This window comes from Macaca mulatta, chromosome X (assembly GCF_049350105.2).
Source record: "Macaca mulatta isolate MMU2019108-1 chromosome X, T2T-MMU8v2.0, whole genome shotgun sequence".
In the NCBI taxonomy this organism is placed as follows: domain Eukaryota; kingdom Metazoa; phylum Chordata; class Mammalia; order Primates; family Cercopithecidae; genus Macaca; species Macaca mulatta.
Genome location: NC_133426.1, coordinates 41,196,315 through 41,267,755, shown reverse-complemented (window position 1 = coordinate 41,267,755; position 71,441 = coordinate 41,196,315). Strand labels below are relative to the sequence as shown.

Sequence of the window (71,441 nt, the reverse complement as noted above, 5' to 3'; positions counted from 1 at the left end):
TTTTGTTTGTTTTGTTTTGAGACAGAGTTTCTCTCTTGTTGCCCAGGCTGGAGTGCAATGGTGCGATCTCGGCTTACTGCAACCTTTGCCTCCCGGGTTCAAGTGATTCTCCTGCCTCAGCCTTCCAAGTAGCTGGGATTACAGGCATGTGCCACCACGCCTGGCTAATTTTGTATTTTTAGTAGAGACGGGGTTTCTCCATGTTGGTCAGGCTGGTCTCAAACTCCTGACCTCAAGTGATCTGCCCGCCTTGGCCTCAAAGTGTTGGGATTACAGGCTTGAGCCACCACACCCGGCCAGGGTTATATTTTTTGTGACAGTCAACTATTGTATGTCCATAGGAACCATGAAATCATCAACTCTTCTATTTTTTGTGAGATGGAGTCTCTCTCTGTCACCCGGGCTAGAGTGCAGTGGTGCAATCTCGGCTCACTGCAACCTCCACCTCCTGGGTTCAAGTGATTCTCCTGCCTTGGCCTCCCATGTAGCTGGGACTACAGGCGCCTGCCACCATGCCTGGCTAATTTTTGTATTTTTAGTAGAGACAAGGTTTCACCATGCTGGCCAGGCTGGTCTCAAACTCCTGACCTCAAGTGATCCACCCGCCTCGGCCTCCCAAAGTGCTAGGATTACAGGTGTGAGCCACTGCACTCGGTCATCAAGTGACTCTTTGAATAGATCACTTCTTTTTTTTTTTTAAGACGGAGTGCAGTGGCGTGATCTCGGCTCACTGAGAACTCCACCTCCAGGGTTCACGCCATTATCCTGCCTCAGCCTCCTGAGTAGCCAGGACTACAGGTCACCCGCCACCGTGCCCGGCTAAATTTTTTTGTATTTTCAGTAGAGACGGCGTTTCACCATGTTAGCCAGGATGGTCTCGATCTCCTGACCTCGTGATCCACCCACCTCGGCTTCCCAAAGTGCTGGGATCACAGGTGTGAGCCACCACACCCGGCCTGAATAGATCACTTCTTAATTGTATACGGCAAGTATGGTTCTTCTTACTTCATAGCAAAGAAAGCAATGCCCAGACATAAAGGCATTAACTGAAGGTCCCAGTCAGTGAGGTGGTAATCTCTTGCACATGAATAGAGAGCATTTTACTTTTAGAAAGTAAAAGTGCTTTCATGTTAGATCCTTTCAAGGCAGGAAGACAGCAGAGGAGGCTGTCTGATGAGCTCATAATATGGGAGCCAGGAATAACATGTCTACCTGGAGTGCGCTACATGTAGTGACCACGAGCCAGTGGAAGCACAGGCTGTCCTTGACCTGTCCCTCATCAGCTGGGAGTGAGGTGGCCAAAGAAGAATCATGAGCCTCAGCAGCTCCTGCCCCATCTCCCATAGGGAAGAGACTAGCCCAGAGCCCTGTCAGGGGACAGATGTCTTTTCTGTAGCGCTTCCTTGGAACTCTATAATTAGAGTAGTTAGCTAGAGATGTCAGGGAGAGTCTCTCTGGAGAAGTGACACTTGAGTTGAGTCCTGAATGAGGAGGAGACAGCCATGTGAAGAAAGGAGGTTCCAGCAGAAAGGATGAACTTGGCGTGGTTAAGGATTGAAAGGTGGCTGGTATGATAGGAGCACAGTGGATGAGGGAAGGTTGGCAGGAGTCTTGTATAGTAAGTCATGATGGAGGCAGGGAGACCAGGTAAGCAGGCTGTTCCAGTAGCTCAGATGAGGAAAGAAGTTAACTTGGCTCGGCCGGGCGTGTTGGCTCACACCTGTAATCCCAGCACTTTGGGGGACCAAGGCGGGCCGATCACCTGAGGTCAGGAGTTTGAGACCAGTATGGCCAACATGGCAAAACCCCATCTCTACTAACAATGCAAAAATTAGCTGGGCGTGGTGGCACGCGCCTGTAATCCCAGCTACTCAGGAGGCTGAGGCAGGAGAATTGCTTAAATCCAGGAGGCGGAGGTTGCAGTGAGCCGAGATTGCGCCATTGCACTCCAGTCTGGGCAACAAGAGCAAAACTCTGTCTCAAAAAAAAAAAAAAAAAGAAGAAGTTAACTTGGCTCAGGATTTTAGCAGTGGTGATGATGCAGTGGGCAGGTGTGGAGATAGAACCTAGGAGATTCAATGACAAGTGGTATGATAAAGAAAAAAGGAATGACTTATATCAGCTTTGACCTGAGTGACTAGGTGAAAGAAGATGACATTTAATGAGATGTGGGGGGACCCTGGAGAAGGCAGGGAAAGGGAGGGAGGAAGTACAAGTATCTCTTGCTATCCACCATCCATTCCATGCTTTTGTTCAGATGCTGAGGAATATTGCATTATTTGAACATTAGATAATCTATGAAAATACTTAAGTAGGCCGGGCATGGTGGCTCATGCCTGTAATCCCAGCATGTTGGGAGGCCGAGGTGGGCAGATCACCTGAGGTCAGGAGTTCAACACCAGCCTGGCCAACATGGTGAAACCCCATCTCTACTAAAAATAAAAAATTAGCTGGGTGTGGTGGCACACACCTGTAGTCCCAGCTACTCGGGAGACTTAGGCAGGAGAATCACTTGAACCCGGAAGGTGGAGGTTGCAGTGAGCCGAGATCGCGCCACTGCACTCCAGCCTGGGCGACAGAGTAAGATTCTGTCTGAAAAAAAAGAAAAAAGAAAAAGAAAATACTTAAGTATATTAATAAATCTAGAAAGGAAAAAAATAAAACTATCTCCATAAAGACTGAAAGACATGTGACAAATTAAATTCCTATTATTTGTTTGCTTGCTTTTGCTTTGTTTTGTCTTGTTTTGAGACAGAGTCTCACTCAGTCACCCAGGCTGGAGTGCAGTGTCTGGATCTTGGCTCATAGCAGCCTCCACCTCCCGGGTTCAAGAGATCCTCCCACCTCAGCCTCCCAAGTAGCTGGGATTACAAGTGTGCACCACCACACCTGGCTAATTTTTATATTTTTAGTAGAGATAGGGTTTCACCATGTTAGCCAGGATTGCCTCAAACTCCTGACCTCAAGTGTTCTGTCCACCTTGGCCTTGAAAAGTGTTGGAATTACAGGCATGAGCTACTGGCCTAAATTCCTTTTTTTTTTTTTTTTTTTTTGCGATGGAGTTTTGCTCTTGTTGCCCAGGCTAGAGTGCAATGGTGTGATCTTGGCTCACTTTTATCTCCGCCTCCCGGGTTCAAGCGATTCTCCTGGCTCAGACTCCCAAATAGCTGGGATTACAGGCATGCGCCACCATGCCTAGCTAATTTTGTATTTTTAGTAGAGACCAGGTTTCTCCATGTTGATCAGGCTGGTCTCGACCTCCCGACCTCAGGTGATCTGCCTCCCTCAGCTTCCCAAAGTGCTGGGATTACAGTCATGAGCCACCAAGCCCAGCCCAATTCCTATTCTTAATAAAAACTAAAAACATGAAGAGATACTCATAACATTTTTTTTTTTGAGATGGAGTCTCTCTCTGTTGTCCTGGCTGGAGTGCAGTGACACGATTTTAGCTCACTGCAGCCTCCACCTCCTGGGTTCAAGAGATCTTCCCACCTCAGCCTCCCGAGTAACTGGGATTACAGGCGCAAGCCGCCATACCTGGCTAATTTTTGTAATTTTAGTAGAGACAGGGTTTCACCATGTTGGCTAGGCCTTGAACTCCTGACCTCAAGTGATCTGCCCACCTTGGCCTCCCAAAGTGCTGGGATTACAGGCATGAGCTACCTTGCCTGGCCTCCTCTTAACATTTTTAACATTATTCCAGCATCATGCCTAAATGGGGAAACACCAGAAGAATTCACCATTATTATTTAACATTGTACTGGTGATACTAACCAAAACAATCAGATGAGAGAAAATAAAGTAGCAGTCTAAGAATTGAAGAGGAGTAAGTAAAACTATCATTATTTGCAGATGATATAATTGTGAACCTGGAAAAGCCAAGAGAAGTAACTGAGAAACTACTATAAACAATATGAAAATTATTTATCTATTTATTTATTTATTTTTGAGACGGTGTCTCGCTCTGTTGCCCAGGCTGGAGTGTAGTGGCACGATCTTGGCTCACTGCAACCTCTGCCTCTGGGTTCAAGCAATTCTTCTGCCTCAGCCTCCTGAGTAGCTGGGACTACAGGTGTGCACCACCACGCCTGGCTAATTTTTGTATTTATTTTATTTTATTTTTTAGTAGAGATGGGGTTTCTTTTTTTTTTTTTTTTTTTTTTTTTGAGGCGGAGTTTCACTCTTGTTGCCCAGGCTGGAGTGCAATGGCACGATCTCGGCTCACCACAACCTCCGCCTCCCAGGCTCAAGCAATTCTCCTGCCTCAGCCTCCCCATTAGCTGGGATTATAGGCATGCGCCACCACGCCCAGCTAATTTTGTATTTTTAGTAGAGACGAGGTTTCTCCATGTTGGTCAGGCTGGTCTCGAACTCCTGACCTCAGGTGATCCACCCGCCTCGGCCTCCCAAAGTGCTGGGATTACAGGTGTGAGCCACTGCGCCCGGCCAGAGATGGGGTTTCGCCATATTGGCCAGGCTGGTCTCGATCTCCTGACCTCGTGATCCACCTGCCTCAGCCTCCCAAAGTGCTGGGATTACAGGCATGAGCTACTACACCCGGCCTAATATGAAAATTCTTACAGTAAGGTAGCAAAAAATAAAATACACTTATTAATTTCATATATACAAATACACTCAATTATTTTCATATATACAATTACCAGTTAGAAAATACAATGGAATATACTTCATTTATAATCACAATGAATAAGATAAAATACCTAGGAAAGGCCAGGCGCAGTAGCTCACGCCTGTAATCCCAGCACTTTGGGAGGCCGATGCGAGTGGATCACCTGAGGTCAGGAGTTCAAGACCAGCCTGACCAACATGGTGAAACCCCATCTCTACTAAAAATATAAAAGACCTAGCTGGGCATGGTGATGTGTGCCTGTAGTCCCAGCTACTCGGGAGGCTGAGACAGGAGAATCGCTTGAACCTGGGAGGTTGAGGTTGCAGTGAGCCAAGATCATGCCACTGTACTCCAGCCTGACAACAGAGCGAGACTCTGTCTCAAAAATAAAAATAAAAAATAAAATACCTAGGAATAAACTCCACATGAAATATGCATCTGGCCGGGTGTGATGGCTCATGCCTATATCCCAACACTTTGGGAGCCTGAGGTGGGTGGATCACGAGGTCAGGAGTTCAAGACCAGCCTGGCTAACATGGTGAAATCCCATCTCTACTAAAAATACAAAATCAGCCGGGCATGGTGGCTCATGCCTGTAATCCCCACTACTCAGGAGGCTGAGGCAGGAGAATCTCTTGAACCTGGAAGGCGGAGGTTGCAGTGAGCCGAGATCTCACCACTGCACTCCAGCCTGGGCAACAGGGCAAGGCTCTGTTTCCAAAAAAAAAAATTAAAAAAAATAAGAAAAGAAAAAAAAAACATTAAATCATTAAAAGAGATGATATCCAAAGCCACAAAGATGGGTGAAGGCACTTAGGGAGAGACTAGAGTCAGAGAGGCTGGTCAGTAACTGAACCCCGAGGGTCTCTAATATTTGTTTGTGATATATTGTCTAATATTTGGGTTGTGAGGAGGAAGAGGGCCAGGCATGAGAGGCCAAAGAGGAGGAGAACCAAGAAGTGTGCACGCATGGAAACCTAGGGACTAAAGCGTGTCCATGAGGATGTGCTAAGTGTACAGTGCTGCTGAAAGACCTAGTATAACGACAAAGAATAGGTGACTATGACTTTTTTTTATTTTATTTTTTTGAGACAGAATCTCACTCTGTTGCCAGGCTGGAGTGCAGTGGCACGATCTCAGCTCACCGCAACTCCACCTCCCGGGTTCAAGTGATTCTCCTGCCTCAGCCTCCCGAGTAGCTGGGATTATAGGTGCCAGCCACCAAGCCCAGTTAATTTTTTGTATTTTTAATAGAGACAGGGTTTCACCATGTTGGCCAGGATATTCTTGATCTCCTGACCTCGTGACCCACCCACGTTGGCCTCCCAAAGTGCTGGGATTACAGGCATGAGCCACCATGCCCAGCCGACTGTGACTTTAATAGGAGCCACTTCATTGAGATGACAAAAGCTGATTACAGTAGAATAAAAATAAGGCAAGGAAGTAGACACAGTGGATTTGAGGTCTTGCAGGAAGCAGGGGGCAGTACAAAAAAAAAAACAGAGCAGCAAGCTGCAGAGGGACATGAGATCAAGAGGGCTTGATGGATGATATTGGGCCAAGCACCGTGGCTCATGCCTGTAATTCCAACAGTTTGGGAGGCTGAGGTGGGAGGATTGTTTGAGCCCAGGAGGTCAAGGCTACAGTGAGCCGTGATGGTGCTACCGCACTCCAGCCTGGGTGACAGAGTGAGACTCTGTGCCTCAACTGTGCCCCCAACCAAAAAAAAGATGGGTGATATTAAGGGAGTGAGCCAGGAGAGTGGGAAATAGAGATGATGCGTGAATAGATGACAGACAAGCACAAGCGCTAGTTTCCTGAGAAACAAATAGAAGATTTGGCCTTAAACAGAGGCACTAGGCTGGGTGTGGTGGCTCATGCCTGTAATCCTAGCACTTTGGGAGGCCAAGGCAGGTAGATCGCTTGAGGCCAGGAGTGCAAGACCAGTCTGGCCAACATGGTGAAACCCCCGTCTCTACTAAAAATACAAAATTTAGCTGAGTGTGGTGGCGCATGCTTGTAATCCCAGCTACTTGGGAGGCTGCAGCAGGAGAATCACTTGAACTTGGGAGACAAAGGTTGCAGTGAGCTGAGATCATGCCACTGCAGGAACACTCCATACCTCCTCCACTAGGAAGAAACAGAAAGCTTTTTTTTTTTTTTTTTTTTTTTTTTTTTTTGAGACAGTTTTACTCTGCCGCCCAGGCTGGAATACAATGGCATGGTCTCAGCTCACCGCAACCTCTGCCTTCCGGGTTCAAGCGATTCTCCTGCCTCAGCCTCCCAAGTAGCTGGGATTACAGGCATGCACCACAATGCCCAGCTAATTTTTGTATTTTCAGTAGAGACGGGGGTTTCACCATATTGGCCAGGCTGGTCTTGAACTCCGGACCTCAGGTGATCTGCCCACCTCGGCCTCCCAAAGTGTTGGGATTACAAGTGTGAGCCACCATGCCCAGCTGAAAATTGAAAGCTTCTAAGGGAAGAAAAGGCACACATATGGCTGGAGTGACACTACTTCCTCTCTTGGGGTTTTAAACAGAGCTATTTCCAAAATACATACTTGTCTTCTAGTACTTAACACATCTTGCAACACCTTTATTTTGACTGCTTAATCATTAAGACATAGTAAGTCTATAGCTGTGTCCACTCTATTGACACTACTATTCATTAGTTATTTTATCTACCTTAGTAGAGAATACAGTCATAGGAACCATCCAGTCTTGATGCGCTTCTGTAAGGAAGATAAAACAATTGTTTCTAAAACAATTCCAAAAGATAAAACCCCACCTCCCTGTAGAATGAGATAAAACCTAAGAGTTGTATCCCAACTCCTCCGAAGCAGGAAATGAATAGGATGACCTGGGTTACTCTGCTGCCAAACTTTAGGTAAGACTCACCCTCCTCCCATTCTTCTTTTTATTATCGCCATTAAATCTAAATTCTCCTGTCTCAAAATATTCCTTCTTGCTTGGTAAAAAACCAAAACAGTACACTTTTTCTTTCTTTCTTTTTTTTTTTTTTTTTGAGATGGAGTCTCAATTAGCCAGGCATGGTGGTGTGTGTCTGTAATCCCAGCTACTCAGGAGGCTGAGGCGGGAGAATCACTTGAACCCAGGAGGCAGAGGGTGCAGTGAGCCCAAATTGCGCCACTGCACTCCAGCCTGGGCAACAGAGTGAGACTCCGCCTCAAAAGAAAAAACAAAAAAGAGAGAGATGGAGACTCGCTGTGTCGCCCAGGTGCTCTGTCTTGATGGCATGATCTTGGCTCACTTTTTTTTTTTTTTTTTCTGAGACGGAGTCTTACTCTGTCGCCCAGGCTGAAGTGCAGTGGCACCATCTTGGCTCACTGCAACCTCTGCCTCCTGGGTTCAAGCAATTCTCCTGCCTCAGCTTCCCAAATAGCTGGAATTACAGGTGTGCACCACCAGGCCCGACTAATTTTTGTATTTTTGGTAGAGGTTTCTATCATGTTGGCCAGGCTGGTCTCAAGCTCCTGACCTCAGGTAATGTGCCCACCTCCCAAAGTGCTGGGATTGCAGGCATGAGCCACCATGCTCGGCCTGGAGGTAACTTTCAGATGTCCATGCAAGAAAATGAAAAGGTTGGATAAAAGAAAATAAGTAAAAAAGATTCAACCATGGGTGTTGCTAATAAATGCAGTAAGACTTCATTCCTGTGGCGGGCAAAAGTGAAATCACATAGTTTTCCTAGTGTTGCTTCTAAGAAAACATGTTTCTTAGACGCAAAGCATATTTGTGACACTGATACCTGGGATAAATTTATACCACGGGTTCTGTTAACACTGTAGATTTCTTCAAAATTCCTGTATAGGCTGGGCACAGTTGCTCACGCCTGTAATCCTAGCACTTTGGAAGGCTGAGGTGGGTGTATTACTTGAGGTCAGTTCGAGACCATCCTGGCCAACATGGTGAAACCCCGTCTCTACAAAAATTAGCCAGGAGTGGTGTCGGGCACCTGTAATCCCAGCTACTTAGGAGGCTGAGGAAGGAGAATTGCTTGAACCTGGGAGGCGGAGGTTGCAGTGAGCCAAGATGGCGCCACTGTACTCCAGCCTAGGCGACAAGAGGGAAACTCCATCTCAAAAAAAAAAAAAAAAAAAAAAAATCCCTGTGCAATAAAGAGAACTGCAAATTGAGCATGGCAGCTGCTTCTGTGCTCCATATGAAAGGGAAGGCTCTGCCCAAGTGTGTTCCAATTAAAGAACTTCTACAGGAAGTCAAAGCAGCAGCATTCAAGGACAAGGTTCCCTGATGAAAATTGACATGGAAATTTTAAGCGTTATTAAAATCCTGGGACATTAAGGTAATTAAGTTGAATGCATGCTGAGAATTAATATTCAAGTAACTCCAAAGTACTCTCAAAATGATGAGTTTTAAGAAGATGAAACTGAAAAGGTAGAAAATTCCTTCCAAGTTTGGGATTAGCTGAATACTGCATTTTCTGCCCAGGCAGTTATTAACTTACTTAATTGACTACTAGAAAGCGTCTCTCTCTGTCCCAGATAGGAAACCTTCCAAAAGGTGCTTACAGACTAAGAATGCTTACAGACTCATGCCTGCATGAGTTATGGTTGTCGTCAGCAGGAGGGTCGGTCGTTCTCAAATACCTAAGGCTGCCATGACTACACACTGGACTCCTGAATATTCCTGCATGCACTTTCGTCACAAAATGTGGCTTTTCATAGAGGCACTTGCTCCACAGAGGAGCACGATCCTAGGATGAACAAATAGGAGAATCTCATGTTAGGAAGCACTAGGTAATCTTTACTGTTGGTTGGCTATTCTAAGTTCACAACATAAAAATAAGTTTAGGCTGGACGCAGTGGCTCATGCCCGTAATCCCAGCACTTTGGGCGGCTGAGGTTGTAGGATAGCCTGAGCTCAGGCATTGGAGACCAGCCTGGGCAACATAGCGAGACCTTGTCTCTGCTAAAAATAAAAATACAAAAATTAGCCAGGCGTGGTGTGTGCCTGTAGTCCCAGCTATGCAGGAGGCTAATGTAGGAGGATTGCTTGAGCCCAGTGACAGAGCAAGACTGGACCTTGTCTCAAAAATATAAAAATAAATAAAAAACAAAAAGTTTTGAACCCAACATAGTAAAGATGTCGATTCTCCTCAAAACTGATCTATAGGTTTAGCAGCATTACCATCAGAATCCCAGCAAGTTTTTTTGTAGAAAAAAAGCTTATTCTAAAATTTATGTGGAAAGGCAAAGGAACTAGAAGAGCTAAATTACTTTTGCAAAACTATAATAAAGTGAGAGGAATCACTCCTACCCAATTTTAAGACTTACTATATAGATAAAAATAATTGCGGCCAGACGCAGTGACTCACGCTTATAATCCCAGCACTTTGGGAGGCCGAGGTGGATGGATCACCTGAGGTCAGGGGTTCAAGACCAGCCTGGCCCACATGGCGAAACACTGTCTCTACTAAAAATACAAAAATTATCTGGGTGTGGTGGTGCACACCTGTAATCCAAGCTACTTGGGAGGCTGAGGCAGGGGAATCGCTTGAACCCAGGAGGTACAGGTTGCAGTGAGCCAAGATTGTGCCACTACAGAAATACTGGCCAGGCGAGGTGGCTCATTACATGCCTGTAATCCCAGCACTTTGGGAGGCCAAGGCAGGTGGATTACCTGAGGTCAGGAGTTTGAGACCAACCTGGTCAACATGGTGAAACCCCATCTCTACTAAAAATACAAAAATTAGGCCGGGCGCGGTGGCTCAAGCCTGTAATCCCAGCACTTTGGGAGGCCGAGACGGGCGGATCACGAGGTCAGCAGATCGAGACCATCCTGGCTAACATGGTGAAACCCTGTCTCTACTAAAAAATACAAAAAAACTAGCCGGGTGAGGTGGCGGGAGCCTGTAGTCCCAGCTACTCAGGAGGCTGAGGCAGGAGAATGGCTTGAACCCGGGAGGCGGAGCTTGCAGTGAGCTGAGATCCGGCCACAGCACTCCAGCCTGGGTGACAGAGCGAGACTCCGTCTCAAAAAAAAAAAAAAAACAAAAAACAAAAATTAGCCATTAGCTGGGCGTGCTGGTGGGCACCTATAATCCCAGATACTTGGGAGGCTGAGGCACGAGAATGGCTTGAACCTGGGAGGCAGAGGTTGCAGTGAGCCAAGATCACACCACTGCACTTCAGCCTGGGTGACAGAATGAGACATTGTCTCAAAACAAACAAACAAACAAACAAAAAACTGACAAACTGGACTACATCGAACTTTTAAATGTTTGAGAGCAATTAAAAGTATTTGCTCTGCAAAAGACCTTGTTAAGATGAAAAGACAAGTTAGATTGAGAGAAAATATTTGCAAATTGACAAAGACTTGTACTTAGAATAAAGAACTCTCAAAACTCAACAGTAAAAAACTATCAATTTAAAAATGAGCAAAAGACATAGATATATATTTTACCAAAGAGAATACAAGGATGGCAAATAAGCATATGAAAAGATGTTCAACATCACCAGCCATTAGAGAAATGCAAATTAAGACAATGAGATATTACTTTATACCAATTAGAACGGCCAAAATTTAAAAATAATGACAGGCCTGGTATGGTGGCTCATACCTGTAATCCCAGCACTTTGAGAGTGCTGGGTGAGATGGGAGGATCACTTGAGCCCAGAAATTCAAGACTGGCCTGGGCAACATAGTGAGACCACATCTCTTAAAAAAAAAAAAAAAAAAATTAGCGGGGCATGTTGGTACACACCTGTGGTCCCAATTACTCAGGAGGCTGGGGTGGGAGGATGGCTTGAGCTTGGGAGATCAAGGCTGCAGTGAGCCATGATAGGGCCACTGCACTCCAGCCTGGGCAACAGAGTGGGACCCTGTCTCAAAAAATAATAATAATAATAATAATACAATACTAAATGCTGGTGAGCATGCAGAGAAATTGGATCTGCCCTGCATTGCTGGTAGGAATGTAAAATGGTACAGCCACTCTGAAAAATGGTTCAGCAGCATTTTAAACTAACACGTACTTAACAAAGGACCCAGCAATTGTACTCTTGGGCATTTATGCCAGATAAATGAAAACTTATGTCTACACGAAAACCTGTATATAGGTTCATATGTAGCTGAATGTTCATAGCAGCTTTATTTGTAAGTCACAAACTGGAAACAAGTCAAATATCCTTCAATGGCTGAAGGGATAAACTACGGAATATCTATACTATTCAGCAATAAAAAAGAACAAACTGGCCGGGCACGGTGGCTCACACCTATAATCCCAGCGCTTTGGGAGGCCGAGGCGGACGGATCACCCGAGGTCAGGAGTTCGAGATCAGCCTGGCCAACATGGTGAAACCCTGCCTCTACTAAAAATACAAAAATTAGCTGGGTGTGGTGTCGTGCACCTGTAATCCCAGCTACTTGGGGAGAATTGCTTGAACCCTGGAGGTAGAGGTTGCAGCGAGCCGATATCGCGCCACTGCACTCCAGCCTGGGCAACAGAGTGAGACTCCATCTCAAAAAAAAAATTTTTTTTGATCAGAGTCAAAATAACCTAGTCTCAAAAGGTCACGTACTGCATTTATGTAACAATTTTTAAGTTACATTTTAGAGATGTTAAACAGACAAAGTTGTCAGGGGTTAGGGACAGGTTAGGGAAGCAGGAAGGGGGCTGATAGGATTTAAAAAGAGGTAGCAGGCTGGGCACTGTGGACGCATGTAATCCCAGCATTTTGGGAGGCCGAGACAGGAGGATCACTTGAGGAGTTCAGTTCAAGACCAGCCTGGGCAACATAGTGGGATCCCATCTCTACAAATAATTTAAAAATTAGGCAGGGGTGGTGGCACATGCCTGTAGTCCCAGCTACTCAGGAAGCTGAGGTGGGAGGATTACTTGAGCCAGGAGGTCGAGGCTGCTGTGAGCCATGGTCACACCAGCCTGGGCAACCCTGTCTCAAAAAAAAAAAAAAAGAAGTAGCACAAGGGAGATCATTGTCATGATGGAACCTTTCTGTGGAGGTTACACAAATCTACACATATGATAAAACTGCACAGAACTACATACACGAGTGCATACAAATGAGTAAAACTGGTGAAATTGGAACAGTGTCTGTGAATTGTACCAATGGCAATTTCCTGGTTTCATACTACAGTATGCCAGATGTTACCATTGGGGGAAACTGGGTGAAGGGTACAGTGGAACCTCTCTGTGCTGTTTTTGCAACTTCCTGTGAATCTATACCGTTTTATTAGAAAATAATTTTAATTGGCCGGGCGCGGTGGCTCAAGCCTGTAATCCCAGCACTTTGGGAGGCCGAGACGGGCAGATCACGAGGTCAGGAGATCAAGACCATCCTGGCTAACATGGTGAAACCCCGTCTCTACTAAAAAATACAAAAATCTACCCGGGCGAGGTGGCGGGCGCCTGTAGTCCCAGCTACTTGGGAGGCTGAGGCAGGAGAATGGCGTAAACCTGGGAGGCGGAGCTTGCAGTGAGCTGAGATCTGGCCACTGCACTCCAGCCTGCGCAACAGAGCAAGACTCCGTCTCAAAAAAAAAAAAAAAAGAAAATAATTTTAATTGTATAAAATTTTCTCAGGAAAAGATAAAGCAGCAGAAAATCTTTATAATTTCAACCAGAAGCAAAAATTATTAATATTTTAGCAGGTTTCCTTCTGGTCTTCTATGTATTTTCAAAATACTTAAGATCATTCTACACACTGAGATGTAACCTACTTTTTTCTCTACCCACCAGAGCAAGTATGTTCTCCGTCACTAGTAATTGTAAATGGCAGCTTTATATATACATATGTGTGTGTGTGTGTGTGTCTGTGTGTGTGTGTGTATAGAGACTTTTCTTTTTTTGAGATGGAACCTCACTCTGTTGCCCACACTGGAGTACAGTGGCACAAACTTGGCTCACTGCAACCTCCACATCCCAAGTTCAAGTGATTCTCCTGCCTCAGCCTCCCAAATAGCTGAGACTATAGGCGCTTGCCACCATGCCCAGCTAATTTTTTTTTGTATTTTTAGTAGAGACGGAGTTTCACCATGTTGGCCAGGCTGGTCTTGAACTCCTGACCTCAGGCAATCCACCCACCTCCCAAAGTGCTGGGGTCACAGGTGTGAGCCACCATGCCCAGCCAGCAGCTTAATATTCTGAATACAATATATAATATTTTAAAACATTAATTTAGCTCCAATTCTAGTTAAAAGGAACATGGTGAGCAAAAACTAAGGCAGAGGCAGAAGCACAGGATTTGTATAGACAGTAGCATGACATTCAGCTACAGGATAAGATCTGGGAAGCAAGTTAAAGCTGCAATGGTAGATTAGAACCACACCATAGGGGCCACGTAATAGAATGCCATTAATTTGTTTGCAGTGTTTTAATTTGGAATATAGAGATGCTTCCACCATGAAGAACCAGAAACATGATCACGGCAATGCTAAGTTTGAAACAGATGACAAAAAGAAGGGGAGAGAACAGTGGACTCCACACCTAAGCCTGCTGTATCAGAATTGCCTGGGGAGCTTTAGGAATAAAAACACAGGCAAAAACCAAAACTAAAACCACAGATTCCTGAGAAAACCCCAGAGGTGGAGGATCCTGTTAGGAGAGTTGCCCTAGAATCATTTCCCAGGTACTTTATGTTGCAACACCAAGTTGGAGAAACACAAAAGGAAAATGGCTAGGTTCCAAGAGAGGAAAGACTAATCTATATTAATCACTACATCTCCCAGTGCCAATACTCAGACACCAAATCAGGTTTTGATTGCACCCTAAGTCAACCCTCGCCTTGCACTAAAAGATCCCATCAGGTGATTGAGGTCTGGAGGAGAGGTTCAGGGACCATTCTGCACACCACTAATGTTGACTGTTAGGTAAATGAGATGGGCTGTTGTGAATAGAATGAGTGGAAAAAGAAGTGAATGGAGGATTTCCAGCGAAAGATAGGAGGCGCTTTACTTCTCTCGAAAAATGAAACATCTTCGATGTAACAAGGAAGACAGTAAATACCCAATAAACCATGATTTATCTGCTTCACACAGTAAAGGACAAAAACCAGAAATACAGCCACAGAATGCCTTAGAATATAGATGTGTCACGTACTGATAGCCTGCCTAATGATCCTTTGAAGAGGGGGAAGGCAATTGGAGATGTGGCTGGTCCCCTAGAGAGGAGATATTACCAGTGCCTCATTTTATGTATATATTTAGTTTGTCCATTTGCCAGTTGACGGACATTTTTGTTTCCACTTTTTGGTTACCATGAATAATGCTACAAAACATTCACATACTTAGCATTTTCATTTTTCCTGGGTAGAATCCTCCTACGAGTGGAATTGCTGACTTTATCTCGTTTTGAGACACCTATTTCCTGCTCTTAAATCGTATTGGTCCGTTTTGTTTTCTCCCCTAATAAACATCTTTCCAAGTCACAAAATACCCTTTCATAATATAACTAAACAGTGCTTTGTCAAGAAAGTCCTGTCTCAGAATTATCCTAAAGAAAACCCAGTCAGGTGTATGCAGAGAAAATTCAGAGGAAAAAGAAATCAATGAAGAATGAGAAAATTAGGCTGGACGCGGTGGCTCACGCCTGTAATCCCAGCACTTTGGGAGGCCAAGGTGGGCAGATCACGAGGTCAGATCGAGACCATCCTGGCTAAATCGATGAAACCCTGTCTCTACTAAAAATACAAAAAATTAGCCAGGTGTGGTGGCGGGCCCCTGTAGTCCCAGCTACTCGGGAGGCTGAGGCAGGAGAATGGCGTGAACCCGGGAGGCGGAGCTTGCAGTGAGCCAAGATCATGCCACTGCACTCCAGCCTGGGCAACAGAGCGAGACTCCATCTCAAAAAAAAAAAAAAAATTAGAGTAGTCATTATAGAAGGGACAGCCACATTAGAAACAATGACACTAAACATGCTGAAAAATAGATCATAAGCTGAAATGACACGAAGCAACAAAGCAGGTTTAAATATACCCGTAATTGTATTAAAAATAGAATGGAACAGAAGAAAGCGAAACCCAAAGATAGTCTTATAACTTTCAATGCCCTGTACCTACAGTAAGTAGATACCTCTGTATTCTGGGAGTAGTGAAGCCCTATCAACAATGTATTAAGTCACTGAACTCCAAAGAGCAAGCCTGTGGCCATTCAAGCAGGTCACTTAGAGCATAGGAGCAAGGGAAACATTTTAAGCATGAAGGTTAGACATAGCTCCTATAAAGCCATTTTTAAAATCTTGAAATTCAGCCAAGAATCCAGGAAACACAAACAGTGCACAGGAGTGACAACTGCATTTAAGTGTGATTAAACCAGATTAATGTAGTATATAAACGTACTGAATTTGTCACCATAATCCTAACCATGCTAGACTAGAAATAATCTCAAATTCTGGCAGTTCCCCCAAGCTGATTGTCATGTTCACTCCTCATCATTCACATGAAGGGGAACTTGAACTCTTCTTTAGCATCCAACTTCACTCCACGAGTCATTTTCAGCCATTGACTATTCAATCTAGCCATCCTAAACCTTTCCATGTTTGACTAAATTGAGACCGAAGTATGATCATCTTTTCTATCTTCAAAATACACATGGCCGTTTCAAAATTCTGCTCCAAAAACTTAGGCTTGAGTTCATGACTGGACAAAGGTTAACTATCCAGAACCGTATTTCCTTACAGTGCAAAAAATTCTTAAATCATACTGCAAACCTTCAACTACAGTGAAACAAAAGCTGAATACACATATTCCTTAGAGGTTGAAACATACCAAACTGCTAGTACGACAATCTAATCAAACACCTATGCACTTGAGGTAGCAGCCTGTTGCAGCAGTGTGTATGGTAAGCATAGATATCTATTACCTGTTTTTTTTCTTTTCTTTTTAGAGGTAAGGTCTTGCTATATGTTGCCCAGGCTGGACTTTAACTCCTGGGCTCAAGCAATCCTCCTGCCCCTCAGGTTCCGAGTAAGCTAGCACTCACCATAGGACCATGCAATCATCACACCTGGCCCAAATACATTCTTGATTCCTTCCCTAAGTACATACTTACCATTACTTGGACTACTGACACACTTGACTTTTATCCTGCTCATTCTTCCACTGTTCAACCATCCTTCATATCGGATACTTCAAAGAACGGTGAGACTCTCACCCATGTAAAATTGTTGGGAAGTATAAGCCAATTTCTAGTACATGCTGTACATCAGTAAGGGCCTTTTAGATTTCCATCTATTACAAAAATTCTGTTTCACTGTATTTCAAGCTAACATCTTCATCTTTCATTGCAAATACTTATGAGAGTCATTCTGTATCCAAGAGGCATCTCAAAAAACAGCACTGGATGACAACCAAAAAAATAACATTTTACAATTTTTCAGGCAAGAGCACTTTATTTTCACCTCTGAAAATAAACCACAATTGACAACAACAAAGGAGACTGTGCAGTTCAACTTTTTATTTTAATAAAATCAGAATATGCACAGCACATGCAGTGCTAGCATCTAAACTAATACAATAAGCAATTACTAAAGCTACAGTGACTTGAGGTTCAATCTTTACATTCAGCAAGTTTAAATCCTTACATGATTTTTGAAACCTTATTAACTGAAAATATTGCTTGCTGATAAAACTTGCTCAAATGCTATTGCTGAATGTACAAGTCACTGATTATGCCAATACAACAAAGATAACCACATGTTTGAGGATTGCAATGTGCCAGACATTCACTGAAAAAAAAACAAACAAAAAAAAAACACACAACTAAACAAAATTCACACAACAAACATCTGAGATTCTGGACACTTCACATCAGTGTTTTGAAGTGTTTCATTAATATCTTAAGACAAGTGTATCAAAACCTTGGCATGATTTAATTTCAAGTCGCCAATTTTGTTTTTACTAACATCAGAAAGTTATGGCTACACTGCCAACGCCGGGTCTGCTTAATTTGACTTAAGAGTTTAATATGACTTAACATTAAAAGCTCACACTACCCCGAAATATATAATTTCACGCATACGGTGACATTCAACATTCAAGTGCCAGTGTTTTTGTACTGTCTTTTGGTCAAGTTTCTTTAAACTTTCAAAGAATCACTTTTAGGCTTACAAAAATAAATATTTGTCAAAATGTTCAATAAATATTACATAAAACTAGCAGCAAAAAGTATCTAGAAATCTGTCGTGTGCAAATAGTTTTCTTCTCAACTATCATTCCCATGGTCCCAAATAAATTTTAGAATCTAGTCCCATCCCCTTCCTAGACAAGCTGCGTTCAACAATCTCCAAGAGACAAAGTAAGATTGGAAGTTTAAGGACACGCACACAAGACATATATATAAAATTCTCTGAATGTGCAATAAAAGAAGTACTTTGTAAAAAGTTATGGGCAAAATGTACAAGGGCCTAAACCTAGACTAATTGAAATAGCACCATAACAAATGACCTCAATACTGTCAAGTGCACCTACTTAATAAAAGTTTTAGAACAAGGCACAATACACTTGAAAATCTATTGCACTTTAGGAAATTTTTGCCGTCTTCCTATGCCACTGTAAAAAGATGGAGCGTTTTCATCACTGCATTCTGGCCACAAAATTAGCACAGAATTCAAAGTGGCAGAGGCATTTTAGTGGTGGACAATGCTCATCTTTGGCCAGATTTAGCATAAACAGACTATAAATACAATGGAAACCTATGCAACTAAAACTGACTAAAACTGCACTGTAGAGCAGAATTGACACCTTGTGCAGTTATGTACATATTTCCAACCTGTGTGATCTCAAAGATTTCAGTTTGTTACTCTTCTGGAGCCATTTTACAAAGTCTATAGTAAGCCAGTTTAACATCTCAACGCAGCTTGAACAGAGTAATGTGAATCGGCATTTAAAATAAAGCCTGCTGCATTTAATTCTTCCTGTTCATACCCTCTTGACCAAAAAACATCAACACTAGCATGCGTTATTAGACCAAAAATCATCCAAGGCCCTAATGAGGGCTGGTCATTGCTGTGGTCAGCCATTCTACCATTTCAATTTCATTTATGGCAGGCATTTAAAAAGTCTAAGTAGATGAATTCTCCTAAAAACCTATTTCAAGTTATCAGACCTTTAAACTTTCCCTGTAATAGTATGCCCACATTTGGCTAGCTCATTAATTAATGATCTGCCTAAACGTTGAAAGAGGAATTGCTGTATTTACTTGCATTAACTTTGAAAACAGTGCTTTGAATGTATGCATATATTCATACATCACCTTATCATGACTGGAATGGCTTAAAGACTATCAGGTTCTAAATACCTATCCAGGATAGAGTGAGCAAATCAGAACTTTAACTTAATACAGTTTGCCACATTAGAAACTAATTCCATTAATATGCTTCAAGACATTTGTTGTTTGTTTTCCCCCAATCTGCAAGTATCAAAAAGCCCTAATGCAGGCTACCGCATAAGTTTTTCCTTATATTATTTATGGATGAATCGATGATTCCTGTTAAGTTGTATCACACCTGTGTGCCAAGGTTTGATTTTAGCCCAAGTTCAGTAAATTTATTTTGTCAAAACAATTGATATCTTGAGCATTACTGAGCCAACAGGACATCAAAATAAAAAGTTGTCTAAAGTTAAAGGCACAGTACATTAACAAACAAATGATCCTCAGTCACAAAATTATAAATGCAGTTTGGGATGGGGGTAGGCGGGAGGGGAGTTAATCCAAACTACAGCAATGAAGTCTTCAAACCACCTTCTGAACAGGGCTGCTGATTGTTACTTTCATTTCTTCTTGTGACCTTGAGCTCCCTTAAAAAAAAAATTTCAGTGGAGAATCACAGCTGGTAATGTACTGCGAGTTCTTGAAGCTACACAAGGTATAGTCTGGCTAAGTTACATGTGGTTTCCATATTAGCTTGTTTGGCAGGGTGACCTACTGCAAAGCAGGCTCAGTTACCCCACCAGTCAACCCCCTGGGAGTTATAATTTCCTCCATATCCATCACTGTTGTAAAAGCCTCCATAGCCACCTAATGAGAGATTTAAAAGAGAGATAAATTAATGAAGTTATCCATCATTAAATACAATCCTTCCCTTAAGTACTTTGCCATCAAGTTTCTATAGTGCTGATCTTAAATGGTTTAATTAGACTTTGAAAAAGATGACTAAACGGAAAAAAACCCTTCCCAAAGCTATGAAGTTACAGATTAACACTACCTCCACCGAATCCTCTGCTGCTACCGTGGCCACCTCCGCCACTGCGGCTGCTGCTTGCACGGCTGCTGCTGAAGCTGGAACTGCTGGCACCACTACTTTGTCGGTAGTCTCTGGCACCAAACCCTCCACTAAATCTGCTACTATAAGAAAAAATTTATGTTGGTTCACATGAAGATGAAATTCCACTGAAGTAACCTAACTCTTACATACGTCCCAATGACCAATTTCTATTTTTCCATTCAAACAATTCCCCATCCAGCCATATTTTCCCCAACATTAGAATGGAGTGTCATCCATTCTAATACAACCCCTTACCAAAGAATCTAGAAAGCCTAAGATGATTCAGCTTTTTAAATACTGTGAAGTTAACGCTGGACATTATGCATGCAGAGGAAACACTAGAAACTGTAAGTCAACACCTATTACACCATATATACCTCACCTCTTAGAACGTCCACGACTGCTACCCTTGTAGTGGTGTTCATAAGCCATGTTTTCTAACCAAGATGGCACTTCTTGTTTAGCTTCAACAAGAAGATCCAACAAATCCTTAGTAATATTTATGTTCCTCTCGTTAAAGAATGAGGTTGCCAGGCCTAAAAGAGTCCCCAAAAAACTATATAAACAAACGTCTTCCACAAAGTAACTTGCTACCCTTCTTACTTTCCTATGCAGAAATATTTAAAATATTACAATCTATTATTTAAACAAGTGCTTTGAGCAAAATCTTTTGTCACTTTCATTGTTAAAAATGTATTTTAGATCCTAGCAAGTTCTTTGCTGCACGCATCACAGCTAAAAACATGAAGTCATCAAGTAATCAAATACTTACCAAGGTTTCCTACACGTCCTGTACGACCAATGCGATGTACGTATTCTTCAATATCACTTGGTAAGTCAAAATTGATAACATGTTTCACATTTGAAATGTCCAGTCCTCTTGCTGCTACCTGAAAAATAACTTATATGAGATATGGCCCACTTAAAAGAAAAATACTTGAACATGCTCAACTGGAATCAAAGAAGGATGTTTTTATACATACTGCTGTAGCCACTAGAATTGGGCTTTTTCCTGAGCGGAACTGGTGAAGGGCCTCTTCCCTATCCCTCTGAGAACGGTCTCCATGGATACTGGTACATGCGTATCCTTCATGGTATAAGAAATCCTCCAGAGAATCTGCACCCTTTTTGGTCTCCACAAACACTAGGGTCAGTGAATCCTTGCCTGTCGTTGAAAAATTATAGGTTTTTGTCACTAATATGGCTTAGTTCTCTTTGCACTTATGTATGCACAATTTTCATGTGTCAATTAAAATACATACATATCTTCTTAAAAATGGGCTTTTAACAGCATGTTTTGAATTGAGGAGGAAAAGTAATAAAGGTAATCCAAATACATTGAAGACATGGGGGGTGTCTCACTATATTGCCCAGGCTGGGAGTAAACTGGCCATTCACAGGTGCAATCATGGCATACTACAGCCTCAGCCTGCCAAGTAGCTGGGACTACATGCACGTACCACTGCACCCAGCCCAAATGGATCACCACCAGAGCAATGAAAATTATTCATAATTTTAGATGGGTGCAGTGGTACGTGCCTGTAGGCCCAGCTACTCTGGAGGCTGAGGCAGGAGGATTGTCTAAGTCTACGAGTTCTGGGCTGTAGTGTACTATGCCTATCAGGTGTCCACACTAAGTTTGGGATCAACATGATAACCTCCCGGAAGCAAGGGAGCACCAGGTTGTCTAAGGAGGGGTGAACCAGCCCAGGTCAGAAACAGAGCAGGTCAAATACTCCCATGCTGATCAGTAATGGGATCGCGCCTGTGAATAACCCCTGCACTCCAGCCTGGGCAACACAGAGAAACCCCCATCTCTAAAAAAAAAATAAAAAATTCATAATGCCGGCTGGGCGCGGTGGCTCACGAGGCCTGTAATCCCAGCACTTTGGGAGCCCGAGACGGGCAGATCACGAGGTCAGGAGATCGAGACCATCCTGGCTAACATGGTGAAACCCCATCTCTACTAAAAATACAAAAAATTAGCCGGGTGCGGTAGCAGGCGCCTGTAGTCCCAGCTACATGGGAGCATGGGAGGCTGAAGCAGGAGAATGGCGTGAACCCAGGAGGCGGAGCTTGCAGTGAGCCGAGATTGCACCACTGCACTCCAGCCTGGGCAACAGAGCGAGACTCTGTCTCAAAAAAAAAAAAAAAAATCAAAATGTTACCTGTTGCATTTAGGAGGTCAAGCAGAAATGACCGTTTGTCTGATTCTTCCACCCAAACTACTTTCTGTGTGATGTTTTCAGAGGTAGAGCCAACTCTTCCTACAGCCAAGAAGATATATTCATCTAAGAAATCACGAGCCAGCATCTGAAAGAAAAAAAATATTTTTATTACCTGAGATAAACAAATTTCTAAATAAATAAAATTTGCAGGGCCAGGCACGGTGGCTCAAGCCTGTAATCCCAGCACTTTGGGAGGCTGAGACAGGCAGATCACGAGGTCAGGAGATTGAGACCATCCTGGCTAACACGGTGAAACCCTGTCTCTACTGACAAAAAAAAAAAAAAAAAAAACTAGCCAGGCGCGGTGGCGGGCACCTGTAGTCCCAGCTACCTGGAGGCTGAGGCAGAAGAATGGCGTAAACCCGGGAGGCGGAGCTTGCAGTGAGCTGAGCGCCACTGCACTCCTGGGCGACAGAGCTTCTCAAAAAAATTAAATAAATAAATAAATAAATAAAATTTGCAACATCCAACAGTACCTGTATTTCCTTAGGAAAAGTAGCACTAAACATCATAGTGTGGCGGACACCCTTTGGAGGCATAGTATCTTGTTCAACTATTCTACGAATCTGAGGCTCAAACCCCATATCCAACATCCGATCAGCTTCATCTAACACCAAGTATCTGTCATGTCATGAAAAAAAAAACAAACCTGAGTTTAGAATGAGGAGAAATCAAGATGGTTTTAGTATGGCTGTTAGTATAATTGCAATTGTGTAAGTTACTACAATTATATATTCATTAAGGTGGTGCCTCACACTGCGTAATTTTACAGACCCAGCACAGGATCCTTGCCACTACATAAGTCATTCAAGATTACACAGCCAAATTAGCCCATCCTAGTTGACTGTCCCACGAGCTGATCATTCTAAGCCTCCACCAAGATGTTACTACTGATTTTTCAACATTAAAATTACCATGAACAAGATTTTTGTAAAAGTTAGATGTCTGAAATACATCACTTCTCAATCTTAAAATTTAGACAATGTTGCCACCACCACAAACCTAATGGCCAGTAACTTTAATACTGCATCCCATACATTTAAAAATTAACATAGCCAAGCGCCGATGGCTCATGCCTGTAATCCCAGCACTTTGGGAGGCCAAGGCAGGTGGATCACCTGAGGTTGGAAGTTCGTGACCAGCCTGACCAACACGGAGAAACCCCGTCTCTACTAAAAATACAAAAATTAGCTGGGCGTAGTGGCACATGCCTGTAATCCCAGCTACTTGGGAGGCTGAGGCAGGAGAGCCACTTGAACCCGGGAGGTGAGGTTGCAGTGAGCCGAGATCGTGCCATGGCACTCCAGCCTGGGCAACAAGAGTGAAACTCCGCCAAAAACAAAACAAAACAAAACAAAACAAAAAAACATACTTGCAAAAGTCTAATCCAATCTTTCCTCTTTCCATCATATCCACTAGACGTCCTGGAGTGGCTACTAACAAATGGCATCCACGTTCCAAGTCTCGAATCTGCTGACCAATATCGGCACCACCATAAACCACGCAAGGACGAACTCTAGATCGGTATGAAAACTGTAAGCAAAAAAAGTTATGAACTTCAAGATCAAAATTTTTACATATTCATAAAACATTTAATTAGAATCAATGAAAAAGCTAATAATCACTGGAACTCATACTTACTTTTCTGGCTTCCTCGTAGATCTGTACTGCCAACTCTCTCGTTGGTGCTAATACCAAGGAGATTGGGTACTGTTTGCGGCGCCCATACCTTCCATTTTCCTAAGAAATAAATCAATTTTTAAGTTAACTCTACCTACCCTGTTTGAAAAGTTCATCACAACATAATTCCCTTTTGTAATTTATAGATTACAGATTACACTTGAAAACTGTTTTTCATTCGACTTAAGTCTTAGCATCATTTAGAAAGCCCTCTCAATGGCCTCCTACAAAGTTCTACAATAATTTCCCATTTTATAAAGAAACATCTACCTTCATGGCCCTCAAAGCCTCGCCTGGACCATCTGAATAAATCTGACTCAAGATGGGCAAGAGAAATGCTGCAGTTTTTCCAGACCCTGTTCAAAAACAAACAAATCCTGCTCATTAATTTTAAACAGACATTGGTAGATGACAGTGTTTTTTAACTGCCCTATTACTAGTAATTAGTACTTTTAGTTTATGATTAAGTTTTCCAAAAAGTGGCTTCTTTGGTCCATCTCTAAGAGGAGTCAGCAAACTGAGACAACTATTTTTGTAAATAAAGCCTGCTATTTTTATAAATACAGCTCTTACGGAATACAGCCATACCCAATAATTTATGTATCATCTATGGCTTCTCTCACAGTCCAATAGCAGCGCTGAGCAGCTGCAAAACTGCATGGCCCATAAAAAAATATTTTATTGTCTAGTCCTTTACAGAAAAAATATGATAATGTTTTACTCTTATGAGCTGAGCTTACCTGTTTGGGCACAAGCCATCAAGTCTCTTTTCTCTTTGATAATAGGAATAGCGTGCTTCTGCACTGGAGTTGGGCGAGTATAACGAGTAAGCTCAATGTTTCCCATGATAATTTCTCCCATCTCAACATCACTGAACTGTGAAGAAATTCAATGGGGTTAGAAATGCTATCTAAAGCTATTTCTGTTTTATACTAATAATGGAAACAACCAACAGCTGATTTGTAACTCAGCTTATAGTTTAAGAAAATTACCATATTATACTTTTGAGAAAAAACAACCCCCAGGCTTACTGCACATTGGAGAAGACTTTGGGTTGTTCCTATGTTTGACCCATTTTCTATTTTAGGTAATAAATTATTCATAATGGTGACACTGAACTCAACTTCTCCTTTTCCACAAATCTATGAAGCTGCTGGTCTACATGACTTTATGAAGCTCACCTCACATTCTAATGTACCATGAAAACATTTACACATCCCTGTGTCTTTAAAAGTCAAGTAAAAATACTTACACTTTCAATATGTGGAGGACAGTTGTTGCCTGTTGCCTCAACTGGAATGTCATCATATTTCTCAAAATTAATCCCAGTGTTGCCTCCAGAAAAGAGTTCCCTCAAATCAAAAGATGGGTAAGTTCATTTGTTATACTATAATGCTTCATCACAAGTAACATACACTTCAAAAACTTACTGTTCCAAGCGTTCACTTGGTGGGAGTGGTTTTGACCAATCATCTTCATCTGATTTGTCACACCAGCGACTGTTTCCACCACGTTCAAATTTGCCAAAGCCACTTCTGTCACCACGGCTGCCAATGCCGTCATAATCACTCCGTCCACGATCATCAAACCTGAACAGCACAAGCAATTAATCAGAATCATATCATTTAACCATTATCAGATTCTTATCCCTACTCTAGAACTGTATCTGGAGACTTAAGTTATGGCTAACTATAAGGATGTCAACAATCCAATTCTGAGTTATTTGACAAATAAGGCTCTCTAACCAGCATCATTTACAGAACCTCATTTTCTAAAATCAGTAATCTTTATATTTCTATAAAGTCGTATAGCCTAAAAAGCCTCGCAGATGACAAAATTAAGAATAAAGATTTTACTTGAAACTGGCAAACAGCTCACAACCTTCATTTAAAGTGCTCATCCAAATATATTTAATGGTAGGGAAAAGAAGAAAATAGCACACCGAATATCAATTGTCCTAGTTATAATAGGATGTCACTTAAAGGACAATTCACCTGTGTGACTTTGGATAAAAGGTAGAAAATAATCCTTACCTGAACTAAGATGTTATTAGAGTTTTAGGCCTGTTTGCGAAAAATCAGGACACAGGACTAACAACAGCTATTAGGCACATGGGGTCAGTTCACCATACTTGTGTAACCAAAAATACAAGGTATTTAGAAATTGTTATAGAGTCCACAAAAATCCCAACCAAATTAGGCCATTCACTAGAGGAACTTACTCTTTTAAGTGGAACATATAAAACTCGAGAAATAGAATAACTCATTTCATTATGCCAATGAACATATTCCTATTTTCATCTAATTTCTAACTAAGAGGTTCAATTTAGTAAAAGCCTCTTACAGCCAAGAAAATACAATGACTAAACAGACATAATGCTTGACATCCAAATGGGTGGTCAGGATAAGAACTTACTAAACTGTTATTACACATACACATAAGGTGGTAAGACAAGAAATCACTTACCTTCCCCTTGATCCACTTCCACGATCACTGAAGAAGCTAGACTTCCCTCTTGAATCACTACGAGATCCAAAACTGCTATACGCATCCTTATCTTTGCTAGAACTCCACCCTGAACTGTCTTTGTCGTAGAAACCTTCGATTAAAAGAGCACAAATCCATTTTATTATTAATTAGAAATAGGAACCATGTTAAGGTATTATCAATCTTTCTGAATTTGAAGGCCTCCACTATCTTATCTCTGTGGGCTTGAGGTTCAATCTCAAGATATTCCTACCATGGTCCTATAAGACAACCAAGATTTACAGCTGGTTTACACCAGGACAAAGTTTTTAATTCTCCCCACCAGAAAATATTGTCCACTGGCCAGGAACGGTGGCTCACGCCTGTAATCCCAGCACTTTGGGAGGCCAAGGCGGGCAGGTCACTTGAGGTCAGGAGTTCGAGACTAGCCCGACCAACGTGGAAATCCCGTCTCTCTAAAAATACAAAATTAGCCGGGCGTGGTGGCACATGTCTGCAATCCCAGCCACTCAGGAGGATGAGGTAGGAGAATCACTTGAACCTGGGAGGTGGAGGTTGCAGTGAGCCAAGATCGCGCCATTGCACTCCAGCACGGGAAACGAGTGAAACTCTTGTCTCAAAAAAAAAAAAAAATTTTACTGTACACTAAATCAAGCAATCTGACTTGTTTTTGAATGAATACTACCTCTAAGTGGTCAACAGCTTTGCCTATAACACATTGATTATGATACTGTTGTATGATCATCACAATTTAATTTCCATTCATTTTATAGGTGTGAATGGGTTTACTAGGAAACAGTTACTATTGTTTCCATGTTTCTTGGAGGTGGTATTCATTTAGAACATTCTTAGACTGTCAGATTACTTGGTTTAATGCAATATTTTTCAGTTTCAATAGTATAAAGCACAAGAATACTACTGTCAAATGGTACTATTATTTTAGTGGTTCGTCTACTATAAGCTTGATGACAATCAGGAATACCTGGGAAAAAGAAAAACCCTCATCACTATATATTCTCAGTATAGACAAGGTTCCTGGGTACAGCTATAAATATCCAAGTAAGTGGATGACAAACATGTAAATTAGCCCAAAGACAGATAGAGGGTTTAAACACAAGTAGAGTGTTTAGCTTCAGGAACACCTTATTAGTCAGAAACAGCTTCTGAATTCAGTTACTTTCCTTCTGCCTTCTACCTCCTACTGTTAGGCCAGTCAGGTGACCAACAGCCTTTGCTAGCAAGAAATAGTTGAGTTAGAGTGCCAGATCTCTTCCAGCTCTAAAACCTCTATGATACTGCCATATACATGAGGGTCAATTCTAGCTAGTATACTCAGAATACTGAGAACATCCATGACGATAAAGACAAATTCCACAGCAACCTCCCCTTAAAAAGAATATAATGCCAGCCAGGCACGGGGGCTCACGCCTGTAATCCCAGCACTTTGGGAGGCTGAGGCGGGCGGATCACTTGAGATCAGGAGTTCCACACAAGCCTGGGCAACAAGGCAAAACCCCTAAATACTAAAATACACAAAAACTAGCCAGGCGTGGTGGCGCATGCCTGTGATCCCAGCTACTTGGGAGGCTGAGGCAGGAGAATCACTTGAATCCAGGAGGTGGAGGTTGCAGTGAGGCTCTGCACTCCAGCCTGGGCAACAGAGCGAGGCTCTGTCTCAAAAATAAAAAAATAAAAATAAAAATAAAAATAAAAAAAGAATATAATGCCAAAGTGATCTTCCCATAGAAGTAATACAGATTTCATATACGTGTATCGCTAGGACAGTGAAGGTAACACAGACTACATATGGAGAGGAACAGCAGCAAACCATGTGCTCCCCTGTGGACTCTCCACTCTTCCTATCTGCCTTCTTTATACAGTTATCTTCCCTCCTCCTTATCTTTAGTTTTCCTGACTTTCCCTTTTCCTCCAAATTTTGAATGGTCTAATTTTACAGAATATAAAGCACCCGAACAGCTGTCTCATAATATGAAACATACACTAGCTGTTATCTATCGCTACATTACAATTGCAATGGGAAAGACGCCAGATAGTGTAATATATTTTGGACAAAACCCTTCAACAGCAGCAAGGCAAGGAGATGAAACCAGAGAATCACTCCCAACACTGTAACTTGTTAACTATTCTATGATAAGCCCATCTTCATTTCTGGCAACTGTGCCAAGACAGAAATAACCAGGTTGTTATCATTATGCAGCTTGGTTGACACAGTAGGGGCACCCACCTCTTCCAAACTAAAACCATGCTGTGAATGATTACAAACAGATTCAGCACAAGACTAGCGAAACTGTACAAAACCATGCCCTTGGCGTCAGAACAGTTTGACACAGGAATGCCGAATTTCCCACTGTGTAACATTAGATGAGTTTTTCCAACGTTATTAAGCTCTAATATTTGAACCAAGGCTGACAGAAGCATAAAAGAACACTATGTTTAGACATCCCCCAAATGCCTCATTTTCCTTAAGGCTTTGACTAACTTCTAAAGGAGGCAAAAAAATAGACCAACGAAGTTACTTGTGGGGACCTACCTTTAGTAGCTTCTCGGTTCCTTAAATGAGGAGGAATATAGCGCCCTTCTAAAAAAAAATACATATATATATAATTAAATGCCAAAAAACCTTCCATTTAAATTTCTGTTACTAAAAAATGATTCCGGGAAATTAAAATCTCCAGCCTTCCAATCTGATTACTTACCTGGACATTGAGAGGGGGGAAAAAAAGAATCTAATTTTAAATGGGTTATTGCTTCATAAGGAGAACTTTGAAAGGAGTTTGATTTAAAAAAAAAAAAAAAAAAAAAGCTGATTTGGAACCTAATAGTTGAAATCCACAAATTGAGCACATTTAGCCACTAGTCGTCATTTAATGTGACTTTTTTTAAAGGCCTGCTAGATTTAAGAGAACTGTCATAAAAACTAAGAGGATCACTTACAGCATTAAGTATTACTGTAACAATTTAAGATTACTCATGTAATAAATCTCACAATCTTTTGTTTCTATGCCAGTAAGTTGCAAAACATACAATAAACATATAAGGAAAAGCTGCAAAGGGGAGTTAATTTCAAGGAATTGCAGGTTTTAATTTGGGGCTTGCTGAGTTTAAGTTGACGGCTGCTCTGTACGCAGGCAGGAATACAGCCTAAACTATGGATAAGCAAAAAAAAGCACATAATATAAACCCAAATAAAATCAATTTGCTTTATAACTAGTAAACATGTCATTTAACTTTCTTTTTCTAGACTGAATTAAACGTTTTTAAAAATCTCCATTAGGACAATCAGTTCCTAAAAGATTCTTAGCATGACAAATAAGGTGAAAGTTAAAGCAAACACCAATTTTGTGCCCAGTGAGCCTGTGCTTGCCTAAAAATGAGGACACATCACAGCCCATACCCACTTGTTTTAATAAGTAGGAAGAGATCTGAGCTAAACATAAGGGTCTATTGCCTTATTACGTTATAATAAACCAGTAAGATCCCCTATCTTAACACTAACCTCTAACAAGTCTCTAAACAACCCCCCTTAAAAGAAAAAAAGCAACTTTTCTAATGCCTTTTTAAAAGAAATGACACATTTGAAAATCTAACCTAACCACCAATCCAAAATTCAGTATAGTCTTCTGTTCTTCAGGAGAAAGGAGCAGCTATAACCGATGAATATAGTCAGTTAACAGGGACACATCCCCATCACCTCTAAACTGGGCTCAGGATTTATAATGGACGAAAACTCTTCTAGCGATAATATGATATAATAAGGTTCCTTTCAATGGTTAACTGCTTTTACTCAAGAGAGCCAGCTAGAAAGGCAACGACGACGCTCTCCAGGTGCGGTGGCTCATGCCTGTAATCCCAGCACTTTGGGAGGCCAAGGCAGGTAGATCACCTGAGGTAGGGAGTTCGAGACCAGCCTGACCAACATGGAGAAACCCCATCTCTACTAAAAATACAAAATGAGCCAGGTGTGGTGGTGCATGCCTGTAATCTCAGCTACTCGGGAGGCTGAGGCAGGAGAATCGCTTGAACCCGGAGGCAGACTGCAGTGAGCCGAGATCACACCACTGCACTTCAACCTGGGCAACAAGAGCAAAGCTCCATCTCAAAAAAAAAAAAAAAAAAAAAAAAAAGGCAACAATGCTTTAGACTACATAATTCTTTAAGCAGTAAAAATTGAAAGGCAAATTTCTTAAATTTTAAATAAGCCCAATGAAATCTTAAGACATTAAGCTCTAATATTCAATAAATCCATAAGATGTTTTACTTACTGCTGGCTGTACTTCCTCCACTCTGATTATCTGAAGAGTTCAGGTCTAGGCCAGCAAACTAGAAGAGAGTGAGATGGTTAGCACCCCATGTGCTCAAATACTGTATTAAGAGAAAACTAGTCGCGCCCTCTAGCATTTGCTAGCACTGCATTCAAGTAGTTGGCCAGTCCACCTCACAGGGCTGATACCAACTCTTAATGAGAAAGTGACTAAGAATGCTTTCAAATCTGTAACGCTCTAGGCAAATGCAAAATATTACTATTGTATATACTACAGAAGGCGGTACACCAAGATGCTTGTGCTATTCAGTAGAAACTGTCCAAATTTCATTCATTCATTCAAAACGAATTTTCACTGCAACATGTTCCATAGCACAGGCTCCCTAATCACCAAACTAAAGCTTACACTGAACCTCAAAATTATTCTTCAATGTCAAATAGATAAGGGATTCGTTTTAGTGCCAGTCATAAACATTTCCAACGCCAACTTTCTGTAGTACCTGGTATTTTAAACCTAAAAAGCACACCTGAAAAATGTCAGGACAAATTTTGAATTGGCCGTTCTTTAGTTCCTTCATCCCCAAATATTGCCTACGTATTTTTAGTCGGGTAGTACTCTTAAGAACAACAAAAAAAAGCAATATACCAACCACTTACACAAAACACTATGTTAAGCACAACTCTGAAGTAGTTTGACTGTTAATTCGTTTGTTTGTTTTTTGAGACAGTCTCCCTCTGTAACCCAGGCTGGAATTCAGTGGTGTGATCTCGGCTCACTGCAATCTCCGCCTCCCCGAGTAGCTGGTATTACAGGGGTGCGCCACCACGCTAGGCTTTTTGTATTTTTAGTAGAGACGGGGTTTCGCCATGTTGGCCAGGCTGGCCTCCTGACCTCAGGTCAGGTGATCCACCTGCCTTGGCCTCCCAAAGCGCTGGGATTACAAGCATGAGCCCGGCTTGAAGTAGTTACCTGTTTATTACCCCATTGTAACAGAAGTTCAAAAATGACTTTGAATAAATGGTACAACTGGCATTCAATGCTCTTAGGGAGTAGGACGTTTTAGTGCCTTTCATCTATATTTCTACCCATCTCCCTTACACTGGTATCTCAAAAGCCTCAACATTCTTGAAAAGGGTTATATGCTACCTTCGTAACGTTGTATAACTAACCAGGAACTACTCACAAGTAGTTGGTGGAAAAAACTGTACATGCAAAGTGTTTCATTTTTCTCAAAAAAGCCACAAAAGACCAAGTTACACAGTACCGTTGCCAACCTGTTTGCAAAAGATACACTATATACCATGTTTATAAATCTTGTGTTTAAAGCTCAGTATGATACTGCCAAACTGCAGGCATCATCAATGGAGTCACTGAAAACTGGAAGCAGATGCTGAGTGTAAGACTTCAGGCACCTAATTTCCAGAATTTCTATGAGAAAAAACACCACCGCGCTTTCTCTTGCTACCGTTAATACTTTAAAGCACGGCAGAACCACAAACTTTCCTTTTGCACTTGTTATAGTACAATTTTGCTTTTTAAATAAGGTTCACTGCTGCCTAGAATCCTTAAAAGGACACTGTAGCTAAATGGAAAATGGTAAAACTGGGAATACTCTGTGCTGCTGGTAGATTGTTAAAATGTCTGTGTTCAATTCAACATATGAAGTGTCAACAATTAGAGGATTTAATATAATTGGTTCATTAACAGGGAGAAAATGCTCCCAAAGGAACAGATCAATTCCTAAAAAATATTACATATGACTACATTAAAATACGTATTCAATTAATTTGTGCCACTAAACTTAGTCCCAGGATTATTCCGGAGTTTGTGAAATTAACTCCTAATCAGAAGTGTATTTAAAGGCTCCGCATAACCCACACAAGAGCTTATCTGAAACGTGGTGCCACTGTTGCGGCGGGATGCAGTCTTCCTGCCACCAAAGCCCAAAACCTTCTCTCAGATCACACGTCCTCCTCTCCTCTGCCCCTAAATCCTTAGAAGAGGAGATTCTGTCTAAAAGACTGGGGGGGCCTCGGACCCATCGCGAGATTCTACTCCACAGGCAGCAACAAGTCAACAACAAAACTGTTTACTTCCCCCAAAAGCCGGGTGTTTTTCCAAAGGCGGATTCCTGGATCAAAGTCACTAACATGAAGACACTCCCACAACCCGCGATGACCCCTCCACTCCAGAAAAACGCGGGGCTCCCGGCTAACTCGCCACACAGGGACAACCTGGGCCAAGCAAGGAGGAGAAAGGGCCTCGCTGGCTAACCTCCCCGCCGCGTCTAACCTCTATCTTCAGAGCCCAGCGGCCCATTCCTGCCTCCCCTCCCCGCCCCCACTCCTCCCCAATCTTCTGCGTCACAAAACTTTCCACTCCGGAAACGCAGCCTCCCCGGCCGCGGCGCCGGGCCTGCGGACCCTGCGCAACCTGGGCTGAAGCGAAAAGGCCTGCGGAAGGAACCCGGGAAAAACAAGACGCCCATTCCATCCTCCTTTCCAGGCCCTCGCCCGCCCGGGACCCGCCGTCTCCCGGGAGTGAGCCACAGCGCCTCCCAGCACCACACAAAAGAGACCGCCGCCATTACCCCAAGCGAAGGCCACCCCCTCCCCGCCGCGCCGCCCCCTCCCACATTCCTGGGCCGCGTTCCACCCCTTGCTCGCAGGCACGCAAACACCGGATGCCGCCGGGTCCTCCAGACGGTAATCCAGGCTGCGCCAGCCGTGAAGGCCGAAACCCTCCAGGCCAAAAGGGTCTCCAGTCGCGTCCCGCCGCGCTGCGCACTCCCGCAAAACACCCCCCCCAGTCACTAATCAGTCGGGGTTCGCGCATGCGCGTCCCCGCGAGAGCGCGCGCACTCCCTCCCCCCTCCGCCCGCCTGCGCACGCACACACAAAAGCCGCCATTGTGCTCGTCCCGGGGACAATACAGCGGGCCGAGACCGGGCCCGGGCGACAGCCCCAACCAACGTTCCTGTCCCTCCATAGCCCCGGGGCACCCAGGAAATGAAAAGTAAGAGTCCCGGTTAGCGCTGCGCCATTAGCCAGGTTAGGTCAGAGGAGGGATTCACGCAGCAGCCAGCCCAGTGGGGTCCTTGCGGCTCACCTGCTGGTCCAGCCCGAGCGCATTTTCCACCGCCACATGACTCATCCCTGAAGAGTACCGAGAACTCGGAGTCTTCCGCTGCTAAGCGAGTGTGTCTGTTCCACCGCGAAGGCCCTCTCACGGGAGAACTGCGGCTCTGGAGCGCACCGCGCGGCCACGGATCTAATATACCCGCTTGAAAGCCCGCTACGTCAGCACGTACAACGTGTGCCCTCCCTCTCACACTGCAATCCCCTGTCGCGGCGACTAATGCCCGGCTACTGCGCGCTCCCTCAGGTCTAACCTCACGGGATTTCCTACTTAGTCCCGTCGCCCCTAGCAGTCCTGTCTTGGAGCTTGGAGCGCCAAATGCTGTCCCAGTTCTCCCGAGCTACACTTCCCGTGCTCTCCGCTAAAACCGTAGTCTCAGCCTCGGAGGTCTCGAGATCTCGCGAGAACTTGCGTTTCCCGTTTACCACCAGCTAAAAGGCCTGGAAATGTTAACCTAGGCCTCTTCGCTCCCCTTTCCAACCCTATGCACTCAGCTTTAGTTTTTCGGGTTTTTTTTCTTGGGTTTTTTTTTTTCTTTTCTTTTCTTTTTTTTTTCCATCACTGGCCTTCACTCTTCCTCTCTCAGTTCCCGGGCTTGGAGATGTGGTGGGATTTCTCCGGTCTAATCTGCCCTCGGTCTTCCGCGTGTAGCCTCCCCGAAGTCGGAGCTAGGCAGACAGTCCCGAAACCGAGAGGGCGGCAGGCCACGTGACCGCAGGTGTCGCGTGCGGTGGCCATTTTGTGAAGCAGGAAACGGTGGCTTGAATTTAGAGTGCTCGGGACGGGGGGGCGGGGAAGAGGAGGAGAGAACAGAGGGAAGGGGAGGAGGGGGAGGAAAAAGAGGGGAGCGGAGGAAGGGGAAAGGAGGAGGGAGGAGGGTAGGATGGTGACGGGGCGGGAGTCGGGGGGAAATGGAGGGGAGCCGGCGGCGCGCTGGTGGCCCGACACCTCCCTGCGCTGTTGCCTAGGTAGCGGGGGCGCCGCCTAGAAACACACAATGGCCCCTCCCGGCCAACCCCCAGACGTGTGCGCGCGCGCCCCCACCCCCCGCGGTGAGGGAACAATGAGACAGTCACGCGCTGATCCAGAGCCGCCGCTGGCGCGCCCTCCCGGGACCCCTGCCCTCCGCAGGAATGCGGGCTACATTTGCCCCTAGCTTCTTCTCGCTGGGCACCCAGCTGCTTAGGGCAGGTGAACACCGGCGTTGCGGGGAGCCTGCGGGTCGCGAACGGCTCTTCTAGGGCCCAAGGGTGTCGGGAATGTTTGTGGTCGGTGCAACCTGGGCCTGCAGGAGGGGCTGCAGCGGGGTTACCCTCAGGCCGCTGCGGTGTATGAGGAACGGGAGGAACCACGTTTCTGCCGTCGGAGGAACCTCTTCCCGTGGCCCCCTCCCAGGCAGGCCACCCCAAGTCCCGGCTTCGGTGCCGCAGGCCCTTAAATACAAGAAGATGTGTTTACTAGTGGATTCCCGGCTTTGAGCCGGCACACGCACATCCGTGGTTTCTTACGACCGCTTTCCCCTCTCCCTTCTGACCCTCAGCCCGACGGAATTAAATAAAACGCAGTGGTTTCCACCACCCTCCAAAGGGTCTTCTGCTGCCAGGATTCAAATAGTTCGTGCTTATCACATAATTTACCATACACAAAACTTCTCTCCCCAATTTTTAAAATCGAAATGGAAATTCGAACGAGATAGGGAGAGAATATCACACTGTCGGGGGCAAGTGGTTTAACGGCTTTGGGTCTCAATTTCCTCATCTATAAAAGGAGTCTGCTACATTCCATAACCCTGTGAAAGACCCAACTCCTTTTCATAACTAGTATTTTCTAACGTCCCTTTTACCTATACTGAAATAACAAATCATAGGTAATACTATGTAAACCTACAAACACAATTTCAAAAAACATGACCTATTAACAAACGGAAGCAAAATGATTATAATAAAACAACGTATTATAATATGTTAATGCCGCTGCACAGCTACGCTAACTGGTAGGAAGATACCTGCCCAGTAGAGCCACAAATGCGAACTGGAAAGGTGTTTTGATTTCACAACTCGAGTTCCATGTACAGCATTGCTACTAGGAACCTCATTTTCCACAATGTTGAACTATTAATAATGTTTAAATAAAACAGTACAGTCTTCCTTCCGTTGAAATAGTAGTTGCATTTGTGGAAAATTCAGAATATATGGAAACTGGGCAAAGATACTTTGTGTTCATATGTAAAACAGTGTTAGTTCTAGGCTTAGATGATAATGAACTAGCTTTTCACCGACATCAGTGTCCAGTGGTTCAATTCTTCGCTCTATGGGAATGACCAGCATCACAGAACATCCTAGCATGCCTAGCTCCTGCCCACTAAATGCCAGTAGCCCTCGCCAGTCATTGTGACGACCAGAAATACACAGATTTCTACAATGCCCTTTGGAGAGTCACTAGGTTTAATGATATTAGGGTCCCTTCCTGCCCTGAGATTCGTGGATTCTCATGGAGTATTGGTGAAGGACCTCGGTTTTGTTTCAGTTTCGTTTTCCTATGAACCAGGGTAAACATGAGTCAGGTTCAAAAACTGTGAGTTCCGATAGCTCTTCAAAATGCATATAGCAACAATGGGATGCACTGACTACCCTGGTTCTGGGCTTTGTTTTACTTTTGAGTAGAGCCGAGTACAGGGTACTGCCATGGGAGTACCTAAAAGAATTAAAATATACAGCAGTTCCCTATTTTCAATTAACCCCTGCTCATAGGCATACTCAGTTCAAACCAACAGGGTATTTTGTTAATCAATATGTTATAATTGAAATATCCAATTGGAGAGGAAGCGGGAAAACATACAAAGCTTTGTCTTCAAACACATTCACTCTGAAAAAGAATGATGTGCACACTTGAGGCAGCTAAATAAATGAGCCAACTTTCACAGCACTCCGAATGACTTTTCCATTAAGCAACATTTGCATATTTTCTCCACATGGCACTTATTTGCAAATTTTATTTGAAGTGACCTAAAAAGGGTTAGAAATGGCTGAAACCAGGAAAATTTTTTTTTGCACGCTCCCTTTCTTAATGTTTCCAGGCATTTTAAGTGCCCATATTGAAGCAAATGAACTTCCTGCAACACCGCCCCTTCTCCCGCCGCCCCACTTCCACCCCCATTCCTGGAGGTAGCGCAGTGAACCAGAGCCTAGGAATTGCAACTCCTCTAACTAGCAGTTCAGCTCCCTGCTTACAGGCACCAGGCAACCGTGTTGACAGTGCCCCGGCTTCCTTATCTATAAAGTTGGAATACAAGTAGTCTCTGCCTCCAAGAGTGTTTGTGATTCAAGGACTTGTGCATGAATTGAAAGTGCTTTGCGAGGCAGGGCGTGGTGGATAATGCCTGTAATCCCAGCACTTTGGGAGGCCTAGGCACGCGGGATCACTTGAGTCCACGAGTTCCGGCGTGGTGGCGCGCGCCTGTAATCCCAGCTACTCCGGAGGCTGAGGTGGGAGAATGGCTTGAGCCCAGGAGGTGGAGTTTGCAGTGAGCTGAGATTGCGCCACTGCACGCCAGCCTGGGCGACAGAGTGAAACCCGTCTCAAGAAAAAAAAAAAACGGGGGGTGGGGAGGAGAGGTAGTGTTTATTTATTTATTTATTTATTTATTTATTTATTTTAGTGCTTTGCAGGAAGTAAGAGCTTGGTACCGAGTGGCTCTGGATCCACATACACGTGTCTAGCTCCCATCCTCTCAACTCCCCTAGTAGAGTAAGTTGCTCTGGGCACTGGACTCCCACCGTCTCCACTGTTCAAACCTCCATTGTAATTCCGTGTGGTACTGCAGCTGTGTGTGAGCCCACAAAGGACAGGAAGTTTGCCACACCTCTCTATGCAGAATGGAGACTGAGGTAGACTGAAATCACATTATCGCGATGCACATAAATAATGTGCCCAAGTAACCTCAAACCTGGGACAAAGATGATTAGACTATTCCGAAGCTAGAAGAAAAGGAGTTGTAGAAAGGATTCCAAGAGATAGGTACCCTAAAGCCTTTAGTGAATTTCATGATTGCCAGTCATTTTTCTGCAAGGTCCAGGGGAAGGGCCTCCTGGGTCCAGCTGATCCATACTTTTTTTTAGGGTGGATTTGGAATAAAGTTCAAAGACATGGACCTTCACTATAATAAGAAGGATAATTATATGTGTGGAGGTAAATGCAGTTCCCTACTTACTCTCTCTGGTTTGGTGGTTTTGTTTTTTTTTTTTTTTTTTGAGATGAAGTCTTGCTCTGTCACCCAGGCTGGAGTGCCATGGCGCGATCTCGGCTCACCACAATCTCCGCCTCCTGGGTTCAAGCAATTCTCCTGCCTCAGCCTCCCGAGTAGCTGGGATTACAGGCATGTGCCACCAGGCCCGGCTAATTTTGTATTTCTAGTAGAGATGGGGTTTCCCTCCATGTTGGTCAGGCTGGTCTGGAACTCCCGATCTCAGGTGATCTGCCCGCCTCGGCCTCCCAAAGTGTTGGGATTACAGGCATGAGCCACCACACCCGGCCTTAGGCAATTATTATACTCCCAAACAGCAGATCCAGCATGGAATCTGCTTACTTTCCACAAAGAAGACAAGATCAAAAACAAAATTGTATCAAAGGGCATCTTTTCTACCACTAAAATTGCTAAAAATATTTTCAAACAGCAAAGCTCAGTGCACTTCTGCCTTTGTTTATGCAAAGTGACCGAAGACTGAAGTCTTGGAAGTACAGTGAAGGGGGTTGGGTCATGTGCCCTCAGGAGGCCAAGCTGCCTCTTAGGCAGTAGGAGCATTTTTAGCAGTCACTCTTTCAGGCCATGCAGAACTTAAAGCCTAGCCATACCTCACAGATAGGGCTGCGGGCTGCATAGCAGTCCTGTGTTGGAATTATATATTTACTTCAAACCAATTTACTCTCCCCTACACCTTCCTACTTACAGATTATTGCTGTTATTGTGCTACAGACCTTTCTTGATGTCTATTAGATTTAATCTTTTTTTTTTTTTTGAGATGGAGTTTCGCTCTTGTTGCCCAGGCTGGAATGCAATGGCACGATCTCGGCTCACTGCAACCTCTGCCTCCCAGGTTCAAGCAATTCTCCTGTCTCAGCCTCCCGACTAGCTGGGATTACAGGCATGTAATCCCACACCCGGCTAATTTTGTATTTTTTGTAGAGACGGGATTTCTCCATGTTGGTCAGGCTGGTCTCGAACTCCCGACCTCAGGTGATCCGCCTGCCTCAGCCTCCCAAAGTGCTAGGATTATAGGCGTGAGCCACTGCGCCTGGCCTAGATTTAATCATTTTTAAAGCTTTTAAAACTTTTTCAAGGTTTTAACTTTGATTTATTTAATTTTTTTTTTTTAAGAGACAGGATCGGGGGCTGGGCGCGGTGGCTCAAGCCTGTAATCCCAGCACTTTGGGAGGCCGAGACGGGCGGATCACGAGGTCAAGAGATCGAGACCATCCTGGTGAACACGGTGAAACCCCGTCTCTACTAAATAGTACAAAAAACTAGCTGGGCGAGGTGGCGGGCGCCTGTAGTCCCAGCTACTCGGGAGGCTGAGGCAGGAGAATGGCGTAAACCCGGGAGGCGGAGCTTGCAGTGAGCTGAGATCCGGCCACTGCACTCCAGCCTGGGCGACAGAGCGAGACTCCGTCTCAAAAAAAAAAAAAAAAAAAAAAAAGAGACAGGATCTCCATCTGCTGTCCAGGCTGGACTGTAGTGCACTTACAGCTCTCTGCAGCCTCAAACTCCTGAGCTAAAGTGATCCTCCAGCCTCAGCCTCCTAAAGTGCTAGGATTACAGGCATGGGCCACCACACTCAGCCCTTTAAAGACATCTTTTTTTTCTTTTTTTTTTTGAGACGGAGTCTCACTCTGTTGCCCAGGCTGGAGTGCAGTGGCGCAATCTCGGCTCACTGCAACCTCCGCCTCCCAGGTTCAAGCGATTCTCCTGCCTCGGCCTCTCGAGTAGCTGGGTCTACAGGCACATGCTACCACACCCAGCTAATTTTTTGTATTTTTTAGTAGAGACGGGGTTTCACTGTGTTAGCCAGGATGGTCTCGATCTCCTGACCTCCTGATCCACCCGCCTTGGCCTCCCAAAGTGCTGGGATTACAGGCATGAGCCACCGCACCTGGCCCAAAGACATCTTGCTATAACTGTCCAACTCAGTGTCCTCTCAAGAAATACAAACTGATTGGCCGGGCAAGGTGGCTCATGCCTGTAATCCCAGCACTTTGGGAGGCCGAGGTGGGTGGATCATAAGGTCAGGAGTTCTAGACCAGCCTGGCCAACACGGTGAAACCCCCATCTCTACTAAAAATACAAAAATTAGCTGGGTGTGGTGGTGGGCTCCTGTAATCCCAGCTACTCAGGAGGCTGAGGCAGGAGAATCGCTTGAACCCGGGAGGCGGAGGTTGCAGTGAGCCAAGATTGTGCCATTGCACTCCAGCCTGGGCGACAGAGCAAGAATCTGCCTCAAAAAAAAAAAAAAGAAAAAGAAAAGAAAAAAGAAATACAAACTGAGCACAGTGGCTCATGCCTATAGTCCTAGCTACTTGGGAGGCTGAGGCTGGAGGATGACTTAGCTCAGGAGTTTGAGGATGCAGAGAGCTATAAGTGCACTATAGTCCAGCCTGGACAGCAGATCGAGACCCCATCTCTTAAATAAAGAAAAATTTTTTAAAAAACAAAAAAAAAAAGAAAGAAAAAGAAAAAGAAAAACTGGGCCAGTCATGGTGGCTCACGCCTGTAATTGCAGCTTTGGGAGGCCAAGGTGGGAGGATCCATTGAATCTAGAAGTTTGAGACCAGCGTGGGCAACATAGCAAGCTGCCATCTCTACAAAAAATGAAAAATTAGCCAGGTGTAGTGGCATGCATCTGTAGTCCCAGCTACTCAGGAAGCTAAGGTGGGAGGACTGCTCGAGCTTGGGAGTGCAACACTGCAGTGAGGCGTGATCAGACACAGGGTGAGACCATGTCTCAAAAAAAAAAAAAGGCCGGGCGCGGTGGCTCAAGCCTGTAATCCCAGCACTTTGGGAGGCCGAGACGGGCAGAACACGAGGTCAGGAGATCGAGACCATCCTGGCTAACACAGTGAAACCCCGTCTCTACTAAAAAATACAAAAAACTAGCCGGGCGAGGTGGCGGGCGCCTGTAGTCCCAGCTACTCGGGAGGCTGAGGCAGGAGAATGGCGCAAACCCGGGAGGCAGAGCTTGCAGTGAGCTGAGATCCAGCTACTGCACTCCAGCCTGGGCGACAGAGCCAGACTCCGTCTCAAAAAAAAAAAAAAAAAAAAAAAAAAAAAAAAAAGGCCAGGCGTGGTGGTTCACGCCTGTAATCCTAACACTTTGGGAGACTGAGGCAGGCAGCTCACCTGAGGTCAGGAGTTCAAGACCAGCCTGGCCAACATGGCGAAACCCCATCTCTACTAAAAACACACACACACACACACAAAAAAAAATTAGCTGGGCGTGTTGACGGGCGCCTGTAATCCCAGCTACTCGGGAGCCTGAGGCAGGAGAATCGCTTGGACCTGGGGGGCAGAGGTTGCAGTGAGCCGAGATCACACCACTGCACTCCAGCCTGGGCAACAAGAGCGAAATTCCCTCTCAAAAAACAAACAAACAAACAAACAAACAAAATGGATCATTTGTCCTGTAGAACTTTCCAATCTCTCCCCGCAACCTCACCCTTTGTGTGTCTACCAGAGTTTTCTTCTTGAACACAGTCCTATTGTGCCATTTTCCTGCTCGAAAACCTCTGACACCTCCCATGGCATTCAAGGTCATTGCGGACCTAGCACCCATCCAGTCAGGATGGCTCCTGTCCTCCACGGTTCCCCACCCCTCTTGTGCACTTTGCCCCCTTCTGCCACCCCACCCCAAGGCTGCACTTTTTGCTCCTCCACTGGACTTCTCACGATTCTTTGAGCGTGCTCAACATCTCTCCACCTCTGCACCTTTGTTCACCACATCCCTCCCGGCACCTGTGCTTCCACCTTCTAATCCCTGCGTACACACTCAGCCAATGACGGTTAATTTTAATGTGTCAACTTGGCTAGGCCATGGTACCCAGATATTTGGTCAAATATCAGTCTAGATGTCACTGTAAAGGTATTATTTATTATTTATTATTTTTTATTTTTTGAGACGGAGTCTCGGTCTGTCGCCCAGGCTGGAGTGCAGTGGTGCAATCTTGGCTCACTGCAACCTCCACCTCCCAGGTAGAAGTGATTCTCCTGCCTCAGCCTCCCGAGTAGCTGGGATTGCAAGTGTGCACCACCACACCGGCTAATTTTTGTATTTTTAGTAGAGACGGGGTTTCACCATGTTGGCCAGGCTGGTCTCAAACTCCTGACCTCAGGTGATCCACCCGTCTCAACCTCCCAAAGTGCTGGGATTATGGGCGTAAGCCATCGTGCCCAGCCGTGTAAAGGTATTTTTTAGATGAGACTGATATTTGAATCAGTAGACTGAATAAAGTGGGTTAGCCTCCATATTGCAGGCAGTCCTCATCCAGTCAGTTGATGACTTTAAAACACTGAGGTCTCTCTAGGAAGAGGGAATTCTGCCTCCAGACTCCCTTCAGACTCAAGACTACAACATCAACTTTTCCTTGGGTCTCCAGCCTGTCCGCCAGCTTGTCCTAAAGATTTTGGATTGGCCGGGCGCGGTGGCTCAAGCCTGTAATCCCAGCACTTTGGGAGGCCGAGACGGGCGGATCACGAGGTCGGGAGATCGAGACCATCCTGGCTAACATGGTGAAACCCCGTCTCTACTAAAAAATACAAAAAACTAGCCGGGCGAGGTGGCGGGCGCCTGTAGTCCCAGCTACTGGGGAGGCTGAGGCAGGAGAATGGCGGGAACCCGGGAGGCGGAGCTTGCAGTGAGCTGAGATCCGGCCACTGCACTCCAGCCTGGGCGGCAGAGCGAGACTCCATCTCAAAAAAAAAAAAAAAAAAAAGATTTTGGACTTGCTAACCCCACTGTCATGTAAGCCGATTCCTTAAATACAAACATACTCTCTCTCTCTCCCCCCCCATATACACATACCCGTGCATCCTATTGGTTCTGTTTCTCTGGAAGACCTTGACTAATACAGTCTTTCCTGCTCTGCGCTCCCATAACCCTTATTGTATATCCATCTTTGCCTGTTTTGTATGATATGTAATCAGACACAGGTCGGTTTTTTTTTTTTTTTTTTTTTTTTTTTTTTTTTTTTTAAGACAGTCTCACTCTGTCACCCAGGCTGGAGTGCAGTGGTGCGATCTTGGCTCACTGCAACCTCTGCCTGCCGGGTTCAAGCAATTCTCCTGCCTCAGCCTCCTGAGTAGCTGGGATTACAGGCCTGCACCACCACGCCCAGCTAATTTTTGTATTCTTGGTAGAGACTGGGTTTCACCATGTTGGCCAGGCAGATCTCAAACTCCTGGACCCTAGTGATCCTCCCACCTTGGCCTCCCAAAGTGCTGAGATCACAGGCATGAGCCACTGTGCCTGGTCCACAGGTCAGTTTCCTCCATAGCTACACATCCACTGAGGGCAGACCATTTCTCCTGGTCTGCACACTCCATGGAATCTAGTGGTTTTTTTTTTTTTTTTTTTTTTTTTTTGAGAGACAGGGTCTCACTCTGTCACCCATACTGGAGTTGCAGTGGCATGATCATAGTTCATTGCAGCCTGGAACTCCTGGACTCAAGTGATTCTCCTGCCTCAGTCTCTTCAGTAGCTAGGACCACAGAGGTGTACCACTATGACTGGCTAGGTTTTAAATTTTTTTTTTTGTAGAAACAGGGTCTCACTGTGTTGCTTAGGCTGGTCTTGAACTCCTGGGCTCAAGCGATCCTCCAATCTCAGCCCTTCAAAATGCTGGGATTATAGGCATGAGCCACCTTGCCTGGCCTCTTAAAGGTCCTGCTCCATCAAGAAAGGAGATGCCCCAAAACACAGGCAGGAGAACTAGAGAAAGGGAGAGCTTGAACAGCATCAAGGGAGAAGGAGCCAACCCAGAAAGGAAACCCATGGCAGGGGTTACCAACGCAGATGCCTCCAGGGCTAGACAGGTCATGTGGGTGGAGGAGGCAGCAGAGAACAGATGAGGGTGGGATGGGGTGATCGGCATGGGTGCCCCATGAAGGGCCAGCCCATTATTTCCCTATGGGAATATAGGCACAGTGATGCCAGCTTTTTCAAGAGAGGCTGGAAATCCAGATTTTTGTGTAAAATGTCCCAGTTTGTAACTGTTGGCAGCTAATTCTGATTATTTCAGTGCACTGTTTGTGTCTAGAAGGCTTCAGGGCTACTGGTACTGTTCTGTTTTTCAGGCCGGGTTGATGGGTACATGAGTGTTTGGTTTTCCTGTATTTTTCTTGCCTTATAGAAATATAAATATCGGCCGGGTGCAGTGGCTCACACCTGTAATCCCAACACTCTGGGAGGCCAAGGTGGGTGAATCACCTGAGGTCAGGAGTTCAAGACCAGCCTGGCCAACATGGTGAAACCTCGTCTCTACTAAAAATACAAAAATTAACCACGTGTGGTGGTGCATGCCTGTAATCCCAGCTACTCAGGAGACTGAGGTAGGATAATTGCTTGAACCCCAGGGTGGGGGCAGAGGTTGCAGTGAGCCAAGTTTTCACCACTGCGCTCCAGCCTGGGTGAAAAAGCAAAACTCCATCTCAAAAAAAAAAAAAAAAAAAAAAAAGAATATTTTAAATATCATTTCATATGTATTCAAAATTAAATTGAGAACTCTCAAAACCTTTTCTGTGAGTTCAGTTTTGTCGGCAGACCACCCATTTGCATCCCCTGCTGGGTATTAGCTTGTTGCTTTGCAGTACTTGTCGATTAAATGAGGTGTGTGGCTATACACTTTCACTTGAATATTAATCAGTTAAGTGTTACTTTGTGCTGAAAATAGAAAAAGTCAGCAGTGCTGTTTCTTCTACAAGAATTGTTCTGTGAAAGGAAAAATGTTGCAGCTCACCAACTGCCGCCCACTCTTTCCTCTCTGGAATATTTTTGAACCTATCATGTGTTACCTTTCACACAACTTGATATTGAATATAAGAAGAAATATTAATCATTCTGCATAAACCAAAGTCTGACTTCAAACGTACTCATGATTTTGATAAAGTCTGTATGTGTGTATATGAAGGCACAATTTGCATCTCAGAATCTAAGAGACATCTAAATACTGGCACCAAGGATATATAGCTGTCTTTGGTTCCAAAGTTGTCCAGCACATATTTTGGATGAAGTAACTATGAGTCACTTGCAGCCTGGAACAAGTTACTTCACCATTCTGTGCCTCAATTTCCTCACTTATAAGTTTCTAGGCTGGGTGCGGTGGCTCACACCTATAATCGCAGCACTTTGGGAGGCTGAGGTGGGAGGATCACTTGAGCCTGGGAGTTCGAGACCAGTCTGGGCAACAAAGCGAGACCTCATCTCTATAAAAAAAAATAATAAAATAAATAAATAAAATACATTTCTACATATGTGTGATACATTATTTTATCTAGGTGGCAGAAGTAAACCACAGAGGAGGAAAGTACCAAATCAAATCAAATTATTTTACTCATTCAAGAGATGTTTATTGGACGAGTGTGGTGGTTCACGTCTGTAATCCCAGCACTTTGGGAGGCTGAAGCGGGTGGATCACCTGATGTCAGGAGTTCAAGACCAGCCTGGCCAACATGGTGAAACCCCGTCTCTACTAAAACTACAAAAAATATTAGCCGCGTGTGGTGGCATGCACCTGTAATCCCAGCTACTCGGGAGGATAAAACAGAACAGGGGAATCGCTTGAACCCGGGAGGTAGAGATAGCAGTGAGCCAAGATCGCGTCGCTGCACTCCAGCCTGGGTGACAGAGTAAGACTCCATCTAAAAAAAAAAAAAAAAAAAAAAGGATATTTATTGAACACCATGCTAAGTAAGTAAGTAAGGGCTCTGGGGAAGACAAAAAAGTTTAGGACATGGCCTCTACTGTCATGGAATTGGAGAGACAAGACACACGCACAAAATATTATGACACAACATGAGGCAATATGTATTGCCGGCCATCTAGACTGTGAGCTCCTCTACGGCGGGGCCTGCATTATATTCGTCTTTGTAAATGTGGAGCAAATGAATGAATAGTACCAAAAGCACAGTAGCTATTCTAAGGAGGAAGATGCCATCGTGGACTTGAAAGTTCGTGAAGCGGTCCTTCCTGTGACTGACGTCATCGGGAGATTTGCTTTCCTTTTCTCTGAAAGAAGAGGAAATTGAAACTGAGTGGCCCATGATGGAAAGAGGGGAAGTCTAGGGGTACAGGAAGCCCCTGGGTGAAGTCAGAGGCTAACGTGGGGTTCAGAGCGACCGTGGCCATCGGCCTGACCGTCTTTGTGCTTTCTGTCGTCACTATCATCATCTGCTTCACCTGCTCTTGCTGCTCCCTCTACAAGATGTGCCGCTGACCGCGTCCAGTTGTGACCACCACCACGTCCCCCACTGTGGTGCATGCCCCTTACCTTCAGCCTCCAAGTGTGCCACCTAGCTACCCTGGACTACCAGGGCTACCACCCCATGCCCCCCTCCCCCAGCCAGGAATGCCAGCAGCACCCTACCCAATGCAGTACCCATCACCTTACCTGGCCCAGCCCACGGGCCTGCCGGCCTACCTCGAGACCCTGGCTAGAGGAACAGCCACACCCTACCCCACCAGCCAGCCTCCTTCCAACCCGGCCTACATGGATGCCTCGAAGGCGGCCCCCTGAGCGTGCCCTGGCCTCTCTGGCTGCCACTTGTTCATGTCATGTGTATGTGAGTGGTGTGCAGGCACGGTTCCTTACACCCCGTGTGTGCTGCATGTGTCCTGTCTGTATATGTGGCTTCATCTGATGTCTACTAGGTGGGGAGTGATCCTTGCCAGAGTGGGCTGGGACCAGACTTTGTTCTCTTCCTCACCTGAAATTATGCTTCCTAGAATCTCAAGTCAAACTTGAAGAATGGGGTGGTGGGGGCACCCTGGGAGGTGGCCCCTGAGAGGTGGGGGACTCTCCAGGGCACATCTGGAGTTCTTTTCCAGCTTACCCTAGGGCGACAGAGTGCGGCCTGTCACACTAGGATGGTGCAGCTTTCTGTGAGTATTTTGCAGATGTGTCCTGATTTCAGCAGCATAGCCAGCTGCCACTTGAGGCCATAGCTTGTCCCCAGAGTTGGGGGTACCCTTTGCAGAGCCAGAGACATAATGCAGGTAAAGCTTGGGATCTGACCAAGTTGGGCTTTGATCCTTTGGGCCGATGTCCCATTGCTCCCTGGAGCCTGTGTCATGCCCACTGGGGGTCAGGCAGCCTCCTGAAGCCAGAACACCTCAGGCAGAGCCCTGCTCACCTGAGAGCTGTCTACCTGGACTGTTCCTGTCCCTGCATCCTCCCTGGGACCACCTGGAGGGCCACATCCACACCCAGCCTAGCTGCCCACGGGGAGCTCTCCTGCCCTTGCTGGCCCTGCCCTTCCCACAGGTGAGCAGGGCGGCCTGTCCACCAGCACACTCAAGCCTCTTCCCTGCAGTGTTTTCATTTGATTTTAGCCAAACGTTTTGCCTATTTTCTGGGTTTTCTTGTTTGTTTCTTTTTTTTTTTTTTTTTTTGGAGACAGAGTCTGGCTCTGTTGCCCAGGCTAGAGAGAGGGCTATGGCACGATCTCGGCTCACTGCAACCTCTGCTTCCCAGGTTCAGGTGATCCTCCTGCCTCAGTCCCCCTAGTAGCTGGGATTACAGGCACGTGCCACCATGCCTGGTTAATTTTTTTTTTTTAGTAGAGATGGGGTTCCGCCTTGATTGCCAAGCTGGTCTCGAACTCCTGACCTCAGGTGATCCACCTGCCTTGGCCTCCCAAACTGCTGGGATTACAGGTGTGTCTTCTGTTTTAAAACATGATAGGTGGCCGGGCGCGGTGGCTCAAGCCTGTAATCCCAGCACTTTGGGAGGCTGAGACAGGTGGATCACGAGGTCAGGAGATCAAGACCATCCTGGCTAACATGGTGAAACCCCGTCTCTACTAAAAAAAAAATACAAAAAACTAGCTGGGCGAGGTGGCGGGCGCCTATAGTCCCAGCTACTTGGGAGGCTGAGGCAGGAGAATGGCGTAAACCCAGGAGGCGGAGCTTGCAGTGAGCTGAGATCCGGCCACTGCACTCCAGCCTGGGCGACAGAGTGAGACTCCGTCTCAAAAAAAAAACAAAAAAAAAACAAAAAAACCATGATAGGTGATATGAGACTGAAACCCCTGGGTTGTGGAGGGAAATTGGCCCGGAGGAGAGGAATAACCTGGCTAATGTGAGAGTTTCTGCTTCCCCTGACACCGGCTTCATGGAATATGCAACTCCTATACCCCAGTCCATCCAGTGTGTTCTGGCAGCAGGGACACCTGGGCCAAGGGGCTGTCTGGACCAAAGGTGTGGTGTGGGGTCCTGGATGGCAGCTCTGGCCCAGACATGAATACCTCGGTGTTCCCCGTCCCTCTGTTACTGTTTCACCAGAGCTGTCTCGTGGAGGGAAAATCGATAAGACAAGGTCCTAATTAGACATGGGGCTGAAATGCTTTCTCAGGTTTTGAGGCTCAAGTATTTATTGCAATGAAAATTTAAGGGCCAGGCATGGTGGCTCATGCCTGTAATTCCAGCACTTTGGAAGGCCAAGGCAGGAGGATCATATGAGGTCAAGAGTTCGAGACCAGCCTGACCAACATGGTGAAACCCCATCTCTACTAAAAATACAAAAATTAGCCGGACATGGTGGCAGGCGCCTGTAATTCCAGCTACTGGAGGGGCTGAGGAAGGAGAATTGCTTGAACCTGGGAGGCAGAGGTTGCAGTGAACTGAGATCGCACCATTGCACTCCAGCCTGGGCAACAAGAGCAAAATTTCATCTAAAAAAAAAAAAAAAAAATTTAGTATGGGCACGGTGGCTCACGCCTGTAACCCCTGTCTCTAACTAAAAACATCAAAATTAGCCGGCCGTGGTGGCATGCACCTGTAGTGCCCGCTACTGGGGAGGCTGAGGCAGGAGAATCGCTTGAACCCAGGAGGCAGAGGTTGCATTGCTGGATATCGTACCACTGCACTCCAGCCTGGGCTGCAGAGTGAGACTCCAACTCAAAACAAACAAACAAACAAACAAAAAGAAAGAAAAAAATTTAATCAGTCATATATAAGCAAGATCAGGCCTTACACTTAAAAAAATTCTTGGCGGAGAACTGCAGCCTAAAACCAAAGTTTCAATCCCCTTCTTACTGCTGGATCCCTTCCTTCCTCCCAAATGTGTCATTAGACACACTTTTCTAGTTACCTGGGTAGAGAGGATCCTTCTCTACTTGGAATATAGGCCACTGGATAATAAATCTTATCTTGCCTTCCTCAAAGAGTCAGTGCAAAAATGAGACAGCTTGTCATGTGAGGCAAGTCCTTTAAGCTTCTCAGATGAACGTTGCTATATTAGGACCAAGGACTGTTATGCAACAAGACCTATCTACACCTTTCCTTGATACCTGAGCTTCACAGCAAAGATCACTTGTTGAACTAACAGTTGTCATTGTATTTTTGAAAAACGATCACTTCTAGGGGTGCATCCTCCACAAATTTCACAAGATCTCAGTTTGGGGATTAGCCATTTTGGCATTTGGGAAAAGAATCTTGCAGAAAATGAACCAGTGGTAATCATGATGAAAATAATAGCTGGAAATGTTTTTATAGAATATACTATAGCCTGTATATAGCAAGAATAACACTAAGATTTCAACTGGTTTGTAACTGACAAGCAAGGAGTGGCCTTCCCCACTTCCCTGGCCAGAGCAGGTGCTCTGTCTTGAACTCCCACAGCCTGCTTTCCATCCCTTACCACACTTCCACGGAAGGCATGTGCTCGGAAGTCTCTGTCCCGGCCAGGTGCAGTGGCTCACACCTGCAATCCCACAACTTTGGGAGACCAAGTCAGGCGGATCACCTGAGGTCAGGAGTTCGAGACCAGCCTGGCCAACATGGTGAAACCCCATTTCTACTAAAAATACAAAAATTAGCCAGGTGTGGTGGTGGGGGCCTGTAGTTCCAGCTACTTGGAAGGCTGAGGCAGGAGAATGACTTGAACCTGGGAGACGGAGGTTGCAGTGGGCCGAAATTGTGCCACTGCACTCCAGCCTGTGTGACAGAGTGAGACTCTATCTAAAAAAAAAAAAAAAGTCTCTGTCCCCACTAGACTATGAACACTTAAAGGCAACTGTATTATATTAATTTTCAGATCACTAGCACCTGGGACTGAACCTGGAACATAGTAAGTACTCAATAAACGTTGACTGAATGGGTAGATGAAATTTGTACATGCCGTTACTTGGCATGGATTAAAGGGCAAGCCAGGAGATGATAATGATTATTATTATTTTCATAATTTTAATTTTTATTGTTTTGACACAGGGTCTCGCTCTGTCACTCCAGGCTAGAGTGCAGTGGCATGATCGCAGCTCACTGCAGCCTCCAACTCCTGGCCTCAAGCGATCCTTCCACCCCACTCTCCCAAGTAGCTGGGACCACAGGCACATGCCACCACAGATGGCTAATTTTTTTTTTTTTTTTGTATTTTTTGTAGAGATGGGGTTTTGCCATGTTGCCCAAGCTGGTCTGGAACTCCTGGACTCAAGAAATCTACCTGCCTCAGCCTCCTAAAGTGCTGGGATTACAGGCCTGAGCCACTGAACCCGGCCTGAGATCATTATTATTTTTTAACTTTTAAGGAGAAACCACATCAAAATTAAAAATTACTCTGCCAAAGACCCTGTTAAGAGGATGAAAAGACAAAGACTGGGAGAAAATATTTGCAAATCACATATCTTACAAAGGACTAGTATCTGGAGTATATAAAGAACTCACAAAACTTATCAGTAATATTAGCCAGGCATGGTGGTGCATGCCTGTAATCCCAGCTACTTGGGAGACTGAGGCAGGAGAATCGCTTGAACCCAGGAGACAGAGGTTGCAGTGAGCTGAGATTGCACCATTGCACTCCAGCCTGGGCAACAAGAGCAAAACTCTGTTTCAAAAAAAAAAAAAAAAAAACTTATTGGTAATAAACAATCCAGTTAGAAAAAGGGCAAAAGACATGAACAGATATTTCCCTGAAGAGGATATACAGATGGCAATTAAGCATGTGAAAAGATGCTCACTGTCATTAGTCATCAGGGAAATGCAAATTAAAACCACAATGAGATATCACCACACACCTATCAGAATGGCAAAAATAAAAAATAGTGACATCAAATGCTGGAGACACAGAGAAACTGGGTCACTTGTAGATTGCTGGTGGGAACGTAAAATGGTACAGCCATTCTGGAGATGGTTTGGCAGTTTATTTATTTATTTATTTATTTATTTTTGAGATGGAGACTCACTCTGCCGCCCAGGCTGGAGTGCAGCGGCATGATCTTGGTTCACTGCAACCTCTGCCTCCCAGGTTCAAGCAATTCTCCTGCCTCAGCCTCCCTAGTAGCTGGAATTACAGGCGTGTGCCACCACACCTGGCTAATTTTTGTATTTTTAATAGAGGCAGGGTTTCACCATGTTGGCCAGGCTAGTCTCGAACTCCCGACCTCAAGTGGTCTGTCTGCCTCGGCCTCCAAAAGTGCTGGGATTACAGGCATGAGCCACTGCGCCGGGCCTATTTATGTATGTATGTATGTATGTATGTATGTATGTATGTATGTATGTATCTATCTATCTATCTATCTATCTATCTATCTATCTATCTACTGCTGTGTTGCCCAGGCTGCTCTTGAAGTCCTGGCCTAAAGCCATCCTCCTCCCAAAGTGCTAGGATTACAAGCATGAGCCATGGCAGTTCCTTTTAAAACTAAAAACGGGTTTACCATACAACCCAGCACTTGCATTTTTGGCCATTTATACCAGAGAAATGAAAGCTTATTTTTACACAGAAACTTCTACACGAATGCTCACAGCAGCTTTGTGATAGCCAAAGCCTAGAAACTGTCCAAATGTTGCTCAATGGATGAATGGTTAACCAAACTTTGATACAGCCATACCATGGAATACTACTCAGCAGTGAAAAAGAAATGAGCCATTGATACAAACAATAACATGGACAGATCCCCAGGGAATTATGTTGAGTGGGAAAAAAAAACAACCTCAAAAGGGTACATGACACATGATTCCATTTATATCACATTCATTGAATAACATAATTCTAGAGATGGAGAACAGTTTAGTGTGGCCTGGGATTAGGGTGGGGGAGGGGGAGGGGAGTGGATGTGGCTATGAAGGGACAGCCCGAGGGAGCCTTGTGGTGATGACAGAGTTAAGCACCTTGATGTGGTGCAACCTACATGTGATAAAATTGCATAGGGACACGCACACACACAGAAATGAGCTCCTGTAAAACTGGCAAAATCTGAATAAGTTCTGTGGATTGTACCAATGGCGATTTCCTGGTTTTGATTTTGTACTATAGTTATGCAACTTCCTGTGAATCTATAATTATTTCAAAATTAAAAGTTTAAAAAAGAAACTAGTCAGTATTTGTGACTCGCAACTTTTTTTTTTTTTATGCACACTCTCTTTCTTTTTTTTTTTTTTTTTAATTTTGAGACAGAGTCTCACTGTGTTGCCCAGACTGGAGTGCAATGGCGCAATCTTGGCTCACTGCAACCTCTGCCTCCTGGGTTCAAGCAATTCTCCTGCCTCAACTTCCCAAGTATCTGGGATTATAGGTGCCCACCACTGCGCCCAGCTAATTTTTGTATTTTTAAAAGAGACAGGGTTTCACCATGTTGGCCAGGCAGGTCTTGAACTCCTGACCTCAAGTGATCCACCCACCTCGGCCTCCCAAAGTGCTGGGATTACAGGGGTGAGCCACCGTGCCCAGCCCACACTGTCTCTCTCTCTCTTTTTTTTTTTTTTTTTGAGACAGAGTTTTGCCCTTATTGCCCAAGCTGGAGTGCAATGGCACGATCTCGGCTCACAGCAACCTCGACCTCCTGGGTTCAAGCGATTCTCCTGCCTCAGCCTCCCGAGTAGCTGGGATTACAGGCATGCGCCACCATGTCAGGCTAATTTTGTATTTTTAGTAGAGAAGAGGTTTCTCCATGTTGGTCAGGCTGGTCTCGAACTCCCGACCTCAGGTGATCTGCTCTCCTCAGCCTCCCAAAGTGCTGGGATTATAGGCATGAGCCACTGCACCTGGCCACACTGTCTCTTTTAAAACTGTTTCTTACGTCATGATGTGTGAGAACTTCACAGCCAATAAACATATGTAGAGCTTCAAATGTGCCTTTAAAGTTTGAATCTTTTGTGATTGTTTCATGGTGGCAATAGTGGGAGCGGATTTCTTTTAAAGGCCCAATACAGGTTCCTTCCCCTTCCTTCCTGAGCATAGAAATCATCATTGCCTTCCTCCTTGGTAAAACTCTTCTGACAAATGTTGGAGTAAAGTGTTTTATTTTTATTTTTATTTTATTTTATTTTATTTCTTTTTTTTTTTTTTAAGTCTAGTCAAGTAAAGCAGTGGGAGCGGAGAAGGAACAAAGAAATCTGTAACTAGTTGTGATCAATTAGTTGTAAACACCACTGCACTGGGACCAGCCAGGGGTGAAGTGTTTTCTGAGGAAGATTGTTATAGTGTCTAGAAACGTAAACCAGTTGACGTTGTACATGCTAGAACATTCTTTTTTGTTGTTGTTGTTGAGACAAGTCTTGATCTGTCCCCCAGGCTGGAGTGCAGTGGTGCAATCACAGCTCTGTGCAGCCCCAACCTCCTAGACTCAAGCGATCCTCCTGCCTCAGCCTCCAGAGTAGCTAGGACTACAGGCATGAGCCACTGCACCCATGCTAGAGCATCCTTTTTACTGTTTTCCCCAAAGTTTTATTGGCCAATTGTGCTCTTTCATTAACCTATCTTTAATAGCAGGAAAGCCTCCTTACTTGGTAATTAACGATCACAACCTCCTTGTATTCTTTCATTTCTTTTTTTTTTTTTTTCTTTGAGATAGAGTCTTGCTTTATTGCCCAGGCTGGAGTGCAGTGGTACAATCTCGGCTCACTGCAACATCCATCTCCCAAGTTCAAGCGATTCTCCTGCCTCAGCATCCCTAGTAGCTGGGACCTCAGGTGTGCACCACCACGCTCAGCTAATTTTTGTTGTTGTTGTTGTTTTTGAGACTCACTGTTTCCCAGGCTGGAGTGCAGTGGCGCGATCTCAGCTCACTGCAACCTCTCCCTCCCAGGTTCAAGCAATTCTCTTGCCTCAGCCTCCAGAGCAGCTGGGACTACAGGCGTGTACCACCACGCCCAGCTAATTTTTCTATTTTTAGTAGAGACAAGGTTTCACCATATTGGCCAGGCTGGTCTTGAACTCCTGACGTCGTGATCCTCCAGCTTTGGCCTCCCAAAGTGCTGGGATTACAGGTGTGAGCCACCTTGCCTGGCCTAATTTTTTTTTTTTTTTTTTTTTGTATTTTTAGTAGAGACGGGGTTTCACTATGTTGGCCAGGCTGGTCTTGAACTCGGGACCTCAGGTGATCCACCCACCTTGGCCTCCCAAAGTGCTGGAATTATAGGCATGAGCCACCGCACCCGGCCCTTGTATTATTTCTTGACCTCATCACAAGGACAAGTGACGAAGATTCTCCCAGGTCCTCCAATCTGAGGTGACCCTCTACTGGGTTGGCTGGGGAAGCTGAGAGAAAAGAAAGGCAAGTCCTGTTAGGGGAACTGTTTCTCCAGAAAGACCTGGGAGCCAGCGGCGTGGGGATGGAATCAGGGCCCTCCTTGTTCTGTGGACCAGCCCCATGTCTGCTCCTGCCTTCCCTGTTGCCATTATTGCCTCTGGCCCTGCAGCCCAGCGCTGCTGGGGAAGGACTGGAATGAGGTGATCTGTTTCTCGCGCTGCTGCCCGCTGGCTTCTCTGGCTGTCACAGCTGGACTCCCAGTCACCTTTGTCACTTCTGAGTTCCTCCCTGTGGGAGGCCCCTGGGCAGCACTGACAAGAGAGTTTACACCATACAGGAATTTGCACAAAGCCTCAGAAAACCAAATGATTTGTCGCATCCTGTGAGACTAAGCCAGTCAAAGATCTGAAATGGTTGATGTTAACATACAGGGTGTCTGTGAACTCTTGAAATGCACATACCATTACTGTATTTGTTGTTGTTTTTTGTTTTTGTTTTTTGAGACTGAGTGTTGCTCTGTTGCCCAGGCTGGAGTGCAGGGGCGCCACCCCTGCTCACTGCAAACTGCAAACTCTGCCTCCTGGGTTCAAACGATTCTCGTGCCTTAGCCTGCTGAAGTAGCTGGGATTACATGCGCCCGCCTCCATACCTGGCTAATTTTTGTATTTTTTGTAGAGACGGGGTTTCATCATGTTGGCCAGGCTGGACTCAAACTCCTGGCCTCAAGTGATTTCCCCACCTCGGCCTCCCAAATTGCTGGGATTACAGGTGCAAGCCACTGCACACGGCCCACTATTTATTTTCTGAAGATATTCTTGATGACATCCTATATTTTTGCCTGTTTCCAGACTGCATGGACACCCTGTATAGTTAGCTAGGGTGTAACTCAATTACTGCATGAATGGAACTGTTTTCAGTCTTGCTATTTATAGGATCCCTGTGGGTTACCTGACTCCAAGCTACTCAGTTTCAGGACTTCTAAGTCATAGATTCATTCATTAGGCAGACATTTTTGAGTGCCATCTGCACCTCAAGACAGCATTGCAGGTAGGCGGAGGAAAGCAACTGCTGTTGATTATCAACCTCGTAGGGAGCACTGACCCCCAGACATATTCTGTGTCTTAGTTTTATTCTTGCTGTTGTAATTTTCTTTTTTCTTTTTTTTTGAGACAGAGTTTCACTTTCGTTGCCCAGGCTGGAGTGCAATGCTGTAATCCCAACCTCCGCCTCCCGGGTTCAAGTGATTCTGCTGCCTCAGCCTCCCAAGTAGCTGGGATTACAGGCATGCGCCACCACGCCCAGCTAATTTTTTTTTTTTTTTTTGTATTTTTAGTAGAGACGGAATTTCACCATGTTGGTCAGTTTGGTCTCGAACTTCTGACATCAAGAGATCCACCGGCCTCGGCCTCCTAAGGTGCTGGGATTACAGGCGTGAGCCATGAGCCACTGTGCCCGGCCATTGTTGTTGTGTTTTTAAGACACAGGGTCTCTCTGTGTTGCCCAGGCTGGTCTTGAGCTCTCAGGTTCCAGGGACCCTCCTGCCTCAGCTTCCCAAGTAGCTGGGATTACAAACATGAGACACCTCCCCTGGCTTCAAACTCTGGGTCTTATCAGTTCGTCTAACATAATCACATGCTTCATTCTTCTGACAGGGAGGGATTAGTGAACCTCCATCACCTCAGTGGCTGTGTTACCCTGACTGACTGAATTTGTGTAATTGTTCAACCATGAGTCTACCAGCCTTGTCATAAGAAACAACAACAACCCACTGACAACTCATCTGGAAAACGACTTCTCTGTTCAAGTCATTTCCATAGCACAAGAAATCTCCGGCAATGTGCCCAGAAGGCCTTTTGTTACTCAATTCCTTAAACTAGTCTTTGAAAAACAAACAGACACCTGCACTGCTCTATGTCTCTGGAAGCAACTGGTTCTTAGAAGACACGATAGAGAAGGCCGGGCACGGTGGCTCACGCCTGTAATCCCAGCACTTTGGGAGGCCAAGGCGGGCGGATCATGAGGTCAGGAGAGAGAACATCTTGGCTAACATGGTGAAACCCCATCTCTACCAAAAATACAAAAAATTAGCAGGCTCGATGGCAGGCGCCTGTAGTCCCAGCTACTCGGGAGGCTGAGGCAGGAGAATGGCGTGAACCTGGGAGGCGGAGGTTGCAGTGAGCTGAGATCGTGCCACTGTACTCTAGCCTGGGTGAGAGAGCAAGACTCCGTCTCAAAAAAAAAAAAAAGAAGAAGAAGAAGAAGAAGACACGATAGAGACTGGGCACGGTGGCTCACGCCTGTAATCCCAGCACTTTGGGAGGCCAAGGCGAGCAGATCATTTGAGGTCAGGAGTTCAAAACCAGCCTGGCCAACATGGTGAAACCCCATCTCTACTAAAAATACAAAAAGTAGCTGGGTGTGGTGGTGGACACCTGTAATCCCAGCTACTCAGGATGTGGGGAGCCCGGGAGGTGGAGGTTGCAGTGAGCAGAGATCGCACCATTGTACTCCAGCCTGGGCAACAAAGTGAGACTCTGTCTCTCAAAAAAAAAAAAAAAAAAAGACATGATACAGAAACATAAGAGATTTTCACTATAGAGACAGGAAACAATTTTTCAGTCAGCTCTGGATCATTGACCCAGAATTATCTCCAGGTTCCACCAAGGCTGCCCCACCAGACTGCTACAAATAGCTAATGTTACCTTGGTTACTTTCCAGGATGAACCTCACTCAAGAGCTCATGGTCTTTATTACTTATTTCTTTTTCTTAATTATAATCTTTAGACTTCTAACCTAGCAAAGGGCCTGTGAGTAAGATTTAAGGAGAAACTAATTGAGGTCTGAAGGCTGAGTGTGCTAAGAGATTCTTTTTTTTTTTTTTCTTGCTCTTTTCTTTTTTTTTTTTTTTCTTGCTCTGTCACCCTGGCTGGAGTGCAATGGCAGGATTACATTTCACTGCAGCCTCAACCTCCCAGGCTCAGGTGATCCTCCCACCTCAGCCTCCTGAGTGGCTGGGACCACAGGTGCCTGCCACCATGCTCAGCTAATTTTAAAATTTTTTGTAGAGATAGGGTCTCCTTATGCTGCCCAGGGTGGTTTTGAACTCCTGGGCTCAAGTGATCCTCCCATTTGTGTGTCCCAAAGTGCTGGGATTACAGGTATGAGCCACTGCGTCTGGCATGCTGGGAGATTCCTGATGTTCCCTCCCACTAAGTAGATTGGGGTGGGTCAACACATCCTCATGGGAGTAGATGGAACTGAAATGTTGGTGAGCTTGGTAGGAAAGCAAGTTTAGGACTTAACCCGAGTTCCAGTTAGCTGCTGCTGTGTAAAAGCCACCTCCAAAATTCAGTGGCTTCGAATGACTATTTTATTTATTTATTTGTTTGTTTGTTTGTTTTTTATTTTGAGACGGAGTCTTACTCTGTCGCCCAGGCTGGAGTGCAGTGATGCAATCTCAGCTCACTGCAACCTCTGCCTCCCGGGTTCCAGCGATTCTCCTGCCTCAGCCTTCCGAGTAGCTGGGACTACAGGCACGCACCACCAAGCCCCGCTAATTTTTGTAGTTTTTAGTAGACACAGGGTTTCACCATATTGCCCAGGCTGGTCTCGAACTCCTCGTGATCCACCTGCCTCGGCCTCCCAAAGTGCTGGGATTACAGGCATGAGCCACCATACCCAGCCTATGTATTATTCTTCACAGTTCTCGGGGATAACAGGCTCAACTGCAAAGTTCTTCCTTGAGCATCTGAATTTGGTTTTGGTTAGATGGTGGATAAAGCTGGACTTATCTGAATCTTCTTTCCTCACATGTCTGGAGTGGCTGGAGTGGCTGGAAAACAGCTTCTTCACAGCACAGCCATCAGAGTAGTTGGGCTTCCGTATGCTGGCTTCCCCTAGAGCGAATGATGTTCCAGGAGATCTGGGTGGTAGCTATAAGACTTCTTAGGACCTAGCCTTAGAAGTCATGCAGTATCAGTCCAAGGGATTCTCTTAGCGAAAAAGCAAGTCCCAGGGTCAGCCAGCATCCAAAGGAATGAATAGCGGTGCATTGTGGGGTGGCCATCTTTAGAGATTAGCTCCTATAGTCTAGTACTACAGAGCAAGACACGCCCTAAGTTTGAAACACCAGCCATTAAAGCAGGTCTCAAATCTGAATGGCTGGATACACACAGTGCCTTCTAGCCCTTCCTCAACACTCCAGGTACGGCACCCAAGCTCTCAGGGGTGCTCATAGAACATTCTTCATGCTTAGGGTACTGGCGGGCCTGAATCTTACTTACCTTCACCATTCTCTCTGCTCACCGCCATCTTTCACCACTCAGGGCACAGTAATCCACCTCAGACAGTCTTCTTTCTTTTTTCTTTTCTTTTTTTTTTTTTTTTGAGACGGAGTCTCGCTCTGTCGCCCAGGCTGGAGTGCAGTGGCCGGATCTCAGCTCACTGCAAGCTCCGCCTCCCGGGTTCACGCCATTCTCCTGCCTCAGCCTCCCGAGTAGCTGGGACTACAGGCGCCCGCCACCTCGCCCGGCTAGTTTTTTGTATTTTTTAGTAGAGACGGGGTTTCACCGGGTTAGCCAGGATGGTCTCGATCTCCTGACCTCGTGATCCGCCCGTCTCGGCCTCCCAAAGTGCTGGGATTACAGGCTTGAGCCACCGCGCCCGGCCGACAGTCTTCTTTCATTCGTGTCCACCTTTGCCATTTTTTTTTTTCTTTTTGAGACGGAGTCTCACTCTGTTGCCCAGGCTGGAGTACAATGGTGCGATCTCTGCTCACTGCAACCTCTGCCTCCTGGGTTCAAGCAATTCTCCTGCTTCAGCCTCCCAAGCAGCTGGGATTACAGGTGCCTGCCACCGTGCCCGGCTAACTTTTTTGTATTTTTAGTAGAGACGGAGTTCCACCATGTTGGCGAGGCTGGTCTCAAACTCCTGACCTCAGGTGATCTGCCTGCCTCTACCTTCCAAAATGCTGGGATTGTAGGCGTGAGTCACTGCACCCGACCACTTTCACCTTTTATCTTTATCTTCTATGGCTTCTTTCCAACCAGTACTTGGAAAAATTTTTTAAATGTTTAATTTTACCTCAGTAAAATCTCTCTTGCTTTTAACTCCAAAACCCAACCCTCCGATCACTGCTGGTGTTAAACCAAAGTGGTTTTAGTTATACAGCAGTATTTTAAAAAGAAAGGCCATAAATTGTAAATAAAATTAGACAAAAAGAGCCAATGATTTCAAGCCCTTAATTTTGAGAGTTCCCGGAAGTACCTGATCAAACTCTTCCCAAAAGTTAATGACTTCTTCCTTCCTTTTCTATGAGGTCTGGTTTCTATAAGCACTAGTGGTTCAGATAAATAAAAACTCTTGGCCAGGCACAGTGCCTCAAGTGAGGTGGACAGATCACTTGAGGCCAGGAGTTCAAGACAAGCCTGGCCGACATGGTGAAACCCCATCTCTAGTAAAAATACAAAAAAAAAATAGCAGGATATGGTGGCATACACCTGTAATCCCAGCTACTCGGGAGGCTGAGGCCTCCTGAACCCCTTCCAGGGTTCAAGAATCACTTGAACCCAGGAGGCGGAGGTTACAGTGAAGCAAGATCATGCCGCTGCACCCTAGCCTGGGCGACAGAACAATACTCTGTCTCAAAAAATAAATAAATAAATAAAAATTCTTCTTTTCTTTTTTTCTTTTTTTTTTTTTTCTTTTGAGATGGAGTCTCGCTCTGTCACCGAGTGCCGAGGCTGGAGTGCAGTGGCGCAATCTCGGCTCACTGCAAGCTCCGCCTCCCGGGTTAACGCCATTCTCCCGCCTCAGCCTCTCGAGTAGCTGGGACTACAGGCGCCCGCCACCATGCCTGGCTAATTTTTTTTGCATTTTTAGTAGAGACGGGGTTTCACTGTGTTAGCCAGGATGGTCTCAATCTGCTGACCTCGTGATCCACCTGTCTCAGCCTCCCAAAGTGCTGGGATTACAGGCGTGAGCCAGTGCGCCTGGCCAAAACTCTTATTTTCTGTTTGGAAATTGTTTTTCTTTGTTTTCTAAAATTATTGTTACAAACTGACATTTTGTTTACTACTGTTTTTTCATTATAAGAGAGGGTATACACCAGGCTCGGTGGTTCACGCCTATAATCCCAGTACTTTGGGAGGCCGGGGCGGGCAGATCGCCTGAGGTCGGGAGTTCGAGACCAGCCTGACCAACATGGAGAAACCCCGTCTCTACTAAAAATACAAAATTAGCCGGGCATGGTGGCTCATGCCTGTAATCCCAGCTACTCGGGAGGCTGAGGCAGGAGAATCGCTTGAACCCGGGAAGCGGAGGTTGCGGTGAGCTGAGACCACACCATTGGACTCCAGCCTGGGCAACAAGAGTGAAATTCCATCTCAAGAAAAGAAAAAACAAAAAAAAAAACCAAACAAAAAAAAACTAGGGAGGGTATTTAGCCACGTTATGAGTTATATAGAATTTTGAAGTCTAGTCTAGGAATCTAATATCCATTTAAACATAGTTCTGTTTTCCTCTAGGAAAATACATTCCAAATGCCAAACCACAAACTTCAAAATGACATTTTGTGGACACACCCCATTTGCATCTGACTCCTGCCTGCTCATTTGCTTCTTTCCATTGAGCTACATACACCATGAACTTTTGGATTTTGTGCATGACATTGAAATACTGAAAAGCAAAGTCAATGCGGGCATTTCAGGCAGGCTCTGTGTCGGTTTGGGACTTCCCCATGCCATGCTGTCTCCACCAGTCTAACCCTTAGCCCTACTGCAAACCACAGAAGGGCAGGAGCTTTCCTTTAGGACCTATTTTCCACTTAAGCAGAAACTGCTGGTTAACATCACTGGCCAAGTTGGGATCACTGCTATCTGGGCTGGTGACCTCTGGGGTTACTGTCCACGTGTGTCTGCTTTCCCTCAGCTGTACCCTTCAGTTATTGGTACCCAAAAGGAGAGGAGGGAAGAGTTGTGGCAACAGCAGTGCCCCCAGCAGGAAGGAGGGAGAGCAGTACACCCAGCCTGTGACACCAACTCTTGCCTGTCCGCAAGCCCACCATGGTAGGGGCATGGCTGTCAGGGAACTCTGCCACACTCCTCATTAACGCCCCATAGCCAGGTGTGGTGGCTCACGCCTTTAGTCCCAGCACTTTGGGAGGCCGAGGCAGGCGGATCACCTGAGCTCAGGAGTTTCAGACTAACCTGGCTAACATGGCAAAACCCCGTCTCTACTAAAATTACAAAAATTAGCTGGGCATGGTGGCGCGTGCCTGTAATCTCAGCTACTCAGGAGGCTGAGGCAGGAGAATCACATGAACCCGGGAGGTGGAGGTTGCAGTGAGCTGAGACCGCACCACTGCACTCCAGCCTGGGCAATAGAGCGAGACTCCGTCTCAAAAAATAAAAGAAAAAGAAAAAGAAAAAAAAGCCCCAAGAGACAAGACAAAAATCAAAATCCCTTCTACAACTCCAGACACAGTGTTAGGCACCCTATGTGAGGTAACGATGTTAGGAGAGTGAATTAACTGAATAAGTGACTTCCAGCACTCTAGCTAGGCAAAAATGTGAATTTGCAACATAGGTTATTATTTACTTTATAAAAGAATCGGCCGGGCACGGTGGCTCACGCCTGTAATCCCAGCACTTTGGGAGGCTGAGGTGGGTGGATCACAAGGTCAGGAGATCGAGACTATCCTGGTTAACATGGTGAAACCCCGTCTCTACTAAATATATATTTAAAAAAAAAATTAGCTGGGCGTAGTGGCGGGCGCCTGTAGTCCCAGCTACTCAGGAGGCTGAGGCAGGAGAATGGCGTGAACCCGGGAGGCAGAGCTTGCAGTGAGTGGGAGATCACGCCACTGCACTCCAGCCTGGGCGACAGAGCGAGACTCCACCTCAAAAGAAAAGAATCACCCTGAGCTTACTTTATTTTACTTTATTTTTTGTTGTGTAGAGACGAAGTCTTACTGTGTTGCCCAGACTGGTCTCGAACTCCTGGGCTCAAGTGATCCTCTCGCCTCCCAAAGTGCTGGGATTACAGGCGTGAGCCACTGTGTTGGGCCTTGGGCTTACTTTTGAGGGTAATCCTAGAGAAGTTAAAAATAGAGAAATGTAAGTTGTATGTAAATTAAAAAAAAATTTTATAAAAAATAGGATTTCAGTTACATGCACATTTCTGGAGTCCCCAACAAGTCTACTGTGTAGAATAAGACATGTCTTTAGGCAGATATTTATTAATTTATTAATTATGAATAATATTTATTCACACAGGCTCATTATTTCCTCAAATTATCCAGAAAACTGGTGCATGCCAGGGGGGCTTTGGGATGAGCCTCTGCTTCCTGGGTTCACGCCATTCTCCTGCCTCAGCCTCCCGAGTAGCTGGGACTACAGGCCAAGGGATGAGCCACAAGTCTTTTTTTTTTTTTTTTTTTTTTTTGAGACGGAGTCTAGCTCTGTCACCCAGGCTGGAGTGCAGTGGCTGGATCTCAGCTCACTGAGATTCTCCTGCCTCAGCCTCCCAAGTAGCTGGGACTATAGGCGCCGCCACCTCGCCTGGCTAGTTTTTTGTATTTTTAGTAGAGACGGGGTTTCACCGTGTTAGCCAGGATGGTCTCGATCTCCTGACCTCGTGATCCGCCCGTCTCGGCCTCCCAAAGTGCTGGGATTACAGGCTTGAGCCACCGTGCCCTGCCTGAGCCACAATTCTTAAAACTTTCACAAGACATAGAAATTTTGACTTACGCTGGGCGCAGTGGCTCATGCCTGTAATCCCAGCACTGTGGGAGGCTGAAGTGGGCGGATCACCTGAAGTCGGGAGTTCAAGACCAGCCTGGCAACATGGCAGAACCTGTCTCTACTAATAATACAAAAAAATTAGCCGGGCGTGGTAGTTCACACCTGTAATCCCAGCTACCCAGGAGGATGAAGCAGGAGAATTGCTTGCTCCTGGGAAGGCGGAGGTTGCAGTGAGCCAAGATCATGCCACTGCACTCCAGCCTGGGTGACAAGAGTGAAACTCCATCTCAAAAAAAAAAAAAAAAGAAAAGAAAGAAATTTTGACTTAAACCGGGGCGAGGGGAGGGAATCTTTTCTTTTTAAAGAGCCACCAAATATTTACTTGCTGCCACTCAATCTCATGGACTCTAAACTAGTCACTGCCTGGAAATTAAGCCGTTGCCATGTCTCCAGGTCACAGGCAAAAAAAAGCAGAGTCATCTTCTATTGAATAGCACCTGTCAGAGGGTTGCTAAAACTCTGGGGAAAATTCTCAGGCAATGTTAACCATGCAATCCACAGCTGCAGTCCTGACCGGCATCTACACAGGGCTTCAGCAAAACCTGAAATGTGCTCTATTACCTACCAGATTACGAACATTCCCCTCCTTCCTCCTGAAAAGGTAACACCCAACAACTATTGGTTGCTAGAGGATGCAAGGGAGTGAGTGTTCTCATAAATTGGTGGTAGGAGAATAAATTGCAGTCAACTTTATGGAGAATAGTTTTTCAATACAAAATCCTTAAATAAAAGTGTTTATACTCTTTCATTCGAAAACTCCACTTCTGGTCAGACACGGTGGCTCATGCCTATAATCCCAACACTTTGGGAGGCCGAGGCAGGCGGATCACTTGAGGCCAGGAGTTTGAGACCAGCCTGGCCAAACGTGACAAAACCCCATCTCTACAAAAAATACAAAAATTAGCCAGGCATGGTGGCATGCACCTGTGATCCCAGCTACTCAGGAGGCTGAGGCAGGAGAATCGCTTGAGCCAAGGAGACTGAGATTGCAGTGAACCAAGATCGCACCACTGCACTCCAGCCTGGGTGACAGAGGGAAACTCTGTCTCAAAAAATCCCAAAAAGCCAGGAACGGTGGCTCATGCCTGTAATCCCAACACTTTGGGAGGCTGAGGTGGGCGGATCATGAGGTCAAGCGATCGAGATCATCCTGGCTACCATGGTGAAATCTCATCTCTACTAAAAATACAAAAATTAGCCGGGCATGATGGTGTGCGCCCGTAGTCCTAGCTACTCAGGAGGCTGAGGCAGGAGAATCACTTGAACCTGGGAGGCAGAGGTTGCAGTGAGCTGAGATCATGCCACTGCACTCTAGCCTGGGCGACAGAACAAGACTCCATCTAAAAAAAAAAAGAAAATCCCCCCTCTGCCAAAAAAAAAAAAAAAAACCCTCCACTTCTAGAATTGTATTAAAAGAAAACAAAGAAATATTTTTAAAAGTATACGTAAAGATGGTGCATGCCTGTAGGTACCAGCTATGAAGAGGGCTGAGGCAGGAGGATCACTCGAGCCCAGGAGTTCGAGGCCAGCCTGGGCAACATACTGAGATCCCCCATCTCTTTTTTAAAAAGTGTATGTAAGAGGGTATTTTTCCCAACATTATTTATAATAGCAGAAAACACCAGAAAGCAATATAAAATAAGGCGCTGAAATGATTGAATACTATGAATTGATCTAAGTCATTAAAGTTATAGAAGGATATTTAATGAACTGGAAAATTGTCCATGATATCTTAAGTAGATGGAAGCAGATCACAAAGGAGCATCTTCCCCAGGTTTAGAAGGATAAGGTATGTTATGTGTGCACAGGAAAAGGGCTGGAGGAATACACACAAAAATATTGACATGGTTATCTCTGGATGGTGGAATCAGGGCTGATTTTTTACAATTAATTATGTATTTATTTTCGAGACGGGGTCTCACTCTGTCACCCAGGCTGGAGTGCAGTGGTACCATTTTCACTCACTGCAACCTCTGCCTCCAAGGCTCAAGTGATCCTCTCACCTCCGCCTCCCGAGTAACTGGGGTTACAGGTGTGCACCACCACACCGGTTAATTTTTTGTATTTTTGGTAAAGATGAGCTTTCACCATGTTGCTCAGGCTGGTCTTGAACCCCTGAGCTCAGACGATCCACCCGCCTTGGCCTTCTAAAGTGCTAGGATCACAGGCGTGAGCCACTACGCCCAGCCAGGGCTGACTTTACAGTCTTCTTGGTGCTTGTTTTATTTTCCAGTTTTCCAATGAACATGGATTGCTTTTGTAATCAGGAAGAAACATATTCTAACAAAATAATCAATCCGGCGGGCCACTTTGTTCTCCTTTCCTGAACCTCATTTGTGTCACAGACTCCTTTGAGAATGTGATGAGAATTGTGGATCTTCTTCCCAGAAGTGCCAGTATATATATTATCAGATTTCACCTATAATTTCTGGGGATTCACAACCTAGGGGTTCATAGGCCCTGAGTTCAGAACTGTTCATCTACAGTCGGTGGCTTCCACCCTGTATATAGATTTGATTGGCTCTTCTTTTTTGTTTTTGTTTGTTTGTTTGAGATGGAGTCTTACTCTATCACCCAGGCTGGAGTGTAGTTGTGTGCTCACTGCAACCTCCGACCTCTGGGTTTAAGCGATTCTCTTGCCTCAGCCTCCCGAGTTGCTGGGGTTACAGGCGCTTGCCACCGTACTGGGATTACAGGCGTGAGCCACCACACCCGGCTGATTTGGTTGGCTCTTGGCATGTACTCCAGTGGTGCCGGGGTCCCCAGACTTCTCCCCCACCCCCAGCCCTTTGACCACTCCAAGAGCAGGCGGGTCTGTCCTCAGAATATCAATGGACTCATGCAGGTACTCTGATGTGCTGGAGTTGAGTCTCTCAGGACAACATCAGCAACTGAAAAGAGTGGGTGGAGAAGATCGCTGTGTTCTGGAATCTTGCCCTCAAAGCAGGTAGGAAGAGTGAACATTGCAGGACACTTCTGTAGTTTCTTAATGAGCTTTGGCCACTTGATGCTTCCCGGGGGACTGGGGACTATGTACTCAGATGACTGTTATTTGGATGCAGCCAGCAGGTTGCTTGGGAGTTTGAAAATAAATAGCAGGCAGTCATCATTGAGAAACCTGACTCAATATAGGAAGAGAATGAGAGCCGAGAGTAATGACTGGAGACTGGAGAACCACAGTCACGGGGTTACTGTCAGAGGCAGGAATTCAGAGACTTGGTGGCAGAAATGAAGAGGAAAGTAGAGCTTCAAACCTTGGTCCCACTGGACCCAAGATTGTGACCTTCGAGGAAGGTCGGGGCGTCATATATGTGCCCCAGCTGGGGCTGGGGAAAGGTCTTGGGGCTGATTTGTGAATACTTTTATTATAGTTCTCACCTGTGAACTGAAAGCTAGCCGATCATACGGCCGATGGAAAGACCACAAAAGTTTCTAAACCAAAAAGTGACAAGATCTGAATCAACTCAGAAAGATAAGACACCTTGGAGGTCAGAGGGGTAGCAGATAGGAGGCTGCTGGAGTGAAGGGACGTGAACTGAGGTAGTGGGGCTGGAGACTCGTTCAAGCTGTAGAACCCAGAGGATCGGGGAGAGGTGGAATTGGATGGGGAGGGTGGAGGGGCTGGAGTCTTTATGAGAGTCTCTGAGGTGGCTAGCCTGGGAGATCGGGTGACTCCATTCTCCGAGACCACAAATACATGAGGCAGAGCTCTGTGGGGCGACATAATGAGCTATCGTGGGCTTATTAATGTGAGGAGCCTGAAGACATCTCAGTGGAAATGTCCGGCAGGCATTAGGAAATAGGGATCAGCAGTTACTATGTAGCCAGATGACGTGGCTGCTAAAACGAGGACAAGATGAGGTTGCATTTATAGCCGCATAGTATTCAGGCAGAGGTAGTCATCGACTATTTGCCAGTCAGGTCTTTTGTGGAGTGTGCCTCATTGGCTTCGCTGGCAGTGGGCAGGGAGTGGGCATATTTTAAGACTGACGTTAGTAACCCAGCTCAGAACAGGACCAGAGGGGTGGACCGGGATGGCAGGAAAACTGGAACTTGTGTAACAGACACTAAAAAAACTAGGTGTCAGCGTTTTCTGGAAGAGGAACTCTGGGTGGAATGATCAGTGTGTAACAGGATATAAAAATGGAAGCTTCTACAGAGACACTGAGCTACAATAAACGTGAAATTTCAGTCAGGTGCCAAATCGCCTTATATAGATTTACAAAAGAAATGGTTCCCGGGCCTGTTCAGCGTCTCTGGAGGGTCTCAGTCAGATCAAAGATAGGAAAGGTCAGAGAGCGAGAAAGGGGAAATAGAGGAAGAGATTTAGGGGAAAGGGGTAGTAACTGCAGTGTCTGAGACCCCACCAAAGCCCTTAAAATGAAAGGTTATATGGGGAAGGACGTATGTGGGAAGGTTTTACCTCTTAACCAAAGTCTCATGAGGGATCTGTCTGAGCCTGTCTCCTCACCGCCACTCTCCCCACCCTGGCCCCCAAAGCAGGGCTTCTTTACACTTAATTGATTGCTTGGAATGGTCCGCAAGAACAGGAGCGAGGGACAGGAAAGAGTGAAACAGGGGAGGAGGGAAAGCTGATCGAAGCTCCTCATTATTGTAGGTAACTGGGGCTTGCTATCACTGGGGACTTTCCCAGGCCATGTAAACGACTCTCAGAATTCTCTGCCTGAAGGCTGGAACAGGACAGTATTTATCTATGGCTCCTAGCCCCACTCGGCCAAGGGTTGCCCTCGGGGTGTTTGCACAAGCTTCAGAATGCTGAGTTGGAGTCTCCCAACCCGGGAAGCCACAAAGAAGCCCCAGGGCCAGAGTGAGAGGTGCTCATGATGCTGAGGGAGGTGCCACTGTCTAGAACCATGGGGGACCCTGTCAGACCCACGCTTGAGAAGAATAAAGCAGGCTGTGGTGAAGTAGACTGGGGTCGACTCCCACCTGGGACTTCTAAAGGGTAAATGATGGCCCGGGCGCAGTGGCTCACACCTGTAATCCCAGCACTTTGGGAGGCTGAGGTGGGTGGATCACTTGAGGTCAGGAGTTCAAGACCAGCCTGGTCAACATGGCGAAACCCTGTCTTTACTAAAAACACAAAAATTAGCCGGGTGTGGTGGCACACACATGTAATCCCAGCTACTAGGGAGGCTGAGGCAGGAGAATCGCTTGAACCCAGGAGGTGAAAGTTGCAGTGAGCCGAGATCGAACCACTGCACTCCAGCCTAGGCAACAGAGTGAGACTCTGTCTCAGAAAAAAAAAAAAAATTAAATCAAAATAAATAAAAGGTAAATGATGGCTGGCTTGCTACCATGGTGACCAAGACAGGGGAGTGCTGCCGCACTGGAATCACCCAATCCTTCCAGAGCACAATGGGAGAAAACTTGTCTGTTTCCTTGAACTCCACAGGAGGCAACGTCCCTAGAGTTGTCTGGGAGGCTGCTCAAGAGGACTTCTGGGGGCTGGGGAGGCCTCAGCATAAAGAAGTCAGAGGGTACTTGCCCAGTGCCCAGGGCTGAGGAGGTGACACTCATGCCTCTGTATTCACAAGCCTGGGAGATCCCCCAGCCATGAGAATCTTTGAAGAGCCCATAAAAACTGCCAGGGGACAGAAAGTCAGCTTTAGGCACTGTTATGCCCAGACCGTTTATTCCCCGAAGAAGACCACCAGAGTCCAGAGTCAAAGCTAAGCAGCAAGGATCTTTATTACAGGTTCGAACCTGGAACTCTCCCTCGCTCGTGAAACGAGACGGGCAGGAGAGCTCCCCCACTGAGCTCCGAGCAGTGTTATATAGTCTAAGAAAAGTGGGCATAGAGTTATTATACAAATCAGATATATGATTGGCTAGTGTTTGAACAAGGCGATTTGGCTAACTATGATTGGTTCCCGCCATTTCTGATATTTTGGTTCAAACTTTGAGGCGGGAGAGCAGGTTTATGGCAGCAAGAGTTTATCTTACTTAAACACGTCTTGTGACCTTGCCTCAGAACTTACAAAATCTCTGGTATGTGCAAAACAAAATCTCTGGTACGTGCAGAAAACCAGGTACTCACAGAACTTACGAAATCTCTGGTATGTGCAAAGATTAGAGAGCAGAACAAGGGTGTAGCGGGTGGGGGGCGGGTACACATCTATCTTTGTGTCCTTTCATTTCCCCCTTCTCATAAGTAACTGGATGTCCAATCTTGGATTTCCAGAGTCTTATAATATAGCCTCACTTTCTGGGTGCAGGAGAGGCTGGTGATGGCTACGGAGGACCATTAGTTGGATGGTATCAAACCTTTCTCTGACAAATTGTAAAATTTTATTTACCACACAGGGGCCTATAGTGAATAGAAGTAGTAAAGACATTAGGGGGCCTAAAAGGGGTGCCAGAAGGGAAAACATTGAAGAGCTCCACCAATTGTTAGCGGCTGTAGTGAATTGTTGCTTTTTCATTTCTAAGCTTAGTTCGTGTAGGCGTTGGACTTTTTCCTCAACTAACCCTGACTTATTTATATAGAAACAGCATTCTTCTTTGAGGAACATACAGGTACCTCCTTTCTCAGCCGTAAGTCTAAGGCTCTGCGGTTTTGAAGGGTGACCTGTGCTAGGGAGGTGAGCTGCCGCTGAAGGGAGGCTAGGGAATAGGCGGAGTCTTCCATAGCAACAGAGAACTGTTGTAACAGCTTGTCGTTTTCTATCATGGAGTGTTGTAGGGCCCCTCCTGCTAACCCCGCTGCGACGACAGAGGTGGTTAAGGATATTCCGGCAATTAGTGGTAGAAAAACTGCTCGTCTATGTCACGCAGTTTCAGTTGGGGCAGTCCCTGCCCAGCCTATGAACTCTGCCGGGGTCAGCAGGGTCAGTCGGGGAACTAGTGTAACAGGGATGCACAACTGTCCGTCAGAGATGCTTTTGGACAGAGTTTTTAACAGAGTCATATTACACCAGAAGAACACACCAGGGGGAGCACGTATGGGGCTATTAGGGTATGTAGCCGTCTGGTTGCAGAGGCTGCTACTAAATGCTGAATAACAGTAGGGGTATTTCTCTTGGTATGGGTCACGGTACAGGGCTACATCAGGTATTGCAACTGTTGATGAATTAGAATCTGGCATATAGTTTGTGGGTGGGGAGGAAAGGGGAACAGCGGTTAATGGTGGTCTTCCTAAGGTTGCACACATAAAGCAAGAGGACAGGTCGCCTAAACCGGTGAGGTTGGCGAATGCTAGCCCTTCTTGTAATAGGGTTAGCCAGGAGAAGGGCTGCAAGTCTTGTGATAGCTTGGTTTCCTGTCTGTGGATTTGTGTATGGATTAGGGGTCGAATCTGGACTAGACTCCGCCACAAGTACAGGTGGCTACTAGGCCAGCTACTACTGGCATCGTAGTAGACTGCCCCATGTTGGGGCGATGTCCACCGGGAGTGCCCTGGATCTGTTATTATCCAAGTGAATATGTTGGGAGTCCCTGTCGGGTAGCGAGTCCTGAGGAGGTTAGACTTTCTCGGGTATTCGTCCTATACCCTGGCTGAGTGCATTTTACAATAGTGGTATGGGCAACCTGCATTCTGGTGCCACCAATAATTCTTACAATTATATTCAGTCTGATCATATTCAAAACAAATCATGGGTATCCCCGGTTGGGCAATTTGGAAATTAGTGAAATTGAAGTAAATTGGAGTATTGCACCCGGAGGGGGGGCAGTCTGCACTAGCTAGCAGTTTACCCGCTTGGGGGGTTTCCCCGGGGTGAGTTTTGTTCTCATAGAGCCAGAACCTCCAGACATAGGGATTAGACGGTGCAGCAGTTAGGAGAGTCAGATGTATAAGGCATAAAAGCATAGGCAAGCTAGACATGGTTACGGCTATGTGGGTGACGGCGCAGGGTTAGCTTTAAGGGATTGTTCTTAGCTTTGTCTACAGTCCATGTAACCGGTGCTCCAGACGGCTCGAGAAGGTCGGATGTTGGGTCCACTGGTTTGACGTGTGTGTAGTGGATCCACGAAGCGATGCCTTCTACTTTGAGAGCGGTGGGAGTAGTCAGGAGTACTTGCAGTGGTCCTTTTCACCTGGGTTGAAGAGTTTCTTGCCGGTGGCGCTTGACTAGGACCCAGTCTCCCGGCTGGAACGGATGAGGCGTCGGCGGAGGTCCCGCCTCGTACAGTTCTCGTAGTCTGGGCCAAATTTCCTGGTGAATTTTCTGTAAGGCTTGT

General features: G+C 45.5%; 1 protein-coding gene, 1 long non-coding RNA gene and 1 pseudogene across 3 annotated transcripts in view; 1 reads left to right on the top strand and 2 right to left on the bottom strand.

Moving 5' to 3' along the window:
* The window catches only part of LOC144338445 (uncharacterized), a 10,020-nt gene extending 653 nt beyond the window's left edge, over positions 1–9,367 (bottom strand). Inside the window, exons 1-2 of the long non-coding RNA XR_013412614.1 lie at positions 9,200–9,367; positions 7,318–7,364 (exon numbers count right to left, since the gene is read on the bottom strand). This is a non-coding gene — a long non-coding RNA (uncharacterized LOC144338445). The remainder of the gene's footprint in view (positions 1–7,317; positions 7,365–9,199) is intronic.
* Positions 9,368–17,000: 7,633 nt separating this feature from the next.
* DDX3X (DEAD-box helicase 3 X-linked) lies at positions 17,001–33,818 on the bottom strand. Of its 2 annotated transcripts, none has more exons than XM_028842350.2 (17): positions 33,681–33,818; positions 30,573–30,630; positions 28,841–28,888; positions 26,269–26,401; positions 25,233–25,391; positions 25,055–25,154; positions 24,543–24,678; positions 24,073–24,158; positions 23,764–23,862; positions 23,495–23,655; positions 22,599–22,743; positions 22,063–22,207; positions 20,878–21,059; positions 20,667–20,784; positions 20,277–20,430; positions 19,835–19,974; positions 17,001–19,647 (listed from the first exon to the last, which is right to left on the bottom strand). In XM_028842350.2, exons 1-17 carry the CDS (start codon positions 33,723–33,725, stop codon positions 19,568–19,570), a joined length of 1,989 nt encoding a protein of 662 aa, XP_028698183.1. In that variant the 5' UTR covers positions 33,726–33,818; the 3' UTR covers positions 17,001–19,567. The 2 variants fall into 2 exon arrangements, with proteins under 2 accessions (XP_028698183.1, XP_028698184.1); XM_028842351.2 differs by having other exon boundaries at positions 19,835–19,971.
* A 775-nt stretch (positions 33,819–34,593) lies between these two features.
* On the top strand, positions 34,594–46,487 carry LOC706799 (protein shisa-5-like; annotated as a pseudogene).
* The last annotated feature ends 24,954 nt before the right edge of the window (positions 46,488–71,441 follow it).

Excerpts from the sequence above, each read along its gene's own strand:
- DDX3X (XM_028842350.2), bottom strand. The coding sequence starts at position 33,725 with ATGAGTCATGTGGCGGTGGAAAATGCGCTCGGGCTGGACCAGCAG. Across the intron at positions 30,631-33,680 it reads CGCTCGGGCTGGACCAGCAG|TTTGCTGGCCTAGACCTGAA; the intron begins GTGAGCCGCAAG and ends ACTCTCTTCTAG. Across the intron at positions 25,392-26,268 it reads GGAAGTGGATCAAGGGGAAG|GTTTGATGATCGTGGACGGA; the intron begins GTAAGTGATTTC and ends TGTGCTGTTCAG.